The sequence below is a fragment of the Zosterops lateralis genome, assembly GCF_965231275.1.
Source record: "Zosterops lateralis genome assembly, chromosome: 5".
NCBI classification, from domain to species: domain Eukaryota; kingdom Metazoa; phylum Chordata; class Aves; order Passeriformes; family Zosteropidae; genus Zosterops; species Zosterops lateralis.
Window position 1 is genome coordinate 24,526,116 of NC_139766.1, and position 72,089 is coordinate 24,598,204.

At 36.9% G+C, this 72,089-nt stretch overlaps 1 protein-coding gene across 1 annotated transcript; it reads left to right on the plus strand.

The window, feature by feature from the left end:
- Window positions 1–15,657: 15,657 nt before the first annotated feature.
- GRXCR1 (glutaredoxin and cysteine rich domain containing 1) lies at window positions 15,658–52,002 on the plus strand (the record flags this gene model as incomplete). The annotated part of the gene is made up of 4 exons (XM_083861596.1): window positions 15,658–16,104; window positions 43,217–43,456; window positions 49,698–49,763; window positions 51,644–52,002. The coding sequence occupies 4 exons, from the start codon at window positions 15,658–15,660 to the stop codon at window positions 51,821–51,823; spliced, it is 933 nt and encodes a 310-aa protein (XP_083717722.1). The 3' UTR covers window positions 51,824–52,002.
- Window positions 52,003–72,089: the final 20,087 nt, after the last annotated feature.

The window sequence follows — 72,089 nt, forward strand, 5'->3', positions numbered from 1 at the left end:
CCCTCTTTTAAATTGCACCCATTGCTCCTTGTCCTATAACTGTGAAATGAAATGGATATTATTGTCACTAAGGAGTCATCTGTGTTGATGTTCTGAATGCATGACAATGGCACTTGGTTAACTCGCAGTAAGTAACATTCAGTTGGATAAATTCCATTTCTTCCCCCTAGAAATTTCCTTTATTAAGGAATTTGGTTTTTACGGACAAATATGTGATTTTAGAATGTGTCTGACTAGTTAAATTGAGTCTTAAAGAAAAATGCAAAGTTTCCAAATTTTGTATTGTTCCATGACTGGAGGGTCACCCTGCTGTTTTTTCACAGTGTGGCAATGTGATGGTGATAAACACAATGAGGTAACTGTATATTTTTTAAAATCATAGGTCAGTGCTCACTGACTGGGGCTATGTGATCGTTTCTTGTCACATTCTCTTCATATCATAGGCCATTATATTACTAGCATTCTCGGGACCAAGCCCAGTAATTTGGGCATTCCTGAAAAGTATTCAATCTGATTTTAGGACATTAATATGTGTTTGGCTTCAGTTTCTCATATTTCGTGGTGTCTGAATCGAGCTGGACACAAAATTATCATGTCTAAATAACACGACACTGGGCCTGGTTAGAGATCCCTGGGCTTGTTTTGAGCAAGCTGGCCAGTGCTCACTCTGTAGAGCAGCCTTATTCTGAAGTACGAACACAGGTTCTTCAAGCAGTTGAGGAAGAGATGACACATGGAGCAAACAACCCTTGTCTTTCAGCTGGGCATGTTTGCGCTGTGCTGCTGCTGTTGTATGAATTCCCACTGCTAGCTTGACAAACAAACACAGGCTAATTCCATGGCCAGGGCTGCAGCATGACCACATTTTTCTGCTTGAGTATTTTCTCCAATCATGAATAATTTCTTTCACTCTGGCTTGCATTGGAAACAAGCATCAATGCATACAAGCATGCACCTGAACTTTGTTAACCATATTCTAACACCAGGTTTATTGCTGCTGGGTCCACTAGCCTGTATTCTTTTCCCAAAAATCTAAGTTAATTTCAGAATCTAGTGTTGCTCAGAGATATTTTTGAGATTCACTACTTTTCTGATTCAGATGCTTTGGCTGAATAGGTTGTATTCATTGTTTCTAGATGTAAAAGACAACATTTTTCAAAGTTGAACTGTGATTTTGAGGCTGGGCTTCCACACAAACCCTGTCATGCCCCCTTTGCCCATTTGTTAGCCCTTTCTTGATCTTTTTAATGTGCACCCTATTGATACTGTGTAATACTGATTTCTATTCATATTTTGTCATGTTGCAGTACATCAAACACCTTTTAGAGCTGTGTGGATTACATTTGCTTAGTTATTTTTAATCATCAAAGCTTAGGCTCTTAAGAAATGCAATTAGATTTGTTTGACAAAGCTGATGAATTCCCATGTATATACCATGTTGACTGACTGACTGATTCCTGCAATTCTTAATCAATTAAATCATGTACCATTTCCTCCTTGAATTTATCTAGGAGTGAGGTCCTGCAAAATTATGCTCTTTTTGAATCCTTTTTTTTCCTGTTTTGCAAACACTTCTTACCAAGAAGCCCATAATAGTCAGGACGTTTGTATACAGCAGCTGGGCAGTTGAAAATGCATTAATTAGTATATTAAAGCAGTGACACTTATTATTTATTATGCCATCATCAGAGAACACAATTAAGTTATTGCAGAGTTGCTATGGTTTCCAAAAGAGATACAGTGCAGACTAATTACCTCAAGATGCCAGATGGTGCTGAATAATTCCTGAGCAATGCCTCATCACCTCTGCCTCTCCATGTTTGTATAGTAAACAAAACATGAATAAAATGGAGGCTGAGAATGTAATGATTTCCCTTTATAGGTCTCCACAGGTTTGTGTTTGCCCTGAGCATATTTACATTCTTCAGATTATATTGTACAAATTTCTCCCATCTGTGCAAATATCCTAATGAATGAACTAAAAAAACCCAAAAAACCAACAAAACAAGAAAACACCACCAAAAACCAACAAACCAAAAAAACATATAATAAAACTGTGCTACTGGACATCTTGACTCAAAATGTTTTATCTGCACTATACCTGCAGTTTCAGTATTGTCTGTCATGTCTATCCCAAGAACAGGCTGATAGATACTTTATCTTGCCTGCAGAGCAAGTAAGTTGTAAGAGTCACTTTAAGCACAGTCTATACCCAGGATTTCTATTCAGCCTAAAAACTTTGCAGACCACGAGGACATCCTGCACTGCAGCAATGCAGATGAACATCATTTGGACTTCAAGCCTGTAGAGTGCTCCACAGAGCACTGTATATGCAATCACTGGGAATCAAAAACACTGCAAAGCTTAAGGGCATTGATGTTTGAGGCCACTCAGTCTTACGGACAAGATTTTTCTACATCTGTACCTGATCTCATGACTGCTTTCTTTTATTTTTCAGTGATCACAGTTTAATTGGGTGTCTGCCGAACCCTCCATTATACAACCTGAGGGGCAGATACTAGTTGAACTCCAGGTCTGCACATGTTGTAAGTATCAAACGATAACTTTGCCATCAAGGGATGCAACAAAATATAAGGCCAAAAAGAAAAGTCTTTGGGATAGTGTGTCAGAGGGATACATGCCATAGTCCAAAATTTCTGGCTGTCCATAACATCAGGGTGTATAACCTGGAGCATCAGGTCAATACAATAAATAGTCAGGCTTTGGGAAAGGCCCTACTTCTGCTACCAGTATCATAGGATTGCAAACACATGGCCATAAGAAACAGCTTTTTAATTCAGAACATTTAGTATATATTCAGAGTTTAAATTTAGATTTGCAGTGTGGTTGATCTAGGAAAAGAGACATAGAAAAACATAACAGCAAATGTTTCCCCTCCAAACTCAGAGCTTACCTATACAGATTTTTTTGGCTTTTCCAGATATTTGCAGTTATGTAACTGATATCTCACTTCTACAAAGCTTCATGGGGCTTGGTTTTCTCTAAGCTGGTCCAAGTTGTTGGGACTCTGTGTTCTTTCAGCTACTCTGCAGGCTTTCAGTGATTCCTGCTTTGGGGACTCTCATGATCACAGCTAACAGAGGCAGCTGCAGATGTGGCAGTTCTGCTTAGGGAGCTTCTGGGGACGAGATCCAGGGTCAGTGATAATGGCTGTGAAAACTCTGAGAAACTTAGGGGTGCCTGCTGCTGCCAGGTAAAGATAAGAGGAGATAAAGGGTGCATAGTGACCACACCTAGTCCTAAAGTAAGTGCAACTTCTGGAGAAGTGAAAGGATGGAAGCCAGTGACTTCTAGCACCAAGAGGAAGGATCCTACACTATCTAGGGGCTTACAAGTACAAGATAGGTTCTCTGCACTCAAAGGTGAAGAAGAGCCAGATATGCCTTCAAGCAAAAGATCTGGTCAGCCTCTGGCTCATAAGGAAGAGTTTGATCAAAGGAAAGAAGATGCAAGGGTGGCAAAAAGGTGGTTCTGGAAACAGAAGAAATTGGAATAAGGAGTGATATCAGGTAAGGAACTCAGGAGGGGGTGAATCTTCTGATGCCAGGAGTAAAGATATCTACAAGTGAAACTGACTTGTAAACTGAGATCTTGGCCCATCTTCTGGGATGCTGGAGGGAGCTCTCCTAGAAAACCCACAGAGCTTTGCATCATGTCTATGTCTGAAAGAGCTGGTGTGGGGTATGATAAAGACAGATGGACTTGCAGCCATGTACTAAGTGGAGGAAAGGGGATGATAGAGCACTAATTGAAATAGTAGTTATGTGTGTTTCATAATACTTGAGTGATGATAGCTTTAAAGTTTTAAAATTGTATGCAATATTTATCCAAAATTACACAGCTAAATCAGTAATAGTGATATGCCTATTATTTAATTATATTATTAGACAATTACTTTCTTAGCCACATATTGCTAAATCAGTAAATGCTTAATCATTATTTCAATATTATATATTTCAATCCTGCAATTTAGGGAGTGTCAGTTAGACCCATAAAACAACAATGTCCAAAGGAAAACATACGTAAAGATGTAAATATCAACTCTTACTTTGCAGTGTTGGACTTTAAGTACAAAATTACTTTCTGCCTTGTCAGATTGAATATTTAAACAAGAATTTAATTTAATCAATGGGTATTGCAATCATCGCCTACATGTAATTTCATTTCTTATTCTTGCATAATTTTTGTTTTTTCCTTGATTTCAGCAAAGGAAATAATAATTGAAATGCCCAGATCAAATAAAATATTACACTTTCCCCCTTAAAATACTATGTTCCTAGGAACACTGAAGACAGATAACTTTCTCAGGTCGAACTGTAAAAAAAAAACACTGATAAAGTATCAGCCAATTCAATAGGAATTCATGTTTCCCAGGATAACACATGAAGCTTTACAATTAGTTTGAGGATAATACATATAATTCTGGTGTAATAAAACTATTTTATTACAGGGCCCAAGGAGGTATGAAATCACATCTTGCATTACACCATCTATTGATCTTGAATTGCATAGTTTGAAAATTTGGTGGAAAATGACTTGGCTGTGATCTATCTTGTTCAAGTCAGAGGAACTATGCATTTCTTTTATACAGCTGATAAATCAGGACTTACTGAAAACAAAGATGTATATTGCTGAAACTTTACAAGCTAGACATTCTAAATAATAATTTTATTTTACTGTAAAAAGTAGTGCAGAGATTCCAAGGAAGGATCAACAAAAGAGATCAGAAAGAAGAAGGCAAAGTGGTAAGGGTTGAGTGGTGGGGAAGCAGGTGAACAGGGGATCGGAGCAGTGGAGGAAAAAAGGACTGTGAAAACTTTGCTTAATATGCAAACGTTTCTGCTCTGACTATTCTATTTACCAGGAATTTTGAATTTGATTAAAAGGCTTTCAGAGAATTTGCTATAATAAAATATTTGCTTCTAATGAAATCATTGCATATGAAATTAATGGAAATTATTATACCCATTAATTTCTTTCTCATTCTGCTTTATTTTCTTGTTGATAGTTCCTGAAAGTTAGAGAAAAATGTTTCAAGCTGAGCAAAGTTTGGACACAGAAAGGGAGGTAGAAGGACTTCAAATTTGATACTGAAACATGCATGCAAATAGTTGTCATATTGAACAACACATGGCAAAAAGGTGATACACATGTAAAATACATCAATATGTGTTTGTTAAAAATGAAAGAACATTGGCATTACTACTTTACTGCAAGGTGAAGAGACTCGACTCCAGCTGATGGCACCAAATTCAATTACTGTACACCAAGAAAACCTATTAGCTCTTGAAATCTGTCATCTCATATGCTGGCTAGTGTAGTCTTATGAAATAAGGAGTGCAACTATGTATCAATAGAGAGGAAACAATCTTAGTTTTCTTTCAAAAAGAAAAATGACAAGACATATTCATGCATTTCATTTCATTCCAGTGGGTGTGCATGTGTGTACACCTACTCCAGCTCTAGTCACATAAAACCAAAACTGGGTTTAAGCTTTGTGTTTATTCAAATTAATTATTTATCAGTATAAAACAGCATTTTACAGCACATATGTATTGCTGCTGACCACAAAAAGCCCGAACTTCAACCACTTGACCCTCTCTTGACTAAGTGAGGCTTTGACCCTGTGTCACTGTGTCCCTGTGTCCGCATGTCCCCATATCCATGTGTCACCGTGTCCCTGTGTCCCCATGTCCCCATATCCATGTGTCACCGTGTCCCTGTGTCACTGTGTCACTGTGAGGGTAAATCTCACCTTACTGGGTTCCTGTGATACTTTTAAAGGAAAGAGGGACTGAAACAACAAAAATAAAATTTGACAGGTGGTCTAGAGTTCAACTTTTTAATCAAGACTGGCCTCACCATCTGAGCACTAATAGTGGGCTGGATCAGGTAAATGCCTACAGTACCACAGTTACCATGGTACTTTGGGCTGCTCAGAAACTCCATCTCCTGTTATGAGATTTATATCTGTCCAGGAACACAGGAGTTCCTGAGTATCACTGAGGGCCTGGGAAATGGCACAGAATCAATGTTTACTTCAATGATCAGAGTGCTTCTTCCATTAGCTGCTGGCACGTGTTTTGTGTTCACATGGCCTTCAAAAGTGTCCCCTACCCCTCTAGTAGGCAATGTGAACATCCCTATGAAAAAGGTCTGTGTTGACCTGGGCTATAATTAAATATGAAAATGCTATCACTAAAATTGTATATAGGACAATAAAGGACATGTGAACTATAGGTAGCTCTGTATCCAGCTTCTGTAAAGAATTTCACCTCCCTCCACATCTGGAGTCCTCCCACAGCAAGGGGTGGTTATTTATTATCCAGCTGTTCCCTGAATAAACAATGTGGATAGCTGATGAATGCTTTTGCATCACATTGTGAAGATATTCTAAAATAAGCTTAGGTGCTTATCCACTGCAGTAATATGGACCTGGCAAGAATTTACAGTAGAAATCCATGTAAGCAGGTGGCTGATGGATTATCAGATGCCAAGTGCTGAAATCTCACTGAAGAGTGTAACTTTTGCTGTGTGAGTTATTGGCTGCATCTTTTGCTGGCCCATCCTTACACAATGCACTATACAGAAGAGGTTCAAGAGAGATGCAAGGTGCTGTATGCACCCTTTTGCAACTCATCCTAAGATACCAGTTTGGGCAATTCTTGCAATTTTGTCGTATCACAATGGTGATCTTCAGCACAGGACTGAAAAATGTCATTACTCAAAACATGACTGGACATGGTCATGGGCAACTGTATTACTGCTGAAGTAGAAGGATTGCATGGAGATCTTAGCTTCTCTGAAAAAATGTGATCTCCATGTTTTTGCAAGGAAAGGTTTGGAAGTAACAAATGAGTTCAAGATCAAAGAGAAAAATAGTATGCACATTTTAAAATTGTACAATATTTACCCAGTCTTCAGATTTTAGGAGACCTAACTCAGTGGTTTTGAACATTTAGGAAATACCATTGATAACTAAGATTCATTTGTGTCACTCACTGGGTCATCCTTAAATAGTCTGATCTCTGTGCTAGAGATAAACCACCAAAATATTTCACTTTTTGAAAAGGAGTCTTTGCCTGCCCAGCTGATTTAGCTTTCATCTGGGTTATTTTTGTTGAAAATAAACAGAGCTGCAGGAAAATGAGAAACTCCCCCTCAAAATGTAAGATACAGAAAGATTTGTGAGGGTAAATTTCACAAATTACTTGGCTTGGAATTGAAGTCCCAATGAAAGGAGATTTTTGGATCCAATAAATGCATGCCTTTGGACACCACAATAAAGGCATTCTAGTGACAGAGCATGTCTGTGAAAATTCACTGCAATATGAGACATCCCAGGTGCCTATTTTATCAGGAATCATTATGCTGCTCAGTGTTCCAAGGACAGTTCTGGACAATGAAATACCTTTTGTATTCAAAGAGGTGACATTTAGTCACCAGGCATTTAACTGCCAGGCATAAAGGCCACTGCTTGTGAACAGGGTTTGTTTGAGACGTGTGTGGTTAACTGGAAACTGAGGGTAAATTTTAAAATTAAATGTGCTGCAGCTCAGTCAATATCTTGAGCTCAACATCATTGATGGGGGGTGAGGAGGCAGTCTGAATTCCTGCTAAGCTTACTTAGAATTAGGACTGTCACAAAACCTCACCAAAAATTTGGTCTGAAATTTTGCCTTTGAGAATACTTACTTCAAATGTAAAAACCCAATAGAATGAGACTGCACATTTAAATTTGTCTCTGATGAGTACACATCACAAAATAAATAGTCATTTTTATATGTGTGTTCAGCTGAAGGCTGCATCTTTTGGGACCTGATATAATTTAGCTCCATGGAGCAAAGAAATAAGAAATAGTAAGTTAACAGTTACACTAATAAACCAAAACAATTAAATACAAAACAAAAAGCGCTTCCAAAAGGTGTTCTGAGCAGAAAGCCATTTAAAAATGAAGGGATCCCACTCTCACAGAAAGAATCTCATGACAAAAAAGTGGAATAGCAATGTGATCAGAATAATGCTATGGGGCTGGCTTCATTGAAAAAGTTTGTACAGGCAGGCTCAGGATACAGCCCTCAGACAAGCCTTCTGGAAAGAGTCTTGAATGTTGTCACTGTTTCTCAGCAGAAACAAATCAAGGCAGAGCTAGAAATACAAAGATTCAGAGAGAGAAAAATTATTTCTTTTGTTTTGAAACAGCTTTAAGAAAAAAAAAAATTTTGGCCAGTAAGTCATTATTTGTAAAGATTTGACCAGGAAGCTTATAGAGAAAATAATATGCAACTTAGTATTTAATGGAGGGAAAATAATTACAATTTTCCTTCATGTTCTTTATCACTTTTTTCACCTATTGGTTCCTATTTTGGGTTGCAAGTATAAGAAATCAGACTGATACTGCACCAGAAACTGCTGACATTTTAAGACCCAGAGACCATTCTGATATTGAGAATTCCTGTGGAGATACACCACCTTCCCCTTCCATTTGCAGTCTGGTCAATGAGCCTGTAAATTGAATTAACTCAGCTGAAGTGCTCAAAATCCAATCTACAATGAAAAGAAAGCAAGATAAGAGTGGAATATGGTGGCTTTACTTGGTAAGTAAGACTGAAATAATAATATTAGTATTAACAATAATAATAACAACAAAAGAATATGTGACTGAAGATCTATGATTCATTATATTGTACAAAACAACCTATTAAACAGTGTTCAAATATCAGAGAGCTTGATACTCTGTCAGTGCATCAGTGTTTCCCAGTTCTTAAGAGCAGTCTCTAAAGAGATTAAGAGTAGCTAAGGGGGAAGGCTTCTTATTTTAATTTTTTCCCTGGCGCTATGGTATGTGCATATCCTTTCAGACAATATTCGGCATCTCTTTTTTTAAATAGCTAATGAATGGCTCAGGGAAGTGACTGCAAATTGGAATCATAAATAACTAGATTTATGATAGCAACAGTGCACTCAAGAGTGGGGAAAAAGCTGGCTCTCATTGCATCATTTGTTCCCAGTGGTTTTGAAACAATCAGTGCCAGAAGAAGAAAACCATAATCTGTCCTTCCAAGCTTTTCCTTCCTCTATAGATCAAACAGTACCTGTTTCTCTGTTGGCAAACAGAAAAGGAAGGCCTGCTTCCTCTGTTGCTCCAGCCCCCTGCACCTGCCTGGGGCTGCTGTGTGCCAGCATCACCCAGAGACTGGCTCTGACAGGACCTGACATCTCTGTGCCAGTGGGTGAATCACTGCCTGGGCTGCTCATTTGCACTGACTACGCTCTGAATTTCTGCGGGTATTAGGCAGTGACTTCACCCAGCTTCAGAATGGTTTCATCAGTCAGTCCAGAGAAGCATTTGCTGACATTGTTTCCCCGTTTGTTTGCTGAGAAAAGAGAGTCTAAGTGACTTGATTCATCCCTCTTGCAATTATCTCAGCCATTCAAAAGACCAATACCCCCTATCTGGTCTTTCTCAGTTTGCCTCTAGACTCACTCTCAGGTGGAAAAGTCAAACCAGTCTCATCTCTTCTATGTCCATGAATGGTTTTTCTGCCTCCAGACATCATAAAGATTTACCTTTGGAAGTCATGGCCATTAAACTCTCCCCAGAGGCACACAAGAGAAGGCTGATATATTTCTGATATCCTGAAGGCTGCATGAAAAGCTATCTAGGATTGAATATATTTGCATGTACATAAATGTTTCTGTCACAAAAAATGATATCCACCTTAAATTAAAAACAGCACAGCAATTCAAAGATTGGTTGACATTGCTTATCAGCTGATGGCTATATGGGGAATCATGGTGTATGCAAATCAGCTTCTTTATATAGGAGTCAATGTGTGTTAGGTTCAACAACAGCATTTGAAAAAAAAAAAAACAACTTCACAAAATTTTTTCTTGTCTCAACTAAAAAACCTGAAGACATAGAGAACAAACATATAGAGATTTATCAAGTTTTGAATGAAAGAAACCTGCAGCAAGAATACTAGAGGTGACGTCAGCTAGTAACAATAGAACTAAATTAAAGTCTCTTATTTTAATCACTTTTATTTCTGGGTATTAAATGAGACATAAACTACATTATGATATATTATTATTACTAGAGTATCTGCTGTCTACCATCACAATAATGATGTGGTCATCTGGGGAGAAAAAAAGATAAGAAGAAAGGACTGAATATATTTTTTTTCTTCCATGAAAGCCATAAATTACTAGTAATCATGTTTTTGGCTCAAAAATAAATGTCAAAAGTAGTACACAGTGCAATGTTTGAGGGAGGCATGCAAGATATGTGCTTCAAGTTAGATCAAGGGTCATGGTAGATATTTGCATGCTCAGCAGCAGAATTTTCCATCTTGTTAGGATCCAGTTACTGAAATTATTAGAGAGATATCTCTGCCCAAATTAAGGTGCAAAGGATACCATATACCAAAATTAATAGTACAGGTTTTAATTTAACAGTAAATGTGAGATAGAGAGAGAGAGAGAGAGAGAGAAAGAAAAAGGAAAAGAGAGACTGTGGATCCTGTGGATTCTGTCCTGTTCGTGCCCTTCTTCTGGTCTTAGTGGTGAGTGTCCCAGTATTGTCAAAATGCTGGTCTCAGTCTTGTTAGGGTGGAGGAAGCTGAAGAAACACAGAGTCCACTGGGTTTATATTCACTCAGGTTTGGGTGGGAAGGCCCAGCTACCTCCCCTGAGGTGGGGAGTGTCACACTGGAGGTTATTTTGAATCATGGGACTCTTCAGGAGTCTTTGATGGTTTGGGACACCTTCTAAGACATTATAGCCACCTCTCCCATTGGTGAAGTTGAGTCAGTCATGGCCCCTTTATGGCCCAGCAGCAGGGATAAATACCTTTGGGCTATGTGTGAATGTCCTGGCACTCTCCTGAAGGGCAGTTTTTACACAGTATGTGTGTACGTATGCACGTATGCACGTATGTATGTATGTATGTATGTATGTATGTATCTATCTATCTATCTATCTATCTATCTATCTATCTATCTATCTATATCTACCTACCTATCTATCTATCTATGGGAGTTTTCAGCCATTATGTAAGGGAGGACATTGGCATGATGAAAAGCACTATCCACCTCACAGGATTTGCCTGTTGTCAGCCTTTTCCCCTGTTCAAAATCAGCTGTAGCCTCCAGCCAAGGTGTCCACACCCTCTGCATCTGAGCTGTTAAGCTATCGATTGTTTGAGTCATCAAACATTAACGGTCCAGTCTCTTCAAGTCTGCAGGCAGTAACTACCACAGAACAAATCTGACCCCAAAAAAGGTTGCTTACATGTTGTTTATGTTGATTCCCTCAGAGTGAGAACCCAAAAACTACTTTTGCCCATCCAAAAAATCTACTTGGATATAAACCAACCTAAATTTTTTTCCATAACCTAAGAATAAAACAAGAAGAAAAATAACAAGAAAACATAAGCCTACTCACAGTAGTTATAAGTCCTTTTAATCTCTCTATAAGAATCTTTGAGTAATTAAATTAAAACTATCTAATTAAACTTTTCTTGCCTCTAAGGAATATTTGGGAGATATGTTTACATAAGGCTACTCAACAATGAAGTTTAGAGCTCAGCAATAGGATTCAGAAGCTGTTTAACAGAACAAAACAATGTCTGTGGGAAAGACCACCATCTTCAAAATTTAACAGTGCAGCATTCAATGATCTACTTAGAGTTTGTTCAAAATGTTGAAAGCAACATGTAGGCCTAACATACCTACTTTATAAAAAGGGCTATAAGGATTTTGTGTCTGATATGTGCACATATTTATGAGTCAAAAGATGACAGAAGTTTGATAGAATTTGAAATTTTATATAGATGATACAACCCGGACAAGCTACCTATAAACATGGATAACCTGGAAAGCATACTTGTGGTACTTAATAAATGGTTATGAATCACATGAGAAAGAGCAGCACTGAACTGGGGTCCTTACTGGAACTTTCCAGACTTTTGGGAGAGACCCCAAAGTGTCAGACAAGACCCTTTGCCTACAGGGGCTGTATAACTTATGATTGACATATAACTGGGGTTGAGGTAAAACCAAAAAAGGGTAGAACATGGGTGACCTGGAGCAAACCATTACAACTTATACAAAAGAACATAAAACAAGTAACAAATACATACATAAAACTGATAAAACCAAAAACACACCACTACAGAGAAGCATCATCTTAGTTCCTTGTGAAATGAAAACAAAGTCACATAAAAAGCAATTGGTTGAAATAGCTTATTTACAGTCTTTAAGTGTTTGCTTTTTTTTTTTATAGAGTACTTCTCTGTTCAGGTGAGATCTCTCTAGAGACACTTCATTTCCTGTGTGCTTTGGCTGTATGGTTGCTGGAACCCCTGGCCTTGAATTAATCAGTGGTAGAACATTAGAACCAAACGAAGCAGAAATAAAATCTAACAACAGCCAAATGATTCGGGAAGAATAATAATCATGGAAAAGAACTATCTCACTGCTGCAAAACCCCACCACATTAATAGTTTTTAATAGATACTCCTCATTAAATGAGATGGGCCTTTGAATGGAGAGTGTGTAGGAAAGTTAAAAAAGATAAACAGAAATATAACAGTTGGCAGAGTGCAGCATCAAACTGCACAAATGGAGTTAGCTGGAGCATTTAATACAGTTTTAGTCTACAGGAGGAACAGAGGTGCTTAGCCAAGTTTTATCCTTTCTGCTGTTGTTGAGAACATGAACCCAGGCAGATGGTACAAATATGTATATCTCAAGTTTTTGAGCTCTTAGGTGTCTTATATCACTAATACAACCTGTTTAGAGTTTGTAATCTGTTTACTACTTGATATGTGTGCTTAGCCCCAAAATCACATATTTGTTCACAGAAGGTCCACAGCTGGAACACCAGGATGAAATCTTATGCATGTAAATGCTTCTGTCAAGAGGCACACTCCACTTTGCTTAATTTCTTTTTTTTTTTTTTTTTTTTTTTTTTTTTTTTTTTTTTTTTTTCAGAGAAAACTGTGGATACAGTTTCTTTGTCATAACCAGACATAAAAATATTTTCCAGTGAATAATGAAATTGCCATTCTTGGAATTACCAACCAACGAGCTGATTTCCTACTAACAGAGAACAAGATGCAATGTTTAGAGTGTTTTTAAAATGTGGTATTGATTAATTATGCATTTTTTTAATGCTACATTAACTTTTTTAGTCACTCAGGTAGCATCAAATTATTTGCACTCCAGACAATACAAGCTTCCTCATTGCCTGCAACAGCAGTAAAATAGTTTCTGTTAAAGGATATATAGTACCAAATGGAGAAGGTAAAAATATTACAAAATTTTTGTGCAAAATATTTCTTTTATAGAAACTCAGATTTTTAAATGTGTGGCAATTAATTGAAAAGCAGTTGGGTTGTATTATTTAAACAAAAATGAATATGAACAAAGTTAATTACTGAAGGTTTCCAAGTCACTCAGATAATCATGGAAATACTATGGCATAGTTAACTTTGTCATAGGTAGCAGGCTAAGTAATTTCTCCAGGTAACTTGCAGCCCTGTTTGGATAATTCCATAAAAGATACTTTGAAATATCCATTCTTGTAGAGTATATTCTTTGTTCTGAGTCACATTTTAGTAATAATAAACTATATTTCTTGTCAAAACTCTTGTGGGCAAGTGACTATGACACAATCAGTGTGATTCAGCATCCTCCTCCTCAAATGAATTTCACAAAGATTCTTATAACTGTATTCAATATTAGTAGAGACTTTGATACTAGATGTTTCTCTTTTTTGAAAGATAAGTAACAATGAATTTTAACTCTTGTAACTTATTATTTTTACCTATTTTTCTACATTAATTTTAGTAGTTAATAATACAGTGAATCATCTTATTTGGAAAGAAGTGTGGCAAACACTAATGTTATGAAATGCCACTAATCATTATGTTTCCATTCTGTGGATGGGAAATAAGTAATTTTAGATTTCAGCCTTGAAAATGGTGATTTTATTTGGGCTGAAGAACAATATTTTTAAGCCTCTTGTTCAAAATAAAGTCAAAATAACTCCCACATAATTGCTGAAAGATTTGAACCTACATTTCCAAAATCTTGACCAGAATATCTCAGATGCTTGAAGCTCTGCAGTTGCTTGTGAGTCCAGGCATTACCATTCTGGGCTGGCTGAGCATCTCGGGACTCATTTCATGCCTTCAGGTTGGGGAGTCACAGGCTTCCGGAAGCAATTCAGTATTCATGAGTCTAGAGAGAAAATGAAGCTGTAAAGAGTGTCTAGAGAATGTTTGTCAGGAAAGTGAGAAGGGGATTGACTTCTTAATGCTGCATTTTTCTTTAAGTGAAGAAAACAAAAATAGCACTGTAAGTAGGAATCATCATGCAAAGTCAGAAGCAGCTTGGGGGTTTAAGGTGCTACTATATGATATTGAGTAGACTTAGCCAGACACCTCGAGTGTGGGTTGGTTATTTTTACATCTAAGCTGAGTGCTGAACACTGTGGCAACTACTTGTGATTTGCTAGGATAGGGCAATGTGATTCCCTGTGGATGAATCCATGTTACCCTACTTCTTATTGCTGATCCTTGGTACCTCAATTAATGAGCTTTCTCCTACTCCTGGTTCAGATTCCCTTGCCCATTCCCTAACAAAACAGAACATATGCTGTGGTTGCTGTGTGGTACTAGCTACAGCTCAGTTTTATTTAATAACATTGTGTTACTCTGTGCAACAAATTCTGACTAATTGTTTCTGCACTGCTCTGCAAGTCCGTGAAAAGGTCAGCATTGAAAACCATCAAGTAGGAGCTCCCTGCCAAATCTCCATAAGGTTGTGTACAAAGCAAACTTTGGTGAATGAGGTTTGACTGGGGGGGAAGTTAAGTGTTATGAAGAAAGAAATGTGCTCATCATTGTTCATCATGTGCTCATCATCAAGTGTTCAATTTTTAAATTTTTCCCCCAGATGCAATAAATATAAACAGTTTTCACTTTGTAGATCTTGTGAAAAACTCTTCCTCTTTACCTTTTTTAGCAAATCAAATTGCTTTCATATAAACTTGTGTAATTGCTACTTTTTGGTTTATTACACAATCACAGACTATTATGAGTTGAAAGGGACCTATAAAGGTCATCAAAGTCCAACTCCTGGCCCAGTGCAGGACACTCCAAAGGCCACACCTTGTGCCTCAGAGTGTTGTCCAAATGCTTCTTGAAATCTCCCCTTTCCCTTCCCTTCCCTTCCCTTCCCTTCCCTTCCCTTCCCTTCCCTTCCCTTCCCTTCCCTTCCCTTCCCTTCCCTTCCCTTCCCTTCCCTTCCCTTCCCTTCCCCTTCCCCTTCCCCTTCCCCTTCCCCTTCCCCTTTCTCTTCCCTTCCCTTATTTTAATCAATGAATATAATTTCTCCCTTCCTTGCTTTCTTCCTTAGTGCTAAAAAGTACACAATGTCTTTTTAATATTTAATTGATGGGATCACTTTACAGGTTTTAGTTTAAAGGTAACCATAGCACAAATGCATCCATTATTAACTGCAGAACGGCAGTGGCTTCTTGGGAGCCCTCCTTAGTTTAATATGAGAACTCCTGTCAGCAGAAAACAGCGCCGATATTGTTGTTAAGTGTGACAAACTGGCAAAGGCAATGGGCACCACGCTGGAACAATGCAAACTGCTGATATCAGTGGAAGAGGCAATGTTTAAAGGCGAGGGGAAGGCGGACAGCGAGAGGCTGCTGAGGAAGGTTCGGTTCCGCGTGGCGTCCTCGCACAGCGGGCGGGTGCTGAAGGAGGTGTACGCCGACGGCGAGGCCACCGACTCGCTGGACTCCGAGTGCGCCAGCAGCTCAGAGACTGACCACACCAGCCGGCTGAGCGAGGTGGACGGGCAGCACAACGGACACGTAGGGTCGGAGGGGGATGAAAATGATAATGACCAGGATGACTTGCTCATTTTAGTCAGAGCCACTAAAGAGAAGGGGTTTGGTACAAAGCGAGTCAACATCCTCAGCAAAAATGGCACAGTTAGGGGAGTCAAGCATAAAGTCAGCGCTGGTCAAGCCCTTTTTGACAATTTGGCAAAGGTATTTCAGGTAGGTGATACAGATCTGCTGGCTGTAAGCTGTCTCTCTGTCCCTTTAACTCCACACATTATTGTTTCCTTTTTTCCAACTGTTCACATTTAGGATTTCTCCATATTCTGTCTCACTTGCATTGCTATCCACTTGCACAAGAGGGGCTCATTGGTTCTTCTAGTATAAAACAGCTCCACACTCCATATTGACTGTGAACTTTGCTTTTCAAAATTGACCTAATGTTTGCTCAGTAGAAATATGTATGTTGTGCTTCCCCTGTCTGGATTAGGAAAGAAATATAACACAGGATTTAACTGGGGCTTTGCACAGGTCTCCTGTACAGGGATGTGTCATGTTTCCACTCCTATTATATTAATTCTAATGAGTTTACAATGTTATCTACTGTCCCCTACATGTAAATATGTATACTTGCAAATTCCATTCTGTTTAATCTGCAAAGTAGATCAAACTAGGTGCAGGGTGGCAGCAATGATGGTTTTCCCACATGAAAATTTCAGGGGAATGAAATCTTAGCCGGAGGTCTCTTTTATTTATGTCTGTTTTCTACCTATTTTGTAGAAGGAGCAGAATATCTGTGTTTGAAACAGTATATGCCACACTAATGCCTTAGTCAGAGAAACACAGGCCTTCAGAAAAATCAAGATAAAAGTTCTAAAATATTTATCTCATATATATAATTTATCTGTATATGCTATTCAAGCCTTTCAATCATTAATATTCACACAGATAGCAACAAGTGTGCAACCAGACTCTTTCTGAAGTTCTTAGAATCCAGAATTATGCTTTTCAGTTAAATTATCCTGTGATGGTTTCAGGGCATTATATTAAAACTTTTATGCAGTTTTAAATCATGGGGAATTTGATATTAATAATTACTTCTTTTGCATTTTGAAATTACTTTCAAATGAGGTAATTTCATATTAAAGTAATAAGCGCCAATAGATTAATGTTCTCTTGCTTCTGGATATGAATTTATCCTCCATGTGGTACCTAAATTAACAGTCTTTTTGTCAATATGAATGTTCCTCTAGAAGTTGAAGTTTCAGAGAATAATTTCCTGTTCATTTTTGTTCTTTACATCACATCACATAGCACCCAAGTAGTTTGCTTTCTTTCAAGCTGCTCATGGAAGAGTTTGCTCTTAATTCCTTATTCTGATAAAATTTGTAACAAACTCACTTTTTAAAACTAGATTTGAATTAGTAAGTATCAACCGAGGCATGGTTGGATTCTTCTCCAAATCCACTGTTCTGTGCTATTTCACCATGCAGAGTACCCGATTTCACCCCACTAGCCTCATTCCCTTCTCAAAGCTGTCTTCTACTACATCAGTAACCCTAAGCTAAGACATTCTATTGAGCTAAATAAACAGACCCCATTTGAAGACATATGCACCTTAATTAGCGTCCCTGCCTTATTGCTTTTTCTATCCCCAGTTTTAGGCTGAAATTTCTTCAGAAAAGGCCCATGGACTGAAATCAATGTACTTTGATTGCACAGCTTCTCGTGTTCCTAGCAGAGTTAATGGTAGGACCTGTGCTATTTCCATGAGATGCTTTGCCAGAAGAAAGTATTTTCTTGAAAGGAGGCATATGCATTTTATAACTTCAGAAAATTACACATGTCCAAGTCTACCACGGAATTCCTTAATTAAAACCTGTAAAATAATGACTGGTTTAAAAGGTGGTAAGGTTTTTTTTTTTTAATTGACAATATTTTACTGTGGAAGAAAGGGGAAAAATTAAATTATCAGATAAAAACAAACCAAACAATTTTTCGTACAGCATGTAATTACAATGAAGAACTCTCCACTACAGGCATTGCCAAGTCCAAAAGAAAAGGCAAGTTTTCAAAGTGGATGAGGAAAATATATGTGGAACTGAGAAGCTTCTTCCTAGGCAGATCTAGATTAATGATTTCCAAAAAACCTGTATATTCTTACATTAAGCACCTACTGGATCAAAGATATATATTCAACAATACAGAGAATACAATTATTTGAGGTTTCTACACAAATACCCATTTTCCCAGAGACGAAGTTCTAAGCCTAGTGAAAAAGAATGATGGTTTGCATATCTTTTATGTCATACTCTGGGCCAATTTTGTATGCCATGTTAAGTACATGGTAAGTACAGAGGAGAGAAAAATCCTTAGGTTAGCTTTGAGATGGATTTGAAACTGCTCAATCTTAATGAGAAATATGATTGAAATCCATCCAACTACAAATAAAATAATAGCTTTCAATATGAGATTAGAGGATGGTTTCTAGATTTCTGTAAGCATGTTCCAGACAATTAATTGAGCTGCAATACCAGTTAAAGAACAACCAGAGTTTTTCTTTCAAAGATTTAGTAAGATAGAAAGATGTGTTTGTTGGCAGGTACAATGCAAAATCTCTCGATCTGGGCATTTTTCTGTTACCCCCTTGATTATGTGAGGTCATCTCCAGTTACATGTTTCTCTTAGATAAGCAGCAGCAAATGTGTAGCAAGTTAAGAGGAGAGTTCCCCTCGCTGAGGAGAGTCCATCTCTGCCCCTTCGATGATTCAGCAGCACGAAATCCTATGAGATGAATTCATGGTATATTTCTCAGTGTTAATGTCAAGTCAGTATTTTTAATCTAAGAGTATGCACACGAACTCTTGACAATCCTGTATTCTAAGCACTGATAAATTCTTGTATGCAAATGCTTCTGATTAGTATTTACTATATCATTTTCTAACTAAAATGTGCATGTAAGAAGCTAAATACTGAGTGTGTGTGAGTGTCCTGTGACCCTGAAACCAGGGCATGTTTTTTTTTCTGCAATATCAGCATTCTGATTCTTCAGATTATATTTGCAAACTCTAATATACTATTTCCCCAAATCCTTAGAGGCTCCCTGTGATAGAGGAGAGATCTTTTAAAACAAATCACTTTGCTCAGATATTCTAGGGATAAGCAGGGATTCATTAACTGGGCTTCATTATGTTGTGCAGTCAAGACCTTTGATTTTGTCTCTTCAAATACCTGTGCTAAATGCACTTGTGTATTTTAATGTTCTGTGGAAATATTGGGATTTGTAAAATTTTTTTCACACTTTCTTACTACAGACTTTTTACAGAATTGGTTCAGACACTTTCTTCCCACAGCAAGCTTATCTGAAAAAAAATCACACTTTCTGGAGCTTTTTTCAATTTGAAGAGAGTGATGTAATGCAGGAAGTATTTCTAGATGAAAAGGTCTTTTTGGTTGTTGCTATATGATATAAGCTTGGTCTGAGAATGTATATCTAGTGGATGTGTGTCCCCTGCAACATCTTCCCACAGTCACGTACTCAGTGCTTCCCTCACCCCTTCAGTCTGTGACCTCTCGCTTCCACTGTTCCCTGGGAAGCTGAGTCCTTCACATTACTCTGTCCGAGGACTGTCTGTCCCCAGATGAGAGCTGCTCCAGCCCTGTGACAGTGAAAGGTCTCCCTTTAGGTCATCTCTGCATATCAATTCATCCCCTGCTGAAGCTGCTGCCAGGAGAGTGGGAGCAGCTGTGGCAGCTGGGGCCAATGCAGCCATGGGGATGGAATGTGGGACAGAGCAGGACACATCCAGGGTTTGCCTCAGCTTCAAGGCAGAATAATCTGGGGGAAGAAAGGTGGGAAGAGACCAGCTCTATTGATGCTTCAGGACAGCATGGTTTCCATGACAACCCCTGCAGCCTTTTTCTCCTTGGGGTGGATGCCACGAAGAGACTGTTGACATAGCAACCACATCCTGGCAGGGTGAAGGAGTGGTAGGTGGGGTGGTGATGGGTGTTGATGTAACAACCACTCTGGCTGGGGAAGGTGGGAGGGAGGTCACTGGTGATCATCTGTGGAGGGCAGGGACAGTCACATGTGTCACCCAGTCTCCACCAGCACCTAACCTGAGCCTGGGGATAGCATCCCACAGTGCTGGAAATACAGGTGTCAGACAGCTGGGAATGGTTTATTTGTGAGAAACACACACTACTGAAAATCCTGAAAAGCAGGAGGGAGCTAGAGCTGGAGCTCTCAGTCTCCCTGTTCATGCACATCCTTGCTATAATTTTTCTCCTGCTGAGACTGAAGCTGATGGTGTTGGCAGCTCTGAAGCTGGGGACATGACTTGCCAATTGTGTCAAAAGCATAAGCTCCTTCTCTGCATATCTGAAGTGACTGTGGTTTTATTTCAGTATACTACCAGAAATTTTGTATTCTAATATTACAATACTATTTAAATGCCAATGCATATGAATATTTCCTGTAAATTTCTGTAAAAAGTAGTAGAGAAACAGTTATTTTTTCCTTGAAATAGATATAATTCTCTTCACAACCAATTTTTATGACTAAGCCATTCCTATGGCTGTGGCCGAGTCACATAGAGCAAAAATCCTTGGGTTGTCTAATATATTACTGGGTAGTACAATGATTATTTTATGCCAAACTGGGTTTCTATCCCAGTGTGCAATGTAATAGAGCTCAGCCAAAGGTTTTACACAGGTCTGTCCTCATTTTCCATGTTTCAGCATGGGTATTTTTCCTCCATTCTCATACTTGCACACTCCACTGGCTTTCCAGCCTCTTCTGAAAGGTCAGGTTCTGCTAAATTAGTCACAGAACTCATTCTCAGGTAGGGCTTGCTGACGTCTATTGCAAAAGGGAAGAGTGGGTTAGCAAACTTTAAGAGTGCCTTTGTGAGCATTGCATCAGAGAGGATACGGGTGAAGTGTCAGACATAACACATTCAGTCTTTACAGTATTTCCAAACACAGATTCTCAGGTGGGGCTCACATTTAAGGTTGTGAAGTACAAGTCATTATTCAGCCTGATGAAGAATGAGCTTATTAATGTTTAGAGAAAAAGGTGAGAAAGAATCATGTGGAAGTCTGTTAAGAGGAGAGCTTTTGGGGTGGTTAAGAGCACTTTCATCTTTCTTTACTCATAGGTGACCTAAAAAAGTCACAGCAGGACATGCAGAGCTTACAGACTGATAGGGCTAGCTAGTACCACAAACAAAACAAAGCGAAATACAGCAGCAAAACCCACCATCTTCCAAGGAAGTCAAAGGCTACAAAGTGATGTTAAGGAAACGCTCTTGTGTAGTAGTACAAGCAAAGGTTTTTTGGATGGGTGGCACACTGCATACCACTGCAGCCTCTGGAGCATATATAACTACAATCTCCAAAAGTCTGGGGAGATGAGAAAGAGAGATCTGCATTTTCACTGGAAAAGTCTTAACAAGACTTGAAGACTTGATAAAGAGAAGTCTCTTTCTTGCTGATCAGCTGATGATTAGTGCTGACACTCCAGAAATCGTTGGACTATTTGAATTCAAAATCCTCTTCTAGGACTGGACAAAGATTGTAAAAACTCTCCTGAACTTTGCCTTCATATTCTCCTCCATACGCACATGACTCTGACTCCCAAATGGACTTAGCTTACAAATGAAAACAATGGACTGGATTGCTTGTATAGAGCATTTGATGTAGTAATGTCCCTTATATGGATAGAGATAAAAACCAGTGAGCTGCGGGTATCTGAATTACAAACTTCCAGTGTCTTTTCCTAGTGTTAGCAAATCTGGAAAACTAATTATTGAACAGTGTCGCACTGAAATCCACTGGAGAATGGAAAAATTGCAATGACATGGAGGATCAAGTGATTATCAAAAGCAGGTTTTGGCTTGTTACAAAAAATTCAGAGTTAGAAGGACAATGAGACCACCACTGGAATGTGATTCACCGCTGGAATGGGCATAGCATTACTACACCCTCAGAAGGTGCACCTTCTGTACCTTTAGAAAGGCTTTGATCTGTGACCACACTGCATGGGATACAGATGACACTGCTGATCATTTCACAGTTATTAGAAGTGGTTTCCGGAGTGGTTTCCAGACTTTCAGACACACTGAATTTAAAAATATGGTCAGGTCTGTAAGCTTTTAGCTGGAACCTGTGTTTGGTCAGTTCTTAGGATATTGGTTTTTTATTGTTCACATGCAGTCACACAAGTCTATTACTAGAATATTCGGGACATTTTAGGATTTACTTATGTTGGACTTTAAGTACATATTCAACCTATACTTGATAGGATCAATAAATAGATTTTTAACTATCTAAACCTCTGAAAGTAATATACAAGTTTTGAGTTAAAAAAGACTTGGCTGTCTCATTTTCAAAATATACATATTTATCTTATATATATATAAGATATAAATATGAATTTACATTAATAATATATTTATATTTATTATAAATATATATTATATATTAGTATTTATATTTATAAATAAAAAAGCTGCTGTGTTACAAATTGTGTCTGCAGGAGGCAGTGGTGGGAGGTGTACTTTGAAACAGACAGTCACAAGATAGTGAGAATAAGTTACTGGAGCAGGAGTAGAACACAGGCTTGCTGATTCTCAACTTGCCATATCAAATACTACTGTGTTCTTCAGCATCATGCTTTACTTCAATTTCCTCCCTCCCTCTCTTCCTCCTCCCTTCCTCCCTTCCTTTTTCTCTTAAGCACTATAGTGATCACATTGTTCCAGCATGGAGGTATCATAGAAAAACTTGTAGCCTGTGACTTACTTGTTAAGGAAAAGAGGTAGAGAGGAGACTGAACCAGGTATTCAAGACATGAGAGATTGCAAATGATGATGCTCTGCTGCCTTGTTTCATCCTCTCTCTTTAAATTTAAAAATAGATTTGCTTTCTTTTTGAAAGGATGAATACAAATGCCTAATGGAAGAAAAGGCTTCCTGGTTGTACTAAGTGGGATTCCTGTCATATTTGCCTCAGGAAATTCTCTGAGCTGAAAATAGTCATAAAATGACACAGTATTAGTAGAAAATGCCATATATGCTTTTCAAACTCTTAATTATCTGTCTGGTAGATGACCTGGAATACCAGATGAGCCCTGGGTCTGATCCTATGTACTGCTCTGGGACCTTTACATAATGTCCCTTTGCAGGAGTGCTAAATAAGATGTTCAGCCCCTGCATTAGCATGGAAAATGCTTCATCTTACTTCAAACTAACTTGAAAAAAGGTCATGTTACACAAGCAGCCTATCAAAAATATTTTAGATGCTAGCACAGAATTTGTTTTTACTTATTCTTAAAGTAGATTTTTTTTCCTGAATTGGCCTCTTACAACAGAGATTAAAAAGATGAACTGATTAGTCTTAATCATTAATTAGTAGCAATAACTCTTGCCTTTTGCCATCTGTGAAACCCAACTTGGTAACTTAGTAGGAAAATAAAGAGAAAATGTGTTTTGAAGTATTTTTATAGCTAGCACTATCAAGAAAATTTGGGGCTATTCACTTTTCTTTGACATGGTACAACAGGCATCTGCTAGTTCATTGACCTGGAATCTTTGCATGCCTTCAACACAGTAAATACAAATGTTGTAGAACACATAAAGATCAAATAAATTACCTATGTGCTTAATTCCTAGCATTATACTTGGTCATTGACCCGTAATTTTGTGTACAAATAAATTACTCTGCAACCAAACATTTCAGGGTTCTCACTGCACTTGAATATCTTAGGTTAAGTATGTTTTTCTTAAAACTTTACAAACATGGACACAAATATTTGGCTACATTGGGCCAACTTGTCCCCTGAATGCACAGCTGTGCAATTGCAGAAATTTGGTAATAATGAAGATGAATTTATTAAATTCCTTTATTAACCTTTAAAAAAATTCTAATAAGTGGATTAAAATCCCATTATTTAGTTTATAGATCTCAAAATTGTTTCAGTTCTGAACTAGGATTTGCAGGTACACTAAGCTAGAAAATATAAATGTATATGTGCCACAGGTATTGTGTTGCTAGACTGCTCCAGTCTGTCAACAGCTTGCTATGATATTTGTCTACTAGGGTTGGCAGTTTATTACATACTGCACCAAAAAAAGGTACATGATTAACAGCTTGATAGAAAGAAATGACCAAAAAGACAAATTTTTTTCTTGAGTAGAACTTTAGCCTGTAACTACAATGTTTGGTGGCATCATAATTTTGTAGCTGAAATATAATAAAACAATCTTTAGAATGGAATTTGCAACCAGAAGGAAAAAGGTATGGCTTTCATGCATGAAAACCTTTCTAATTGCTGCAACATCCACTGCAAGGTAATACAAAACATGAAAATCAAACCTCAATGAATTTTTCCAAAGCTTGTAAGAGGAATAATAGATAGGATAGCATCCCCAGCCTGTTGATTTTGAAAAGAAGCTGTAAAGTTATAGCTCCACATCCAAACAGGCAATCCTGTGGTTTTGCTTGATGCAGAGGTTATATTGTGGAGAAACTGTCACAGCACGACTCTTTATAGCCTCCATCATGGAAAGCAACAGAAACAGTCACGGATGAGCAGCTGGAGTCACTGAGGCAGAGGCTCATTTCACGCATGGCAAGAAAAAAGACAGAAAAACCATTATTCATTGCTAGTATGAATTGTGGAAAGCATTTTAACAACCTTAGTACCATTTTGCTTTGGAACTTTATCTAGAGACATCATCCATCAATGTCAGACAAGCATGTCTTCTATGCTGCAGTAAAACCACCCACAGACTAATTCTTTCTCCATTTCTCAAAAAGAAATATAAAAAGCCTTACTGTCCAATATTTGCACACGTTTATAACACCATGCCATGTTATGAGCTGCATTGACAAATCAGCCAACCCAGGTACAAAGGCAAAGAATAGTTTCTTTGGGGAATTCACTCTTGTTTCAAATACTAATTTTGCTAATTATCTAGCAAGTTTTAAAACTACTAGGAATTGTAAAGAGTCATACATTGTTATTTAAGAAAAACTTGTTTCTCCTTGAAAATTCTGTAAGACAGAAGGAACTCAGTCTCTGGAGAACTTACAGCTTTTTAAAGAAGATGCAAGGAGAGCAATCTGTGAGGATGAGACTTCATAACCTGAAGCTGTAATTGGACAATTGATCCCATATGGAAATGGACCAAAACTTATAAAAGTGTGAGAACATGTGACTGGTCATCCATCTTGTGCTCATCTTGGGTGTACCCTCCGCCAGGCTCTTGTACTGCCCAAGGCCTTAAAAGCCTTTTCGTAAATATCTACTTTATTCCTTTAAGTCTGTCTAGCCTATGTTCCAGGTCAGCCTCTCTAGGCATCAGCTTGGTGGATAATATTCTTTTGAATTCTCATGTGGAAGATCGTGGAGTGGAAGGACACTTTTACTGGCCAATATTTACAGCTGAATGCAGATAATTAATACTATAGGGGGTTTTTTTTAGCTGCTCCTGACTGGGAGCGGTCTTGAGTCATGTCACCTTCAGTCAGGTGGTTTCACTATCAGCCATTCCAGCAACTCTCTTTCAGAGACACAATAGATAAGGGCAAGAGGTTTCAAAAAAAGGAGAGTGGTCTAGTGAAATTTCTAACCTGTTCTTTATGCTGTCTCAACTCTCATTTTGGAAGAAATTCAGCTGGCAGAAATGCAATCAAGTATGGAATTTCAGCATGTTTGAAGACATGATATGAAATTCGAATAAATGTTTTTATTGATTTTTCCTGCTACACAGTATTAAATGATATCTATGCAAAGAAGCCATTGAAATGTTATTCCAAAAGAAAAGCAGACAGATGATTTAATAATTCTTAATTTGTAGTCTTATTCCTTGAACAGAACACATTTAACTCTATGATATAGATAGATTCTCACATGATATAGATTCTCACCCCACTGCAAGAACATCATTATATGAAAAGTATGATAGTATGAACATTTTATTTAAAAAATACACATCTCTGGACAAAATCCTGAATCAGACTAGAACGTAAAGCTGCTTACACTGGCCTTGGTAAAACATTAATCCAGCTGCAGATGTGATATATACAGAATAACTAACTTGGTAGCTCTTCTGGCCAGCAGGTTTAGGAGCTGGTATAAAGCATACAACCTGCTATATTCCGATTTTCAGACATTATACATATATGGTTAAAACCCAAGAAAAAACAAAATCTTAAACCTTAGAGTCCTTCCAGCAATGAAGTCTATAATTCTGCTTCATGAAGTTGTCTTGTATTTTGCTCACAAAGAACTGGTGGATGAGTCATCTGTCCCCTTTCATACATCAAGGCCACCAGCCACAGTATAGGGTATTCTAGGGCACAGCTGGTTTATGTATGCTGTCTAGGAGTTGTATCTGCATAAAAATCTGAAGCTCTCTGCATTTTTTGAAAATCTATTGCTTAAAAATGAAATGAAGCACTTTGAGTGCACAGTGTACATGGATCTTTAATTTTAAAAAATGGATATTGAGGATATAAGTAATAATTAACTACTCGGGGTTTGAAGATGAAGGTACCAAATTTCTAGGTATTATTAAGTAATGAGGTAGCTGAGAGCATAGTTACAATTAGGTTAAGTAGTATAGCAGGGAAACAGGGCTCTTAATCCCTCAGTGCTAATGCAGGACAAAGTAGTGATATAACTACAAGATACTCCTTTGCATCACTTCCACGTGTTGAGTGAGAGGGGCTCTCTAAAAGATAAGGATTGAATCAGAACTTTGGTGCACTAATCACACCATAACTTTGATCTCTGCCTCATTCAAAGACCTGTGCAGAATTCACTACTGGTTGCAGAGTGCTTTGTGACCCCAGGTGAGATAATGCTCCGTGTCTACCTGACAAAAGGTTCTCCTTTTCCTTAACTTTAGTGTAGTGCAAATGACAACTCCAACCTTTACAGAATAGGCTGTTTTTATCTCCACCCACATGAGTAACATTTTCAGCTAGACTTCAAGTTGTATAAAGAGTCAGGAAAGAAAAAGTACTTTATATGTCAAGTGTTTGGAACTGAAAACTGAGGGAGAGTGGAGGTTTCCCTGATTTGCTCACCATTCCCTGGGAGTTTCAGGGTTTTAGTGTATCTCATTTCAGCTTCCATTTGTAGGAATACAGTAAAAGATAAAATAAAGTTTGGCAGAAAGCTCATTATCTGCTGAGCATGGAAACTCCATGATGTATCCCAAATCAAAATAAGAATTTGTTTAACCCTTTCCTCTCATTTTATTGCATAGGAAGGTAAATTGTGAAGAATGATAGAAATTTTTAAATTTTCTCTGCTGTTGATTGCAGTTAAGAATGACACTGACACTTTATTTCATTTAGGCTATTACCTTCTTTAGTGTTTTTTTTTTTTTTTTTTTTTTTTTTTTTTTTTTTTTTTTTTTTTTTAATGAACAGTTCTGTTAGATATGACAGACTGGCTCTAGGCTGTAATTAATCCATGAAAATCTAAAAAATGTTTCAATGAAAATGCAATATATTTTTGACTGAGCTAAGGGTGACTGATTAGGGCTTTCCTGAATACCAGTTTTTAATTGCTGATCCTCTTTAGCACTAGGAAAATCACCAGTTGCAACACTGCTGCAAATATAAACAAGCAGTGGACTATTGTCTTGTTTCCAATGATATTCTGGTATATGAATATCAACCACACAATATTACCACACAAAGCATAGCTGACAAAGAAGGAAGAGCCATGTAATATCATGAGCAGGATCTCACCAGCTAACTGTTTTATTCTCCAGTCAGAAATATGATGAATGGCATTTGTAAGAAGCTCAACAGACGAGAATACAGTTTTCATAGACCTCTAATGCCTGTTAATTAACCAAACTAACTGACATTTGGGAACTATAAAGGGGATCACTGCATGCATTAGTTGCACCTGGCAATGTTGAAATGTAAAAGGAGTCAGAGATTCCTGTATGTATGTGTTACTATTATGCCATTATTAGCATTTATCAGTCTCCACAGCAGTCAAAGGACACCAAGGGGATATTTTAGAAATAATGAGTAAGGAATTGGTGAAAGAGAGGAGTATTCTTTTTTCTAAACTTCATCTGCCTGCCAGAAAACACTATACAGAGTATTCCAAAGCTGCTGCCAAGTTAAAAATAAATGGGCCAGAGCAGACATTGTAATTTTCGCGACAGCCATTTGCTGCTGATCACACAAGTCTGTTTCTCTGCAGTATGAAATGTTCTGTGGAGTGAAGCAGCAGTGCTTACAGATAGATGGGGTCAGGGTTCACAAACCAGAGCCATGCTGTTTGCTAACCTTTCCACATGATCTGAGATATCAAACACTTTCATCTTTATCTTTCTATCCTCAGCAAGTCCTGTTCTAGTAAATTTCTGACTAAAGCCATCCTTACTTACAGACTTACAGAATATTCTCAAAGAGGACATGAGGGTCCCCAATGATTGTCCCCAAATAGACAACATAGGTTTAAATACCTAAAGAGTGTGATAAATAACAAGCAAAATGGAAAAATGCTCCTGACAAGAGAATATAGCGTTTGAGCTCCACAACTGGTGTTTCAGGCAAAAGTATTTTGTGTCTTTTTTTAACAATTCAGGTTGTCATAATGGGAAATGGTATGTAAGCAAACAGCAGAATTACCAAAGTCTGACTATGTAGTAGGATTAAGCATTCCCTCCCAAGAGTAGTAAACATATTTGAAAAATCTTACTCATATTATTAGAGAGAAATCCCCAAAGTAACTTAAAATGTCAACTGGAAACGGAAAATAACTATGCCACAAAAATAACTAGTAATTCATTCAAATATTTCATACATTTATATTTCATCCAAAAATAAGCAAGTCTAGAGGTGTTCAAAAGTTCTTTTTGGTCAAGTGACCAAACGTAAGTACTAAACCAAAAACTTTCAAGTGCATCTACATGCTCCCTCCTTTTATTTCCAACCCCTCTTGTTTTGAGTAGAACCAAAAAACAGAAAGGCCCAGAAGAAAACAAAAACAAAAACAAAAAACAAAAACAAAAAAATTGAACAGTGTTCTTTAAACTTGAGTAAAAGTTCCATTTTATCAAAGTTCAATTTTCATTTCACTCAGCCTATTTATTCCTGTTGCTAGTGATAAAAGATAGAAGTGAAATAAGCTCTGATCAGCTGATGAATAATAATTATTTTCCTACTCCTACATATGACTATTATCACCAAGTGGTAACTCATAACTGTTAAGCAGTAGGAAATTAAATTATGTAATCTACTACAAATCTTCTAAGGATGGAGACTTGTTCTCAGATTTCTGGGGATTGTAGTTTTTTAGAATTGTGTAATTAATACTAACATTCTTCTCATGACCCATCTGGGATCCATTGTTTTAGTTCTCTGGTCTTCCACACTATATACAGGCACAGCTTCGAGCAGGCAGATGCTATGCAGCTCAAGCCATACATTTTTAATTTACTGATAGCAGTATTTCCTTAGGTGACATGCTGTAGACTTTTTTCCCCTCTTTTACATTAATTAATTTCTGTTTGCAAGGTGCACTGAAATAACAGTGACCTTCCAGTTTGCCTGTTCTCTATGTGTTGTCTGTTAGTAAACACAGAAAAAGTATAGGAATGATAACTGAGAACAATTTTTACTTTCATATTTAGTTTGAATTCTCAATTTCCAGCCATTTAAAAATGCTTGTATCTTATTCATGTCTGAGGCAAATTGCATAAACTGCTATGCTGCTGTTCTGTGAGCAAAGTCTTCAGTAAACTGTCTCCAGATAAACAGCTGAAAATAGTCAAAGTAGAAAATCAACTCTTTCCTTGTCCTTTGTCATTGATGTAAAAAAGTCATAAACCTTCCCTGGGATAACTTAAAAGCTGTGTCCCCTTAGTTTCACATAGATCAGACATGTTACTGTAGCCAAAATGAGTTTAATATGAAATGAAAATTCAAGCCAAAATTTAGTCCTAAGTTAACATATCTCCAAATGCTCACAGGATTCATGCAACAACATAACATTTGTGTAGACATCACAACTGTTTGCAGTCCTGTCACAACATCAGCCATATCTGCCAGAAATAATATTCCTCTTGCAGAAGAAGGAACTTTCAGTTTGACCACTGATATGCAATGCTTCATAGCGGGGTTCTTTGGACTGTGTGTGAATCTCATTCCAAATTATTTACACATAATCAAGTACTTCATGACTTCTGAAATTTCGTATCTGATGATTTTTAAAGGAATTCAACTTATATCAAGAGGTATAAGAGATGAGATATAAAATGATGATGAATAGATATTGGGATTTAATGGGTAAAACACTGTAGGTTATTAGTGGTGGAAGCAAAGATCCTCTGGTCTGGTCTGGTCTGGTCTGGTCTCCTCTCCTCTTGTCTTCATTTTTCTGTAAACATATTTGAAAAGAAAAAGCTAACCAAGATCCAGAACTAGTGGAAACCAAGGTCATGGCCAATGATGCTGGGTTGTAGATACTGAGTTAAAGTAATTAGTGTTCAGAAAATCTCAAGTGGTAATTACACAAGGTCTGTGACTGTGAATGCAGGGGATTGGCTGGAGGGAAATAAAATACTGATATTGTAGAGGGAATTCAGGAGGTAAATGTTTGTGTAGAAAACTGAGTTTGCCTGTCTAGTATCTGAGAAAGCTGTCTAGTATCTGGATTCATAGAGATTTCTTGGAGGGAAATGGAAAACCTGTGATGCCGGTTTTGGAAATGTTTTGTAGCCTGAGAAACTGGTGTGGCTCTGGAGAGACTGAAATAATTTTAAATGCTCTGTATTTTCATTGTTGAGATGATTAGGTAAATGTGCTCACTTGGATTCAGAGAATTCCTCAACGAAACCACCAGAGAGAGAAGCAATACTTTGAATTCAACACCTTTCAGACATAAACTGCAACCAACAGAAAGTGCCAGAAGGGCAGAGTTCCTTTGAAATGATGGCACTGTACATGCTCTATAGCAGTGCATGGTGATGATCTTCATACAAAGGGACAAGCTATTTGTGACATTTCCCGTGAGTATGGTTGGCCAAAGCCAGGAAACATCGTGTTCACCACAAACACCCCTAGCTCCATCTGGAGACATCTATCTGCTTAGTGGTGTGAGACCCCTGCTGAGCTTCTGTCCCATTTTGATAGATTCATTACATGCTCAGCCCTACTGAAACATAACAAGGAGGTGCCATCTTCTTCTGAGCTGGCACCATGGGAATCAGCTCCCAGCCACTCCCACAGCCCACCTCCAGCACAGGCTTGTAATTTTGATTTATGTAAATCTCATGAAAAGGTAAGGGCCTCATTAAACCAGTTCCTTAATAGTTGCTAGAATCCTCAAATGTGGTAGTGAAGCACTCTGTCGTGAGAGAACAAAGTCAAAAGTGAGAGAGAGCAGAAAAAAGGCTGGCAGTGTTAGAGGAAATAAAATCACTCCTGGAGGCCTGGCAAAATTGGGTGTTCATTTTAAAACTTATTTTAAAATTAATGACTTTGACGTGGAAGAGAGATGAGGAGCAATCAAGCTTTCTGGGGGAAAGGGAAGCTTACTCTGCAATATGATCATATCTTTGAAGTAAAGAAAGAAAAAGGGATAAGGGAAACATGAGCTTTCAATTACAACTTGAATTCAGAAATTTTGGCAAAGACAGATGAATGAGAGTAGTAGGAGGTTTTTAATTGCTGTACTTCAACCACACTTGTTGGTGACCAACACTGAGTTTAATCCTTTTGTTCATTCTTTTGATTACAGCTTAAAAATACCTATATTTTAACTGCATCTTGTGGTGAATTTTCTTTGCAACTTTTTTTAGCTAAAAGAACAAACTGTAGTATAATTTTCACCAGAAATTCAGTTCTGGCCACAAAGTAATTTGAAGTTTTACCAAATTTGTGCAGTTTTTATAATTTAATTTTTGTGAATTTTGCTCTTCATCTGTACCTAACTTGCACAATGTAGTCATAAAATTTAATAAGCACTTCCAATCAGCATTTTTTTAATGCAAAGACCCAAGAAGCAAAGGAGAGAGCTAACATATCCTGTAACATTGTAAAGCAATTGTGCAGAATTATGGGTTTCAATTTCCTGATTCAATGATTACATCAAACAAAGAAAAAACGTCTATATTGCCACTCAGATTATTCAGCTGAAAGCCATTTATCAAACAGCAGATAATCAAACATCAGAAACAATAGCTTATAAATCTCCTACTAGCACTGCACCTGTGGAAAACAAATGTTTCCCTGGTCGGATGCCAGGTTTACAGCATACTACAATCAGCCTTGCAGTACAGAGTAGACACAGAGGGAAAATATGGCATAACTCAATGCCAAAGAAAGTTCATTTCTAGGACAGGTGCTGATGGGAGTTTGCACCATGTGGAATCACAGAATCATAGAATGGTTTGCATTGGGAGTGACCTTAAAGATTGTCTAGTTCCAACCCCCTTACTGTGGGCAGGGATGCCCCTTGCTAGACAAGGTTGCTCAGAGTCCTATCTAACCCTGCCCTGACCCTTCTGTGGAGGGAGTATTCACAGCTTCTCTGGGCAATATAATTTTCTGTATAAATTAAAGTAGATATTAAGCATGTTCCTAATAAATATCATGTAAAACAGCCATGAAAAGCAAAAATCTACTTATCAGAAATAGCAGCATTCTCCCACTGAAAAACTGAGCTTGTTTTGCTGGAAAGAAAAAGTTTTGTGGTCTAGTGTTGTTTGTTATCTCAAAGGAGCCATTTTGAAAATACTGTAAGTAAAGTAATCCCAGCACCTTTTCTCTTGTATAGCAAATCTTGTTACTCTTAAATGAAGTGATGAGGGAAGAAGAGGATAATATAAGAACAGGCTGTTTGATGAACAGCATCAGAGCTATCATTAACTTTATTCTCTCCCAATGAGTTTGTTTCAGAGATGACAAAACACAGTTACTAAACTAACAGATGAAAAAACAAGGCTGGAATGTGCCGTGGGCCTGTCACTGGAGGCCAAGAAACACGCAAGCTCTCAGCAAAAATGAAGATCAATGTCAGAAAAAGCAAGTGTACTTCCCATTGGTCTGAGCCCATTTTGCTCACCTGACAAAAAACCAGTGTATTTGGTAAAATGCATAAACTAACTTCTGTGGAACTTTATCCAGGTGAATAGTCACTAATGTGTACTCAAGGAATTGTGCTCCAAGAGATAGAAACTAATTTTATGAAGTATACCTCCAGTCAACCTTCTTAATGACAAATGCATTTCCTTTGCCTAGTGTATTCTAGTAAATGCTTATGTTTCATTCATTTTACTTAGTGAATGCCTTGTGAATGACAGAGCATTTTCCCTGTCACATTTACTTTTACAAGGCTGAATCTTGGTTACCAATTAGAACTGGTTAAATGCCTCAAAATGTATGTGTATTATTAACCAAACAAATAGATATAAAATAATCACCCTAGAGTAATTCTTTCCATGGCTTACAACGGTTGATAAACTCAAAGGAATCAAAGCAATGGGACAACACCTGATTCCTGATTTGAACTGCTACTTAATCCAGGAAATATTTGTCTACAGAGACATATTTTGTAGGACAGATCATAATGAGGCTGAAAGGTTATATATGAGGTCTCAATTGTCTATTTTGGTGTGAGATTCCATAGCACACTTTGAAAATTAAGGGGACTGTTATCATATGCCTTGCTGAAACTTGTCTGTGATATTTTCTGACTGGTGCCTTAATATTGCAGTGGGAGGTTCCTGCTGTAAATGGCAAAGATTTGAACCTGTCTGTCCTGAGAAAATTATTGCATATTATTTTTGTGTGGTGATTGTGACGGTTGATGAAAATTTTCTGAAATAATTTTCTCTGATTAATACTGTTAAGAAAATTGTACTATACTAAATTCTGCGTTGGACGTTTTGTGGTGTGAAAGAAGTCATAAAGATGTAGTGATAGGACTAGGGGGACTAACTCATAACAGAAAGAGGGTAGGTCTAGATTAGATATTAGGAAGAAATCCTATATTAGTAAGAAATACTTCCTTTGGAGGTGGTTAATAGAGAAAAGTTGCCCCATCCCTGGAATGTTCAAGACCAAGCTGAATGAGGCTTTGAGGGACCTGGTTTAGTGGAAGGTGTACCTGTCCATACCATGCCCCCCCGGTAGTCTTTGAGGTCTACTTCCAACCTAAACCATTTTATGATTCTATGATTTTCTTTGGTAGTGGAAATTTCAAGATTATTGGCAGCCCAACATTTTACAGACAAAAAGATCACCAATGGGACCATGTGGCTGGTTCTAATATATTAATATTTGTTTTGTGCTCCGTAGTATTGTGCTTTACTTGATGACTTTAAAAGGCTAATGTGAGGGGAAGAGGACACTGGCAAATTGAATCACACATCTCTGCAACAATTAAGAGGACTGAGAGAACAGCTCAGCTATTACCTCTCTTAGCCTATTCCCCACATAGGAGGCTCTACCTGAAGGGGTTTCATTTGGATGCCACAGGACGATCCAGGTTCATCTTGTCTGGCTCCTGCTGAATACAAAAATGGTTCAAAGAACTGCAAATTTTGAAAGGAAGTTGTTGGACTCTCCCTGTTTTGGCTTCTAGCGTCTCACGTAAACTGCTGAGAACAAAACTATTTTCAGTTGCTCCTGCCTCTTCCCCTTCAATCTTTGTAAGGAATATCCTTGCAGAACAAAGAAATGCTTCTCCTTTCTTACCAACCAGAGGAACCAGATTTCCAAGGGTCTTCCCAGAGACAGTCTCTTTTTTTTATTTGTGAAGAATTTCTTGGAGATGTCTGATTGATAAATATGAGGTGAGATAGAAATAAGGACTGAGCAAACAAAAGAGAAACAAGCATTATATTAAAGTATTTCTTCCCAGAAGAAGTGCAGATTATGTTAGAGTAAATCAGAGATTTACTTCTGATTTTCAAATGTTTCTTTTTATCCTATCATATGCTGAATGGCTTAAATACATTAATAAGAAAATACTGATAGAACTTTCAGCACTTGATAAACAAAATCCAATTAGACATGGACAGATAGCGATCTTCTTTTAATTAATGTGAACATATTTTTCATTTATTTGAAATAAATTTTGCCCTGGCTGACTTCCCAGCATTGCTGTGCCCTGTTGAATAGGAGTGGCTCTTACCCCAGAGTGAGAGCCAGACTTGTATTGCACAGTTTGACTCTAGAGGCTACAGAGGCACAGGCAACATGGTCTGGCAGAGATCGTGAGCCCTGGGGAGATAACCTGCTCTCTTATCAGATCTCAGGTCACCTGTGAGCAGGTTCTAACCTGCTCGTGTGAGTGTATGCTGCACGAGCAGCAATAAGGACACTGGCAGGTGAGCTCAGCTGCAGTCTTTGTACCTTCTGTGCCTGCCAATAGCTGAAGCATTACAAAGAGCAGGGAGAGGCCAGGTCACACCCTGTACTCCTTTGCTGGGGTATTGTAAGTTTTATTTCTGCTCTGAAATGAAAACACTTTGACATGCCTTGAACAGCAGTCTGTGCAGAATATATGTGGAAAAGCCTGCAGTGTCAGAAAAAGAGACATATTATATTGCATTATTTGAGGAACAGAAGGGGTAACAACACACATACACATAGTGTCAGAGGATGAAAAGACTTCCTTTTGGTTTTTCATATTTTAGTATACTGCAAAGTGATTTTAGGATAAAAGAAACAGTATAAATATCATGTGCAGTATACTTTTGTTATTTTCCTCTCACATCCCCAACAACAATGTACAGTCTGAAAAGTACAAATGAATTACAAATATATATAAATATGCTATACCAATATCTGAGTATAATTGCATTCTGTGCCTATTTTACACTACAGTTGAACAATTTTGAGGATGCAAACCTTCAGGAGGTAAAACTGCTATTTTACAATCAGCCTTGTATGTCATGTTTGTAGATGAGAGAGACAAGAGTAGCCCAGGAGTTTCTTCTAACTTCAAAGAATTCAGGTTGTTGCTGGACCATAGCTCTTCTCTATAACTGTGCCCAGCTCCTCAGAGTTATCTAGCCCTATGAAATGCAAACAGAAACAAAAGACATCTCTTTTGAGACATCTCATGTCCCATGTTACGACAGGCAGAGGAGCCTGGGCTCCTACACGGCTTTTGGAAACTGATGTGTTCCTAGGGCTGCTGTTGGTGGGTGAGATGACTTACAGCACACAGCCCAACAAAAGCCACAGTATTTGTGCTATTTTAAAAGCTGAGAAAAACAGTGACCTGACCACTTTTTTTGGAGAAAGCAAAGTTAGTATCTGTTTGGGAATGTCCCAGACTCTCTAGCTACCTTGTTTAGGAGTGCAGCTCTTCATGGCCTCACTTGTAAATTGGTATCAGTGGAGCCTCCCAGCTTGCTGACAGTCATGAGAAAAGCTACTGGTGATATCATTCCACTGCCCTAAGGGGTCAAATATGACAAGTCCTACAGTTTATAGTCCGTTTAACTGCCAAAACTGCATAAGAAAAAGTACTGTGTTATTTTAAGAGGTCAGTACATGCTTTAACTTCAGTGTTTGAGTGCCGTGTTGCAGAAATCAGACTTCATCCTACTGAGCTTTTCTAATATGCACGGTTTCCTGAATTTAATAAAGTTCTGAATTTTACTGAATATTGATGTAGTGCTGGGTCCTTGAAGGCAATGCAAACAGTACTGCAGTCTTATTGTAATAAAGTACTTGAGAGACTGTGGATTCAAATTTACATGCACACTATGCTTTGCTGTGTGAGAGCCCAAGAAGGGTTGGACTGCAAACAGTGAAGTGGAAGGGAATGTGATTTCATATGAAGAACACACACCATAACTGGGGACTGTTTGCAACAGCTTCAGTGTGTGTAAAAAGATCTTCCCCTTGCCAAAGAAAAACATTTTACTTTGGTAGATGAAGTCTGTGTTTTGGAGGAGATCTTCTGACCAGCAAAGCAAATCTTCTTGAAAAATGCCATCAAAACTTTAATTTGAACCAGGCAACCAACAAACAGAATGGACTGGTTCACAACACCATCATTGTTCTGCGTGGTTATGATGGCAAACATTGTGGGTTTTGCTTGAACATACACCTTCAACCTTCACCAATCTCATCCAAATGTTGCATGTTTTCATATAAACCCTGACTTGATGAAAAGTATGTTTTTCATGAAATGCTATGCATTTTTGAAAACATGTATGTCCTCATTGAGTATCATGTAGAAAGAAAGAAACATTTTGGTCATAGCTTTTGACTTTCAAATTATCTCTCAGAAAGTATTCACTACTTTTAGTAAATGTTTTAGAAGTCTTTTAAAATGTGAAAGCTAGTAAAAGCTTTTAAATATTGCAGAAATTAAATGCTTAAATTTTGGCACATTTTTTCTGCAGAACTTCTTCAACAAGAAACTCATTGCTATTTTCTTCCCTTCATTTTCTGAGTGTAAAATAAAAACAGAAAGTTCACACCAGATTGTGATCAGAAGATTATTGTTAAATCACAATTCTTCTTGCCACTCAGTTGATACAAATTGAAGTTATAAATGATGTGATGCCGATTATGAAGTAAGCAGCTTAACCCAAATTTTTTTTTTTAGATATGCAAGCACACATACAAAATATATAAATCTATAAGTTATTTTCTTTTGCTCAACATTTTTGTCAGATCATGAATGTTTCATTTACTCACTGAAGCATCTCTGGCACAAGGTTTGTAATGTGCTCTAGATTCCTGCCTCAGCCTACTTAGTGAAGCAGATACTTCTGCCAGTCTGATAGTATCTAATTACAGAGCCAAGGGGTGCATAATTCAGCAGAACACTCTGAGATGTTGAAAGATGATATTGTGAGGCAGAGAAGGGTATATCAGCCCTTGATTTAGGTCACACAAGCAATTCAGTACTGCATGAACAACATGTGGAGTGTTATACCTGAACATAGTAAAAACCTTTAAAAAAGTATTGTGTTAAAGCATTTCAGCTTTTATCAAAGTACTATACCAGCTATTTTTTTTTTATTTTGTATTTTGTTCTTTAAATAATTAAATGTAAATTTATAGGTGATGCTTTAATTGAAATTAATGATCTATATATGTGCACGTAGATAGCTGTTCTTTTCAACCAATGAGGTTCAATCACATGTTTATACTTTCTTCCTAGAGAGGATTGAAAAATTGCCATGGCTACTTTGGTAGTATTGCTCTCATGGTTTTCATTTGCTACCAAATAAAAATGAGGTTAACATCATGAGTATAGGATTCCTCTCACTGATGGACTGGTCTGTTTAGTTGTTTACAGACATGGTCATAAACAAAGGTTTTCTAAAAGCAAATTTCACCACTGTTTTAGGAGCAATCACTTTATGCCCCAAGGGATCTCAGTAGTCCTTACATTACAAGCAGAAAACTATTAGCTTGGACGACTAATAGCTATTAGTCATGCACCAAAAATATTCATGTTAAGGGTTTTGGTCCAGAGATAAAAAAACACTCAAAGTCAGTAAGGCAGACTTAAAATATATTAAAGAAAATCTATAGTGTTTAGAGAGTGATTCATGGCAAGTATGCTGAAGAATTAATTTAGTATTTTTATTCAATAGTTAATTTTATAAATTCCCCTTACAAACAGGAAAGAAATATTTGCTCAGACTGGCAGGACTGGTCAGGGCTAAGGTAACTATGAGACCAATAGAAAAACATGGAAACTTCTGCTGCTTCTTCAGTTGCAGTTGGACCCAAATTCAGGGATAAGATAGAGTGGGGAAAGTCTGAACCCATAGATATTCATGAGAGATTCATGGTATTTATCTGGCTTTCAGAAGCACCATGGAAACACCTGACTGTTGTAACGTTTTTGCAGAGCTGCTGAGAAGTCTGTTATTACTGTCAAGGCAACTGTTATAGAGAAAAGGTAAATTCTCAAAGACATGTTTTAGGAGTGTGATTCTCAAATATTTCATATTTCTGAAGCTCTAGTAATATACAACAGGTTTTTTATTAAGACATTCCAAAATTTTCAAACAACTTGGAGATTCGTATATTCTGTAATATATTTGTTGTACAGTTTACATGACTACTGGGATTTCTTCTAAAAAAGATCAGAATATCTTATTTTAGTGATTTTCTCCCTGTTTTATAATTTACTTTGTTTTGTTTTACTTCCTGTCTCTTTTGTTTTTTGTCATACTTTTCATGTTTTTATTTCTATAGGTAATGTCTACTACTCTTGCTCTCTCAGTATCCTGATGTTTTAGGTTTTGGTTTATCATCTGGGTTTGGTTATTATGTATTTTCAGCTCTTTTTTAGTCCCCAGCATCCTTTCATTTTGTTGCTTATCTGTTTGTTCTATTAAACCTTCTCTTTTTCATCAGCAATTTCTTTCTTTTGTGGTGCCACTTGATAATGAGCTCACAAATTTAACCTCATGGATGACATCCCTCAAGATTTGCCCAGTTAAGGACTATATTTACTTGCAACCATGTCAGATGGACGCCAGTGGGAGGGCAGAGGGATAGATTTCTCTGAGCTGTACATCAGGACCAGGACAGACAGGGCTTTGAACAAACTGGTCTAGTGGGAGATGTCCCTGCTCATGGCAGGGATGTTGAAAGTAAGTGATTCTTAAGGTCCCTTACAACCCAAACCATTCAATGATTCCATAATTCTGTGATTTGCTCTGACTGATCTGATAAAGAAGTCTGGGAAAAGACTGAGTCAGGCACAATGTAAGTAACATTGTGGCTTTTTCATGTTCAATCATGAACAGGACTGAACTGGTGAAGCAACTACTATTTCTCTCTAGACAGAAAAAAAGGGCAGCTGTTTCTTAGGCTGGTAGTGGCAGCTCTGCTGTCAAGTGATGCAGGTCATGCTACTGCTGTTGTCAGCTGCTTGATGCTCCCGAGAAAAATAGAAGCTCTTCAGACTGAGGCAGTAAAACAGAATGTGCCGTTAGATTCTTGGGGAGATGGTGGCATTGGGCTGTTAAACTAAGAGCTGCAAATGATATAGAGGATTGTTACCGAAGCAAATAAAGCATTTCTCCCTGAAAACTTAAATCCCTTCCTTGGCAGTCTTTCCATACAGGCACTTTCTTTGAAGCACAGCCTTGACCCACGTGCACAGGGGTTTCCTGTGACATGAATGTGAATATGACACATGTGAATATGACACAATAGTTGCCACCTTAGGCCAAATGGAATCCATAAATCTTGCCTATAATCAAAAGAGAAACAAACATTTGCAAGAGTATTAGAGTAGTAAGGTAAAAACCAGACCTTTATTTGGTAGCTTCCAGGTGTCCCAGTGGTGATGGGAACATCTGGCTGGATTTCTACAATTTTTATAAAGTTATTTATTTAGGATATCTAATGGGTACATCCAGTAGAAGATTCAGTTGCCCCAGTAACCCAACCCTGGGTCAACCCCTTGGAGTTGGTCCAAAGGCTTCTTTGCCCCACTTCTTGTTACGAGTTCTCAGATTCTGGTTGGAAAACAAAATGTTCTTCTTGTAGGCCATCTTCCTGACAATAAGACTAAACAGTATTTCAGGAATGTATCATCAAGGTTAGTTTATTGTTCTAATATCTAGGAGAAAAGGATAGGAAAATACTAGAGCTACAGCCATGCATTAGCTATCTAAAAAGCTACAGATATATGGAAAATATATAAAAAGCTTAGAGATCATAAGCTTCTTGCTTCAATGAGAATTCCACCTACAAGAAATACAATAAATGGTTAATGCAAGTTGCTCCAAATCTTTTGGTACATTCATCTGTCCAACTTCCACAGCTTTATTAAAGTTTTTTCATACTTATAACCAGAGAATAGCCTTGTGTTAAAGTTCACCTAGAGCTTTATGTGCATTTGTGAAGTTACTTTAGGTGATTCTAATTTCAAGTTTGCAAAGCAAAATTGTAAAAGTTCATTTTCTAAAGTGTCTTTCTTTTCATTTGTTTACATGGCTTGTTATTTATTATACTTTTGCCACAGTTCCAACCTAGGAAGGAAAAGCATAGTGTTTACTAGTTTACTTCAAGAGTGTATTCTGGTAATTAAATATTACAGTTTTTAGCCTCTATATTGCTTAGAAAAATAAGAATTAACATAAATTCTTGTTATAAAGCCCCTGTTGTTCATTGCCAATGTGGTTTTAACATGTGACAAGAAAGATATCTTTCTATGGTAAAAGTCCTTGCAAGGACAAATTGTGTACATTTGTAGCACAGAAAACAAGGTTTTAATCAAAATTTCCCTGAAGAATTGTTTAATCAATGTCCTTGATACTTCTTTGCAGGGCAAACCATGGTATTTCTTCACTGCTACATTAGGGGGAAAAAAAGGAATAAACAGAAAAGTGACTCTTTGTACACTCCTTTCATTTGATATCTTTCCAGATCACTTTACAACTTTCCATTTTTCCACCTCTTCAGCTGCTTATTTGTATGCTGTAGAGACACCACAGTCCTGATGCTTCACTAGATAATGACTGTCTGTACCTATGCTGCCAGCCTCTGGTGTCTGGGAACAAGCAGCATTAGAGATTAGAGTTATGAAGGAACAAGAGCTTCCATCCTGTCGAATAGTTTCGCACTTCAAAATGTATTGTCACTCCAAAGAGGAGGAAATGAGGAATATGTGAAATTTTCTATTTAAGTAATATTTTAAGAACTTCTTTTGGTTACTTATGAGAACAACAAACTCCTCTTCCTTCAAGTAACCCATGTGTAGTTACTAAAATATTTGCAGTATTTATATAGAGTACTTGTCTTTTACACAGAGAATGAGCTAATTTCTCACTTGGAATGTGTGAACAATATGCTGGAGGAGAATCAATGCTGCAGGAACAGTATAACAGATTTTCAACATAGAAAATGGGCTGTGGAAAAATAGCCCATTTTCATAAAACTTGTGCCTGAAATTGAATTTCTGACACCCATTCTAAGAGAAAAAATATTGACTTATCACAACATGGTTCCTTTCCTGAATAGGAGATGAAAGCCATGGCTACATATGTTGGCAATTACACTTTCAGTGTTTTGTAAGTGATTCGTGAAATGCAAATACTTTTCCTGAGAACTCTTTACTATATGAAGAACCTTGTAAACACCTCTCTAAGTAGAATCCTTTTTCAAGGACTTTTTTTGGTATTTAGGAAGTAAGATAAATCATGACCGGTTATATCACAAAATATGCAATGGCATCTGCCAAATTTAACAACTATGTTTTTATAGTTAATTCATGAGATAGGTAAAAAATTATCTATTCACCCATTAAGATTTATTTTCTATACAGTGCTACAGTGGAGTACGGGTTTCCTTGCTTTTTATTTTCTAACTGTGTTTTGACACCTAGAATACTGATGAAATAATTAAACATAACTTGCTGAATAAAATGGATAATTTGGAAAGCTAGGAAATGCATTATAATCCTTTTAAAAAGCTGGGATTTTAGTTATATATTTGAACATAATATCTGTGTTTAGAAGAAAGATTCTTAGGCTTCTTGAAAATCTATCACACTCTCTTGGGCAAAAATAATCCCTGTAGTATTTACAGTATCAAATTATTGTCATCCTAAAAAGGAAAGAAGCAGCATAAACTTTTACATTTTGAAAAGTGGGGTAAAAAGTAAAATCTGAATTGTAGTGTGAAACTTTTTCCAGCTAGCTGCAGTAGGTTTTTGATTGGACATTAAATACACAAAAAATATACTTTTTATTGTTGTTTGGATGTTAGAGGAATTTGTAGTGGAACTACATTAAAAATTAGGGATACATCTGTACCTTCTGCAATCATAATCTAGTTCAACATGGAGACCTAAAGTATTCTAAATTAGTGTTTGGTCATGTACATGCTAAGGCTTAGCTTAGGCACTTGTCTTGAAGCAGATTGTTAACAACATCTAAGCTTAGCAAGTTTAGTCTTAGTCTTGGTACTATCAGACTCTGTTTGTGTAAACACAAGTAACTGTATTAACAGAATCACACATCAGCAGGACAGTGTCAATTTATTCACATTTGGAAGTCAAGCAGGATCTAAAATATATCTGTTTCTTGAAAATATATGTTGACTAAGGCTTTCCTAAAAAGCGAAGCTGCACCTTATTTAACCATCTTGAATTGCATGAAATTGCTGTTTTCAAGAAATTAGTTCTTCCTGTTCCATCATCACATTTGAAAAAAAGTTGAATGTTGGATTGTGTTATTAAGATGCTCTTTTCCTTTTTAAAAAATACTTTAAATAAAATTACTCAATACTTGGAAGATATTAACCCTTTGTCTAATATAATGGGAACTATTTTTTTTTCCAGGTCTCAACAGTCCCAGAGTTTGGCCGCATAGTCATTTATACTACCAGTCTTCGTGTGGTGAGAGACACTTTTGAAAGATGTGAACTGGTTAGAAAGATATTTCAAAACCACAGAGTTAAGTTTGAAGAAAAAAACATTGCTCTGAACAGTGATTATGGAAAAGAACTAGATGAAAGGTGCAGAAGTGTCTGTGAAGTTCCCTCACTCCCTGTTGTGTTTATTGATGGCCATTATCTTGGGGTAAGTAAAGCATATACCTAGGTTTTATTCTACAGTTGGGAAGAGCAGATGAAAATCTTGATAAATGAGAAACAGGATTTTTAGAAAATTGCCCACAATGCTGCAGTGATTGTAACAAGCTAAGACAGAAATCCTTTTGTAGTATGAATTGCATAGATCCTCACTGATAAGTTTAATCTGAAGATGCAAAAGATAACCAGGGAGAGACTACCAGGAGGGGAGTAAGAAGCAATAATACATCTGATATATTATCTGTTCCTTAAAAAATATCTTATTTTGTAGTTGAAACCATGAAAATCTAGAGAAATTGATTTTTTTTCCCTTGTGAGATCCTGTATGTAATGGATGACCCAGGAAGATGAACACACATAGCATAAACCTGTCATTTAGTAATATCTGTGTTGAATAAGAGACTAACACTTTGGGGTGCCAGATTTTAAATAAACATTGAATTTTAGATTATGTAGTCTGTCTCGGGATCTGTAATCAACTGAACATATTTTAGATACAGAATTTGTTAATACTCTACTTTTTAAAAACCCTGGCTGTAGAAGAGAGAGGAGCCCAATACTTCCCTATTGTGAGACATGAACTCCAAATGGAAAACTAAAATCCCTATTTGTACACTAGTATTCTAGGTCTAGAAGTCTACTGACATTTGAAATCACCTTTTCATTGAACCTGTACTTATGAAATGTATTTCTCATAGACAGAAAAAGAAAAATCAAAAGATTCTGGAAAGTGGCACAGTTTGAAAACTCAGGGAATGTATTTGTCTTGCATGGTGAAAAGCTAGCAATTAGCACCGACTGTGATTCGTGAAGGCAAACTATATTTAAACACAGGGAGGTTACTGTGTTTGCATCACTTAAAGCTTTCATTTTCACAAAACCTTTAAGTAACAAAATGCAGTGTAACCAACAATCAGGGACAATAAATATTGGGCCTATATGAACATGTTCTCCTCTTTTTCCCTATCCCTTCCAAGCTTTCCATGTCTTCTGCATGAGTTAGGCTTCCCTGAGCTCTATAACAAATGAATTTGCTGTCATAGGCCTTGCCAGACCACTAGAGCAGCTGCAAAGCCACCTATGTGCAGAATATTAGCAGATAGTGCTTTTTACCTCATTGTAGAATACGCTTTTATCAAAACTCTGATTTGGAGAGTTCTCCAGGAGCCAGGAGTAAAAGTGCTGCATTCAAGAGAAGTTTAAAATTCAACAGGATTCAGATGAAGATTTGCTCATCTAATTATTATGCTAAAAGTGTAAGTAGTGAATTATGATTGACTCCAAGAAAACCTCAGTCCACTTATGACCAATTTGTCAAAAGAATTCAGATAAGATACTGAAATTGATTAAATAAATTATTTGCTTAACCGTAGAAAATGAAGCTAGTTCTCATTTAATTGAGAACTAATTACAGAATCTGGTCTCATTGGTAACAGTGGATATTTCTATAATGTTTTTTATAATAATTAACTTCTGATATGCAAACGAAATACAGAAATCCCAGAGCCTGATGTATCAGTAAATAAATCATGCAATATTTTCCTCTTTTTTTTCTATCTCTTTTCTATTTATTTTTTAAATATTTATTTCCTGAAAAATCCTTCCCTGAAGGAGATTGCATGTAGCAGTACAATGAATATACATTGATGCAGCTTTCAATGAGTCATAAGGAGAAAAACCCCAACCCTGAAATAAAATATGAACAGTTTTGAAAGGTGAAAGATTATTCTTAATGAGATAAAAATAACAAAAGCACCAAAACCCAGTATATGTGCATCTGATAAGAGCATATTGTACCCATGTTATTCAGAAGCATGGACAAAGTCGTTTGAGCACTGCAGGCTGTGGGGATAAATATTCACAGTGCTGTGGAATTTATCATTGTCTGCACAGGGACAATGAAACAAATCCATGACTTGGGCAGAAGCAATAAAAAAATCATATTTAGCCCCTGTCAAGGAAAGTACTGCATGCTGCACTACAACAGGGCTTTTAATCTTCACATTTTTTTCAGGATTGAATCATTGTATTTCTTGACACACATTTTCTAAATATCAGCCTGTCAGGAAATTGCTGATTCTTTCTGCTGCATGCTCTTTACTGACTGATGTAATCCCTTCTTTTCATCTGAGGTTGTCTCTATCTGAAATGGAATTATGCCATCTGGTGGGATATCAATGCAGAATAAAAAATTACTTCCAGAAAAAAGTCACACAGAAAAAAATAGTGGAGCATTCATTTACTCTTAAAAATGCATTCAGAATTGTTAAAGGTTTATGTTATGCAAAGACCCACTCTCCTGGGGAAGGGATGGAAATAAAACAGGCAATTAAGTCATTCTTTGTAAATATGATAACTCACAGCATAATATTTTAAAAATACATGTATTTCCTTTTTCTACTTGAAATATGTGATTGAATTCCAGCATTCGCTTGCCATACAAACCTCCTTGATTTTTTCAGATATGTGAATTTATGACTGGTTTTTTTTTCTGAAGAAAATATGTCCTGTTTAATTTTTCCCAGCTATAATGAATCCAAAACAGGATGAGATTAATTGTAAAATTATTTTACACATTGGTTATGATCCTCTCCAAAGAATGATGAGACAGTTTCTGTAACTGACTTTTAGAAATTTTTTTTGTGGAACAGGAATTGATAGTTGCTGATTTCTTTAGCTTTTAGCTGATTTCCAGTGGTCATATATATTTAGTGGCTTTCTAGAGCCTCTGTGTTTTGTTAAATATATTCTTCTGGTATTCACCTAATTGGAGGAAATGAATGGCTCTGTGACAATAAAATTATTATGTAATTTTTGCATTTCCCCAAGCTTTTTCCCACTTGTTTCCTCCATTTTGCAGTTTAACATGTCAGGAAACACAGGGTTCAATTTCTTTCTACACGTCAACCTTTCCCATTCTTTGTATTCCAAATCCAGAATTTCTGGTGCTGGTACTATACTCCAGTGTCAATTTTCTCCATTTGTGGGCAGATTTCTGGGAAGTTATTTGTACCTTCTGTATACCTGCTACCGAGGGGCCCCTGGCTGTGAGAGGAGTGGTGCTGCAGGCTGCAGGGAGTGTGAGCTGTGGGCAGCAGCAGGGCACGCACAGCTCAGCTCTTTGGTACATCATGGTGAATAACATGGCAGGTTCTTGCCAGGGAGGGTGAAGTGTGTGAGTGTATTTCTGCTGCCTTAACAAGAGGCCTTGCTTATGTGCTTAGCAAAATAGGAAGTAGGGCATGCAATTAATCTGCACTGCAAATGTGTCCACAAGAGGGATGCTGCAGGGCCTTGATAATTTTTCTCAGTATATAAGGAATGATATGGAAGAGAGGCTGTTTCCCCAAACATGCAAGTATTCAATTAAAGACAAATGCAGAGCCATATATCTATGTTTATTCCTTGATGAAGAATTACATAGGGGAGATAGTTACGGTTTATATCCAAGATAGGTAGCAACAGACAGGTATACTAACAGCACAGAGCTGGGCAGTAGAAAACTTAGTGGACCTTGTCCTAGTTCTACAGTTAATGGGAATTACATTTGAGAATTTAATATTTGAAATATGATGTTACTTTCTGCTTCTTCTCAAGGGATAATTGGGAAGATAATTTTATTAATTAAAATGGTCTGGAAAAATTGTGGAATGATTTAGCCAAGTCTGTGGCATTTCTTGACAAAAGAAAAGCAAATATCTGACTACGACTTCTGCAGTTCTCCAGCATGGTAGAGATTCAGTGAAGTTAGTAGATAAAGGATTCACAGGCCTCTGCCTTGAGATTGAACTGGGTAAAAAAACTGAAAAGTCACTTCTCCCTGCTGATTCTCTAAAGATTATGCCCACTCTCTCTTGTGCTCCTTATGTTAGTCTCTGGAGGGACAGACTGTTTAAGGTTTCACATACCTTTCTGAGTAATTGTGGACTGAGCACAACCTGGGAAGAAAAATAAAGGCATCACTTTCTGGTCAGAAATCAGCCACTGGACTTACTTGACAGCTGGTTTAATTACTCTATTAATTATGGACTCTGTGTGTTAAGACTCAAAGATCCAGAAGGAAGGTTAACCTCTACAGACTTTTATTTATATTTTACTTGGGGCAGCCATTAATCAGAGAAGACAGAGTGGAACACTTTAAAACATTGATAGCTATTCTGATGTTTGGGTTTTAATTTAAAAATCATAGCTTTCTACTTAGAAAGGAACACAGCTGACTGACTGAGCATCATCAGAAATATAAATCCTTTAAAATATAAATCTACAATGAGAAACCTGTTAAACTTTTGATTACTGTGCTGCGAAAGGCAATTAGCATTATCATACAATATCACTAACATGGGGCAGAAGTCACTGGAATGCTTTTCCCTGTGGCAACAGAGAAGAGAGCTTTTCCTAATGGGGGCAAATTGAGGCTTGTCGAACTTAAGGACTTTAGAGTGCTGCAATCCCATCATCAATAAAGTTGCAAATCCTTAATGTCTCTACTTCAGATGGGGAGCACAATCTTTGTCTTGGGCTGCTGCAGTGTATTCAGACCTCAAGCTAATTCTCCATGGGCTGCCTTGGCCAGTCCTCACTGTTGTGCTAATTGCTCCCATTGCCTGCTCCTCTGTGTGAAAGCAAAGATGAGAGGACAAGTGTGAAAGGGTCCAGCAGACTGCTAAAAGCTTCTCTGCTGCGGACACACACAGCCTAATGCATGTGTGTCCACAGTCTGTAAGGGATTTCAGTAGAAGAGTCAGTACAGTAAGGCTAGCTCATCAGTCCCCTGCCATCTTCTGTGATTAACTACAACTAATTATCTTGTGTGATACTTCTTTTTTAAAATATCTCCTTGACAGTATAACAATGTAAGGATAGTGTCCACTGAAAAAGTGGCTTTCCACATCCGCTAAAATGGATTTAACATTCTCCTTTTTGATTAAAATGCAAGTCATCAAACACAGAGTCAAAAATGCTGCTCTGTTGTACAAACCTAGAGTGAAAAGACTTTCTAGAGGGAAAATTGCCTTAATAGGGTGTCAAAAAAAGACCTTTGAGAGGTTTGCTTGCCTTCACTTGGCTTTTGGCTACATACTTTTAGCCTCAGTAGTCCCCAGCAATGTTCTGTGCATTGAGAGATCTACTAGAGGCACATGTGTTCCCTGTGCTCATCAGAAGCTTTTCCTGTACCTCCCAGAAACCAGGAGAGGGGCAAGTGAGGAGCTGGGGCTGATCTGTGTGCCAGCATCCCACTGCACCTCAGCCCCATGCCAGGGTCCCACCTTCCAGTTAATGCTGGAAACAAACTCAAAGACAAAATTTGGCAATCTGGATATGCAGGGACCAGCAAACTGGGGCAGCACAAGGGCATGAATTCACCGTGTGGTGAAGATGTTGTCAATTGCCCCTGGCAGCAAGTAAGCCTCATGTATCTGAGTTTCCTCACCTTTTGTTGATCTCTGATCGAAAGTGTTTGCAAGAGTTTCACAATATTTAGTATTCAATGAATTTGGTTACATAAGTGAAGTATAGACATTCAAATATGGCCATCCAATGAGAAGAGAAAGGAACAAAAAGTTCCACATTATCCCTGTGGCTTTAATTTTGTCTGCAGGTCTCTCAAAATGTACTTTCAGAAAGAAAATAAATCCCTAGCACTTCAGAAGGGCGTTGGTTCAGGACACAGAAACCCTAAGAGGCCTAATGTAGTCAGACTAAGTTATTATTACTTATTGTTGTGTCTGACTTTAATGTTGTTACAGTATTTTCATTACTCTTTTCCTCCTTGAGTTATACATTAGGCAAATTATGTCTTAATTCAGTGCTCAGCTGCCTGAATATTTGAAATACAATCTCCTCTTCTCATTTTACTGCATTCTCTGATGTGTTGTATATTTATATAATTGTATTTTTTGACATGATAACTAGAATTATTTCTTATTCTGTCAGGAAACATACCCTGTAAAATAAAGGGAACACAATCAGAATTTCCAAGCTGTGTCATGTTTTACAGAAAAGGAAATATGATATGTCACCTGCTAATAAACTTAAGGCATTACTATCAGACCTTTGATTAGATTCTCCTCTCCTTCTAGCTTTACTAAGGGTGACCTATTTGCAATATAATTAATGTGAGTCAAATTTGTCCTCAGCCTATTTAAAATTTCAAGACCAAATCTTCTAATCATCTCAGTTTTTTTTCATGGTAAAATGGTTGACATTTTTCATCTTCTTTTTCCTATTAGGGTGCAGAGAAAATTTTACTAATGAATGAATCTGGGGAACTGCAGGATCTCTTAACCAAAATTGAGGTAATTGTATTTCTGCAAATAAATATAGGGAATTACTAGTTGTAATCAAGTAGATTTTCTTCTTTACCATTTCCTTTTCTTCTGCTATAAACTGATGATCCCAAATGCTTTTTTTTTTTACACTTTTTTTACACCCTGTTTTGGGGTGGAGGCCCCATAATGTTGTTAACTAGCCTAATGTGTGTCCTAATCTTGAGACAAAAAGTACATAAGACAAACAATGTCGGACTACAGGAAACTGATAACGACTCACTGAATACAATCACTGCTTCACTGCCTTTGGCTGTTTTTTGGTGTGTTTGGTTGGTTCGTTTTTTTCTTTCTCTCTTTTTTTTTTTTTTCCTCAAAAATGAGTTTGCTACAATTGCAAGGGGCAGTCAGGTTTCATCATTACTGGAGATGCAGAAAGTGGTTCCACAAGCTGCCATCTGTTCAAGGAGGAAATGGCCATTATTCAAGAAACTGAGCTAAAGCAATTTTGGTTTTTTTTCTTGACTTTTGTTATTTATTTTAACTACATCTATAGGTATCTGTATATTTACAAGCCTGACAAGCAATGATGAATGTAAAGATTTAAAGTATTATTCTCTTAAAGTTTTCAGTTTATTTGCAATAATGTTTAATGAAGCAAAAAATCATCAGAAATTGTGAAAGTTGGGAGCACAGCTGAGATAAAAATAAGGTTAATTTGACATTAAATATTTCCAATCATTGTCCCTGGATGAGCTGATAGCAATAGGAGCTGTTTGCCTTGTGAAGAACAGCAAGCTTATGAACTAAAGAAAAAAATGCCTTGTATGCATATTCATCTGGGTTTTCAATAGATGAATGCTATTATTAATGAGTTTCCGGAAATATTTTCTCTTTTTTTGATGGTGCTCCAGGTACTACATTTTCTGTGGATATTTTACTATACTCTGGTAACAATTTGTCACTAGTTTTTGGTGGTACATAATTCCTCAGACTAACCATAGCAGGAATTGTATGGATTTTTGTTCTTTCTTTGTGAATAAACCTGCAAAGTCCTTACTCAGCAGTGCAATGCTAAAACATGAGGTGGTAAGTACCCAAAGTGGCATACCTTTCCTTTCTCTGATTTGAACTTTAAGGCAATCATTGAATAAACTAGCCACATTTTCAGCAAGTGAAACTTAGAAGTGTCTTTGAAATCTCTTCTTCTATGCTCCACTGTCTTTAATCCAATAAAAAAATAGAGTAAATTTATTGTTTTACTTGGGAATTGGGACAGTTGAGAGGCCTTCCTTGAAGCAATTTTCTCTGGGTATAACTGTTGAACATTGATGATCTTTCTTCTTTGTGCTTAAAGCTTCAGCATTCTATGCCTGTAAATTTGAATACACCACTTACTTCCTTGAGTACTACTTGTCAGAAGCTATGAACTGCTCTTTGATATCATCAGCTTTAACTGTCATAAGTATAATATGTTCAGCACGAGCATGCAGATGCTGAAAGTCATAATATCTTAACATACAGCTCAGAAAACTTCAGTATAAACTGCCTGGAGTTTGGACTCAATCATCGCAATACCTCCTAAATTTAATCCAGATCTAAACAACATCCAAGTAATGCATGCTAAACCTATCCTTTAGGTTGCTGTTGTGGCAAGTATAAATGCAGACCACTGAGGTATAAAGTGACCAATGAACATGCAGTGAGCCTCTCTGACACTGGATGTGGTTCTGACCAAAGGAAAAGGCAGACTTACTACTCTTCCATGGTAGTTTGTCATGGGATGGGGTGGTGGATCTTGCCCAAAATGGGAACCAGGATGTGTATTTTTAGCTGTCCTGGAATCCTCATTGTCCTAGACCATATGGTGGTTGATGAGCTAACATTTTTGTCTTTCATTCTTTGAGCAGAGAGTGCAGCACCCTCAGGAGTGCCTCTCTTGTGGGGGCTTTGGTTTCCTGCCGTGCTCAGTGTGCCATGGGAGCAAGATGTCCGTGTTCCGGAACTGCTTTACAGACTCCTTCAAAGCCCTCAAGTGTACTGCCTGCAATGAGAATGGCCTCCAGCGCTGCAGGAGCTGTGCAGGCTAGAATTGGCATTTCCACATCTTCAAATTAATTTTATGGTACTGCACCAGTTTGTAATTTTTTTTTTTTTTTTTTTTTTTAGTTAAAAAAACCCTAAATTTGTCCAAAACAATCAATAAAAATCCATTTGTTGTATACTTCTGGTTTGAGCATTTGAGTTTTAGTCTTTGATTGTTGACCATACCATTTCTTTACAGAGAGATTCATAGTCTGGAAAACTTATCACATGTGAATTCCTCCTCGTTCTATATGTGATCATGATCAATCATATGTGTTTTGGAGTAATGCACTCAAAATTACAGCAAAATGAAGCTTAAACTTCAGATTATTGAGTAGTCCTGTTTTCATGATCAGTGAGACTAATGATTTTGTGATGTGGACTAGCCCAAGACTTTTTCACGTAGCACCTGACTGAAAAGTCACTAAGGCTGAATTCTGTCCTGAATTCTATGTGCCAACAGAATTGAAACATTTCTTGTAAGTCCCATGAGTCAACTTTGTCTTTTAGTACTGCTTTCTCTTTGTTACAAAATTAATGTTGTTAGATGAAGTTACAATACAAACATTTAACCTATTAAATGTTCATAACCATGGTAGTACCTTGGAGCTTTATGATTCTATATATCACAATAGACCCTATAATGATCCAGTGAGAACACCTGATTGCTTTATAAATCGCATATAAAGTAATTGAAGATAAGATTTCAGTTTTTTCAGCTTAGTAATTGTTGAAGTTTGATGACTACCCTGGCATGATTGTTTCAGGGCATGTGTTCCCCAGAAAAGCCCAGGTCAATGTCCAGACAATTCCAGTACTGTGTATACTTTTGCCAATTTTCTGCTTCCCCCACACAAGCGCGAAAGAATTAGTCAGCAATTAGTCTCAATGGACTGTGGGCTCTCCACACTGAGTATATCCAGTTTGGAAGTGCATTACCATTCAGGCACTTCCACAGAATACTTTTTAACAGGGTAACTTTAGTGAGCCATCCCCAGCTGCTCATTTTGACATTTGCACATTTGCCTTATGTTCCTTCTGTCAGTCTGCACTGGCACAAGTAGCAGAAAGGTAGTAGAAAGGAGCTTGCTGAAAATGATGTTGGCTAGAAAAGGTTTCCTTGGTAGTTATTTCACCCTGCCCAAACTGCATTAGCCGGAGTTGAGCTGTGTCCTTTATGTTTCTTGCCTCATTCTTCATAAAGTTGTGTAGACTGGGGTTTAGGTAAATGCGGTTTGCTTTACTAGATGTTTTTTACTCTGGTTGGGTACCCCATCTCCCTTCCCTCTTTCCCATATAACCTTCCTTAATGTGTCTGTGATGGAAGCTCAGTGTTTTAGGCACAGCTGTGGTATAAACCAGGATAGACACAGCTGCACAAAACATGGCTTGCAAAAACTCCCCCTCTGAAAACCTTTGTTTTTCTGATGCCTTATCTTCCTCACCTGAATCATCAGGCAACCATATTTCCTCCATGTCCTTTCCACTTGCTGTGTCTAGAGCTGATAGCTGGTGCTGAAGAGTTGGATAAGTTGAGCTTACTTATCTCTTTCAACATTTGAATCTAAGGGACTTGTGCCTATTCTATTACATATTGAATGTGCAGGCTTGAAAGTGCTTGTACGATCCCACTGCTCCTACAGATTCTACCTTAAGGCTCAGAGGAAGCATCTGGACCTTCAGCATAACATGAGAGAGACTAAATTTTATACAAAGGCCATCCATAATGCTTAGCAGCACCCCAGCTATAAAACTCTGAATTGCAGATGTGCTTACTTTTTTACTACATGGGTAAGAAGAAAAGAAAGAAAATAAATTGCCCTCTTTTATTTAATAGTCATGTGCCCTCTATTTTTGGCTAGTATTGTGGTCCAGGCTGGTATAATATGGAATGAAAGGCAGCATAAAGCAAAATACTGATGATTAGAAAGTCATAATTTCTGACACATGAAAACAAACTTTTTTAGTTTTTTAAACTTGCTATGGATCTAGAGAATGAGAACATTCACAGTAGTGAATGCTGAACTCAGGTGGCATATCCAAATTCACCCTTGAGGGAGATTACTAGTGAAGAAAATGCCAGTGCATTTGTGATACTGTAATTCCAGTCTTCACCTCGGAGAACATGTATTGCTTGATGTGATAGTTCATATCACTGTTCACCCACTGAAGTGCCATATGACCAAATTACTATGACTTGACACAGTATGTTAAACATTTTCAGTTTCATTGAAAACTAAATTCCTTCACTGACCTGAAAGAAGGGTTTGAAGCTGTTTTTCTTGCCATTCAGGCAATCAGAAAATTACTTCAGAGTAAAACAAATGCACTAAATCCAGTTTCTTTCCTGATTTATCTCCAGGGACTCTGAAAGAAATCTAGACAGACTGTCCCAGAGAAGGCTCGAGCCCTTCAGAGGCACTTAATGCCAATGAGCAAAGATAAGGCAAAACCTCCTTAGTTTTCTTTTTAGAAGGAAAAATGATGAAAGCAAAAGGTCAAGTTTTGCAGAATCTTTTTTTTCCCCCCAAGGCTCTTTATGGGAGACACAGGACCCTTAATGCTGACAAACATAGCATTCTTCAGGCACTGCATATTTGTTGGTGTACTAAAAAAAGACCTTTTCTCTCCTCTCTCATGAAATGAATTACTAGCTTTTTCTCTCCAGCTAAATTTTCCTTGTAACAGCCTGCATGGAAAACAAAACTTTTTTTTTTTTTTTTTTTTTTTTTTTTTTTTTTTTTTTTTTGAGATATTTTTACTCCATTGTTTACAATCTCTGCTAGAGTTTTGGGTCTGGCTTCTCAGCTGTCCCCAGCCATCCTAGAAACACTAAGAGAGGTAGAATGACAGCACTACAAAGGCAAGCCCAGGAGCCAGTTGAGAGATATGATGCTTTTTAGTATAAGAGAGTATCAGGCAGCTAGCAATATAGCTTTTAAGTCCATCTGAAATAAAATGAAGTATGCAACTCTGTTCTGATTTACACCAGTAAAGCATCTTTATTTCCAAGGAGTTAGCAGCCATCTCCTCTGCTATAAAAAATAAGACTCATCCAACTACATCTTTGTACAGGAAATTTTCTATTTCTAAATGCATCAAGCTCTGCTTCTCTTGTTTCTGGCCCTCATGATAAGGCAGAAGTAAGGATTCAAGTAAATGTTCTCTGCCTGACAGCTCAGCATATTGACATATATGAGAGCGAGTATCAGAGAGCAAGGTAATCCTTAGGCTGTTTCTTTGCAAAGCTCTCTATATGAGCTTAAAAAAGAGAATGGTTTGGAGTCTTCAGTCCAGTAGCTTGCAGCACTTTTCCAGTGGATTACATATCTGAGCATAGGACTGTTCTTTAACTCTGTAGAGAATTTGGCTGTCACAGGAGCAGGGGATTAGAAAATTTCTTACTCAAAATAATGAGGACCCCATAAAGCAAGGTGATCATAGTCCTTACTTTTTTTTTTTTTTTTTTCTTTGTAATGGGTTGGTTCAGAGTAATGTGTTTCTCGTTAGCACTAAAAGACTAGAAATTATAAATTTTATTTAATATTGCAGTATTTAATAAATGGATTTGGGTTTTTTCTGTTGGGGTGTGGTTTGTTCTTTTAATACATCAATGGGCATTATTTTTCTGGAGGAAATAATCTGGCCATTTTCAATATGAAATAGTGCATCTGGGAGTTGATTTCCATTCAAACTCTTTGTTTCCATGGTGTATGCTTTCTAAAGATACCTAAAACAGACAGACTGTCTTACGTGTCAACAGCCTACTGTAATAAAATATTTTATACAAATTTGAAATGGTAAGAGTTTCTGCAGGCAGTACTGCAAAAACAAGCTTGGCCTTTTATTTAAAGCTAAAAACTGCATCTGACATAGCTCTTACTGACCTCCATACTTTATTCTAAAGTTTTCTGACCTCAGACATGGTCCTGTCAAATCAGTTAGAACCATTCTACTGTTTTAAATTCCTGGTCAGCTGGGTCAGCCTATCTTCCCTTCACAAGTGAAGTGCTGTGAAATATAGAACTATGTAATTAATGCTATACTATGTATTGTATAAATTCCTCTTTAAAAGTAAGAATGTGGTGTCTTGAAACCCTCCAAGATGTTCACTCACTTGGCAATTTATTTCTCCTATCCCACTGAATTCATAATAATGAATGAGAAGGATTTGATAGCTCTTGAAATAAGACAAGTTAATTCAGGTGTAAGTAACTTGCTACTGTTGACTTTGGTAGGCTTTAAAAATTGTAACAAGAAATTATTGAGAAATTTGGAGTTTTGTTAGTGAAAATAAGGAATGAATCTTACTGACATGAGTTTCACAATTTTTATGAGTGAATACCTAATAGAAGACACTTCAGGTACTGTTCCTAGCTATTGCCACTGTATAATTGCACAAAAATGAATTGTATTCTCTTAGCCTGAGATACATTATTTGACCACAAAAGCATTCAATAGGAAATGTTTATGCCCTAAATAATTTAGTAAGGAGAAAAATTAAGATTTTTTTAGCTTACTTTAAATAATTTAGAGATGATAGTAAAGGACATTGTAATCCAACAATAATTTGAAAAGTAAAAATTATTAAAACTAAATCTTTATGTTTAATCCAATTTCTCTTTCTTCTGGCATTAATTTTCTTAGGGAGAGTGAATCAGGAAATAATTGCTTTAGAAGGAAATGACTGTGAAAAAGCACTTGCACTTTAAGCTTCTTCTAGATTATCAGCTTTGCTTTGAAAAATTGGTTTAAAATGAGTAAAAAGATTTATGAAAACCAATAAGTTTTCCACTCAAGAAAAATCACACTGCAGTAACACATATACTGCCTATGTCTCTTTGAGGTCTCATATTTCTGCTACTGGTGGGAAAAAATCATCCTATTGAAAACAAAGGCTTATTGAAAGGACTCCCCTCCATCCCAATAATCAGAAATTTATTTCAACAAAAATAATTTTCTTTTAGTGGTCCAAAATCTGGAAGTTTATATAAAAGAAATATGCTGCAGGGTAATGTTCTTTGACAGCTGATAGAGTTATATTTTGATCTACAGAAAAAGCCTGTAGTGACAACAAAAAACCAAGCAATAGTTATATGACCAGTCAGAAGAGTTGACTACAGATTGTTATTTTCATTATTGATTGTGATCTGTTCAAAGTAGGCAAATAATGATCAATAAAAATCCATCAAACATCACCATACAAACGTGAGCACTCATCAACTTACCACTTAAAAGTGGCTATTTACTTTATAAATACTTAATTTAGTGGATGCATTCTTGTCTGTCAGATATGGACAAAATTCTCTCTGATTTCAAGTCAGGTAAATTATGAATGAGTGAGGATGACAAATATACAAAACATCATCTAAATGTGAATCCTCTCTGATCTAACTCCCAATATCAACAATATATTATTTATTTGGGATTCTGCTGCTGATTTGAGCCAACATCTGAGACACTGAAAAATATCTAGACACTGCATTGCCCTCAAATTTCATTTGCACATTAATTTTCCCCATTGTATCAGATGTGGGAATAACACCCAGTAGGACAGGGATGTTGTACTCCAGCAGAAATCGTCCAAACCTGTGGGGTGATATATTTAATCCTTCTGTATCAATAGAGCTGCACAGGCAATGAATGCTTTATACTGCCTCAGGGATCTAACCAGACAGAGAGAACATCAGATCAATACTTCAGCCTGCAAAATTAAAGGACTCAGTAAAAACTTCATATATTTTTTTAAGTATAAGCACAAAGATAATAATGTCATCATCATTACTTTTATATTTGAGATATTGCAATCATTGCTTTTAACATTATAAGAAAATCATGCTGCCTCTCATTACAGCTTGATGATAATAGATGATGCTGATAAGTTTTCCTTTCCAACATAATCACTGAGTAAAATTTACTAGAACATTGTCAAGCATCAGAACTGTGCTTTTAAACATAAGTAAAATATTATTATTCTTCCCTCCATCATTGAGCCTTTCTCTCAGGATAAGCCAGAATAACCAAAGCAAGATTAGCAGAAAAATCTATCAGAAAGTTTAGTCTGTACTCCTCTTCCTTAGTGTTTTAGAGAGATGCATAAATGTGTTTTCTGTGGGATGTAGATTTTCCCAGTGGGGGTCCTTGCTATTTGATGTTGTACTTTTGTGATATCCCCAACAGTGCACACAGTGCTCTGAGACAGGTGGTGCTGTGCTGCCTTTTTCTGCATCCCATGTTCTTTTACCAGTTTGGAACATAATGATCCTAAATTTTCCAGCCTTTTCTCATGTTCTTAACTAAATGTACACATCCTGTATCAAAGAAAAGTTAAAAATTAAACCATCTCCTTTCTTTATCACCGCCAAATCTCATCCTCTAAGACATATTTCATGAGCAATATGATTTGAAAACCCTGGAATTTTTTCTGCATTTATTCTCCACTCCTTTATCAGGTCTATGATGACAATAAGTCTTTCTTATTGCAGCTTATACTTCTTGCAGTGCGTCTGATGTTCAATAATGTCAAATTTGTTATGCCACACGTTATACTTACTTTCAGACAACTTGGTATATCTACTTACTGTATGATTTATAGCCTCAGGGCCTACTCACAAATCCTATTGTCCTCTCTTGGACATTTTCTATCTTCTGTCTTTGTTGTACTATGAATTATGGTCTACAACACCATGCTATATCATAACTTGGTTTCAGATTTTGATCCCAGATCACTCTCTGCATCCCCTCTCCTTCAAACTGTTTATCTGTCCTGCTTAATAGAGATAGTTTTTCCCACCCTTCTCTCCTAAATCTTCACCTGATGTCAGCTTTGTCCTTCCGATCTCCTGACAGCCACCTCAGGGGGGCTATTAACCTACTGTAACCAACTGTCTTCATCTAATACACCTACAGAGAAACAGCATAAAGCCAAAGCAGACAGTATCTTTTCAGCTTGACTTCAGAGTGAGCTTTGTTTTTCTCAAGTTCTACTAAATCCCCAAAGCACTTTTTCCTAACATGGCATTTCATATTGATAATGACAATAATAATTATAAACTGATAAAGGACTACTTGGCTATGAATCTGAAAGTATTTTATAAACAGAGAAGATCAGTGTAACAATTCTGAATGATAAATCAGATTTAACATCCCTGTTTTAACATCTCAGCTTGCTTCAGAGGCACAGAATCTAGATCTCCAGACAAAACAAATTTTTATTGATGCCCAGATTCATGTAGATGCTATCAGGCAGAAATTGGAATACACTAAGTCTTCTATCCCTAAAATTTTTTTCTTTGAAGTATTTGTCTTTCTTAAGTATAAAGTTTTTCCAAGAGCTTTTTATCTGACCACCTAAGTCTCCAACTTTCCTTCTTTCCTTCCCCTATTGATATTATTAGACATCTAGAAATAATTAAATGTTAGATGTAGATATAATATCTGGTTTAACTTTTAATATCTAATTGTGTATTAAATCAAATATGTTGCAAAGTACATAAAAATTTTATCTTTCGGTTGCAAATTTGTTCCTAACATGAAGCAGCAGGTTCTCCATATCATCATTGTTTTTAGGGATAGATGTCAACCGTGATATGCTAGTAGGAAGTTTGGTAACTTTTTTTATCTTTATCAGTATTTGATTCTATGACATGAAATAACTATTAGTATCTTCAGCAGCCATTATATTCTGAGTGTTTTTTATGTGATAGTACAAAAGGATCAGACTATGTCTACAGAAGCAAAGATTTACTTTCATAATAATAGAGGCTATCACAATTTTTTGAAAAATTTTTCAATTTTGAGCATTGCACTTGTGACAGATTTTTTTCTCCTGTAAGTTGAAATTGAAAGTGGCTACCAGTATTTTGTCATTTCACACAGAACTATGAAAATTTTTCAGTGCATTTTCTATTGACCAAATACTAGAAAATGCATTTTATCCATGAAGGACAACTATTACCTTGATTGCAAGAGAAAGAACTTAATGACACATGCATTAGCTGGATATTTTATCTAGTTGAAAGAAAAACATCTACCACCCTTCAGGAGTGAAATAATTTATTCATTTTGCGATTAAAGGAAATCAACCAAATAAAGATTTATTAACTAACTACATTTTAGCTTTCCTACTCTCATGCACTTTTGTTCTAGAACTTGTTATCTGTGCAATCTGCTCATAATGTTTGCTTTCATTTGAAGGAAGATTATGAAAAACTGGAAGCATTATTTTTACCACAAATGACATCAGTTACAGCCTAAGCCCTCACCAAAACTTAGAAAAGTAAAGCCTTATTTTTATTCCTTTTTTTCTGAAGAAAATAACTTGAACATTTATATCATTGTACTCAGCAACTGATTTTGCTACTCTCACAATGCCACATGCCATTCTCATTTTTATTGCAAAATTCTCAGAAGTGGGCCTCAAGTGGAAGAACCTTTTCCTTGCACAATACTTACGAGTTGCTTTAGGCTCTACTGGAGCAGACTAGTTAACATTCTCCATTAGCACTTTTAGTCCTCTGCAAGACTTGGGGAAAGACTGCAGCACTTCAGCACAGGTTTTGGGTATTGTGTCATGTCCTACATGCAACCATGCCTTCTGCAGCCCACTGTGAGTGAGTTTTAGATGCTGTAGCACACATTGACATCTCTCCTAATGTGCCTCTGTGAAATGGCCAAAATCTGTGCCATAGCTAGGAACACATGGTAGATCTTAGGCAAGGTTTCTGTGTTTCACAAAATAAACTTAACTACCTGTAATGTTACCCAACCCAAACATGATTACCTTGATTTTTTTGTTACAGTTTTGAAGTATCTTCTTCTAGCATTTTACTTTAGATGATCTATTTTAAGCTTAGAAATTCCTACTAGTAAGTGTGGATAGACCTACAGCTTATAAAAGGACTTCAAATAAGAAACAAAAACTTCCATTCACACCTGAAAATAAAAATAAAATGCAATCTTTTCTGTTTAGAATGAGAGCTTGTATACCTTCAGTTCTATTTTATCTGTAACCACTTAATTTCAGAAAAAAATGCGCAGCGGAACATTTTTATCTATAAAAAATATATATTTAAACAGTAGCAGTGTTTAAATTTATTGAGAAGAAGATATCTAGTAGTTTATTTGCTGCAAGAACACCAGAGTTATTTATCGTAGACCATATGCATTCATGAAGGCTGGAGGACAATCCTTCTCACAAGGTCCCGTGTTCAGCCATGTACCTCTAACGTTCTCCAATAACATTCCATCTAGAAATATTTAAATGCCAGTTCTTACAGATGAAAGACGTTATACCAACTCAGGTTCTAAATTAGTGAAATTTAGCCTGTTAAGTGAAGAAAAAACAACAAAGAAAAATCTTGCCCAGAACAAACATAAGCTGTGTATTCAGTTATTTTTTTCATATATCCTTAAAATAACCACAAATAAAAGTCCCCCCACAAATCCATAAGTTCACATTAGTCACTTAATAATAATAAAAATCATGCCATTTCAAACATTTCCCATATATTTATCTGGTAGTTTTCCAACCTTTTAGTCACTGCCCAAAGGACAGGCTCTTCACAACCTTTCTTTTCTCTTGCTCATATGCATCTCATCTCAATGACAGACTGAATGCTTTGTCTTCCACTATGTTCTCAGTGGCACAACCTAACAGTGTCTTACACAGGCCTCACACCTCTGTCTCTGAAGTTGTAGAAGGGTCCTTGCTACATTTTACTATGTCTGCTTACTTCTTAGGTTTTCTTTCTATTATGGACATTCTTCACTAATTTTCTTTCTTTTATACCAAAGAACCTTGAAATTTTCACAGAGACCTGGGTTTGCCCTTGTTGAGAGAAAATGCAAAGAACCTTTCTGGTCTGTGCTGAGGCAGGTTAACTTTAGACTCATTACTCCTTGGATAGGGAATGATATGAAATGATGTGGTCTTGCCTAATTTGTTGCTTTCTGGACTATTTTTTGTTCTGGAAGGGAACTATAAAACAATCCGAGTCAATCTTGCTACTTGAAAAGCGTCCCTGTGAAGTACAGCTAGGGGAAAAGTTGGCTTTGGCATTTGCTTCTTGACCAGTTTCCTTTAGGTAACCTTGATTTATTTCTAATTCCTACAGTGTCAGAAATCCACCTAGGATAATTAAAGAAGCAAAAGTTTTGTGTCCTGTATCAAAGCTACATTATGTAACAGTTAAATTCCTAATGATTTGGGTAGTGAAAAGGTTCCTTTGCTGCAAAGCATTACTGGCATCACAGGCTCTTTGTGTAAATGAGGAATAATTTTTTCTTTCCATTAGAATGAATTCATTTTTTAATGACAGGGAAAATTACCCTGATTAAATTTATCACAACCTTATAACAAATGGAAATTTCTGCCTCAGTCCAGAGTCAGTGATCATGTTAAATGCTCATTGAAACTAAGAGGATTCTCCAAAATGGCGTTTCAGTAGCTTTGATGTGCAACTGCACTAAAAGAGTCACATCTCTGATGACATGGTGGTTTCATGTTGCCTGTAAGGAAAAACAATGAAGTTGAGTTGCATTCTAATATTACCTGTGAATGTTCCTGCTGTGAAATTGTGCTGTTACTGTTAATTTTTTTCTTTCTGTCCTATGATATTGGAACAAATCACCGTCCAGTATAAAGAAATTCATAATAGCTACACCAGAAACCACATCCTTTCTCCCTAATATAACCTAATCTATGCTTTTATTTTGTTTTTCCTGGGGAGGAAAAGGACTGAGTAGAGTAGCCCTAAACTAGAAGTAGTTTCTTAGGCAACCAGGAATAGACAGTAAGACTGTGAGACTTGTAACGGGAAAAAATATACATGATACTGTAGTTTCTTTAAGTTACGCTGTGCAGCCTTTTATTGAGTTTCTAGCAAGTTTACAATTTTTAGCACTGTACCTTCTGCTGCAAACTTTGTATTACTGTAGGAGATCTACAGTAGCTGAACTTGGAAATGTAGTTTTAGAATAGATTTTTGGCAGCACTGAGTTCTTTAACAAGAGAAAGGATTTGAGACTGCACACAGTAATAGCTGTAGATAAGAGACTGGGCAGAAATGCTGCCTAGGTGCCTTCAAAGTTATTTGATCTGGAGGTAGTCATTTGTTGGTCTATTTTAACTTCATGGGAAAAGGTAATGGAATCCTGAAAAGTATTGCTGGAAAATGAGAGCCTGCACAAAATAATCATGCAAAGATCATGTCTTCTGGATTGAATACAACAGAAATTCTGGCACAGAACAAGTGATGTTGAAAGGCTTTTAAATCAATCCTAAAATAATTGGCATTACAACCTCAGAGGCAGAAGTTGTATTTATTTCTAAGGAAAGTAGAGATGTATTTGAGGAAGAATGATTAACCAAAAGTTGTCACTGCATGTCTCTAATAATGATAAATATATACATAATGTAAGTAAAATGGAGACTGCTGCAAATGAAAAGTGTGATGAGCAGTACTGAACAGGCAGTGAAGCCATCCCTGTTTTGTAATGATGATAATTTCCTTTGGATTTTAAGTTCCTGATGAAAAGTAGATGCTGATTCCACCTCTCTGAATTTAGGGGATTGCTCTCTCTAATTTCAGCTGCTCTAAGCTTTAAGTGCATATCATATATCACAAGAGATCACAAGTTGGATGAGCTGGCTGAATTTCAATGATGCAGTGGAAGAAATCCCCTTTGAGAGGGTTCCTGGTGATCCAGTGCCATAACTCAAATGACAAAGCTATGCAAATAAGCATCACTTGTCCCTAAATGTTTATATGTATTTTCTTGGAAGAAAATGCTTTCTGCTTAAATTTTTCACGCCTCTTGTCTCACATGGCCATAGCACCTGAATTTATATCAGGCCCTGGCCTATTACACTACTCAGTATATCAATCTGAAATGGGACACAGGGGAACTATGTAACCTCTGCAATATGACACACATTGGAGCCATTATGTCAGCAAGTCATGATGTCTGTGGAAGGCAAATAAATTAGTGACTGTCAAAAGAAACTAATGCTGGCCTCAATTTTTAAGGTACCTTGTCAACTTTGGCACACATTTATTATCGACCTAGAAATCAAAAATAATGGTTCATAGTATATTGGAGATTTGTCTGGTTTTCCATCCTCAGAGACAATATAGTAAGAATCAAGGAATGAAAATAAATAATTTGTCAATTGCTAAATCCTTTAAACATAGTGAAATAAGTAAGTATTACAAGCAAAGTGTACTTTTTGTCATCTTGAACAATAACAGCAACAACAACAAAAAACAAACAAGCAAGTAGACAGGATTTTACCAGTAGGGCAATACAAGAGACTGATTGTTCACAGTAAATAGAAGAGCAAGATGAGATTTCATAACTAAAATGATTATTTCAAATATATTACATAAGTTTAAAGGCTTGAAGAAAGAGAAAAATAATAACCCCCTCTTCTAATAAATTCTAAAATCTCAAAGCTGAGGCTGCTCTTCTCTTCTCATTTCTTTAGTCTTTTAGAAAATCCAAGCTTATTGGCAGAGCTGTTGAGTGCCTTTAGCTTGAGCACCACTTGAAGGATTTCTTGAAGCACCTTTCAGAAAGGTCCAAAGTGAGGATATAAGAGAACTGAAGTGCTCCCCTTTGCTTTCTCACCACTGTTCTGGATTATTAAAGTGGAAAAAAGATTGGAAATAACCTGTTGTTAGCAGGATGGTGATAATTGTCTCTTAAATCTGTGTCATTTCTTATGAGTGCCTCATGTTTGATTTTCCTCACTTGGAAAGCACAAAGTTATGTGTAGGTTGAGATACAGTCAAAAGCTCCTTCATATGGTTTGTGCTGCCAACATTCACATCACGACAGCCATTTCTGGAAGTATGAAACACATGGCTTGTAGTGCTGGCAGTGAACCACAGGGATTAGAAGAAATATTGCCAACAGTATACAAGGAAACAGTGATACCACAACTTTGATTAAAACAGCACCTGGAGGACAGAAGAGGAAAATGTTCTTGCTAGTACTGCTGTAAATGAGAACCCAGCAGAATAGGTAGATGTCCATATGGGAAATGTTGTATATTATCAATGAACTTCTTTCCTGAAAGCATTTTATTGTCAAGAGTTTTACAGATACCAGAAGCAATTCAAAATGGTTAGAAAGCTCCTTAATGACTATATTGTTCACACATTGGGCAAAATTTGTGGTCACACTGAGACATCTAGTGATATTATGGACATGTTCTTACACAGTGTTACAGTACACTTTTGTAATATTTTTGTCTTTTCTGACAATAAAAAATTCACAAGAGTAAAAAATCTACAAGAAACTGGCTGAATTTGCTGGTTGTTCAAGAGTGTTTTCTGCAGTCCCAGTTGTTTCTGTCCCAGGCAATTCAGCTCTGTAAACTTATCTTCAAGCTCTCTTTCATCATGATGGCAAATTTGTCATTGCTTTTCCCAAAGCTGCTCTTGCTTCTTGAGGGCTAAATCTGTGTACCATGATGTAAGAGGGAAAGATCTGTTTACTTGCCTGCTGCTTTCTCCTCTGGCAGCACAATTCCCTGCTTCCCTGTTCTGTTACTGAGAAAGCTTGTGTCACTTTGATCAAAAATGAATAATAAGAAAAAGGCACAGTAATATAAGAGAAACAATTTCTGTTTGAATAAGAAAGAGAATCTGTAGTTCCCAAAAATCTTCAGGACACCATAAATTTAAAAGTGGAGGACAAAGCCTCCAGCTCTGGAACAGTGGTTTTATGTTGTCTCAAGAATAATTAGCTGTCTGTGGAAGAGGGCTGCTCTTTTTCACAGGACATATATTACACTGAGACAATCCAAACAACATTACTACTGGACAAGGAGAAGTCTGGTGAGCATCAGCAGTAGCTGAGGACTTTCATTCACGAGCAGTTACACAGAAAGAGAGGTACCCTTGGTTGAGATTAAAGGGATAAATAATGAACAGACTCAAAAGGGAGCTACTTCTTTTGCTCTAATGTCTTTAAGCCATAGCTTAAAAGAGTCTGCTTCAAAGAAATAGCCTTCTTCAGTGAGTCAACCTTTTCCAACCCAGAAAAAATAAACAGCTAAATTCTTGTGGTGTTTTCTCTTCCAACCCATGAAAATATTACTGCATTTAGGCTAGCAAAAATGCACTAAAATAAAATTTTAAATTCTCATGATTATTTGGATGATGTAAAAAGTTTTGAAAATGTAAGAGTGTTTGGACAACTGTAAATATGTGTGTATAATTTTTTCCAAAATGAAACTATGTCTCAAGATATCTTAAGTAGGACATGGGTATGTTAATTATAGACCAAAAAAAAATAATATATGGAGGAAATGGATGTACCACTCGTATAACATCTAAAAGTATAAATACAGATATAAAAAAATTTTACACCATGGACAACCATATGGGCCTCTTTAAGCCTTTTCAATCCTTCGATATGCATCATCATTTTCATATTTAGAGTGCATGCTCTTTAGGGCACTGAATCATCCCTTACAATTTATGTTAAATATATGTATATTGGAGGAAGTGCAATAAATAACTAGAATATTTACAAATAATGTTATATTTATATGATATTTGATTTTTTATGAGGTCTTAGAGCCCCTCTAAGAGTTCAATAAACAAGACTGATCATGACATGGTAAGACAGAGACTATTTTGCCTCCAGACTTGGTTCTGAAACACAACCAAACTAGAACATTATCTTTACATGGCATTTCTGTATTCTGGGAAGATGTGGTAGATTATAAAGAAGTTGATGAGTTCATGTAGGAAGTTATCAAAGTAGAACTGTTTCTCTATAAAAAATAATTATTGTAAACAGAGAAAATGTGAAAATATATTGATCACTGATGATATTATGAACCACAGATGAAAAGGTAAAAGAAAATGTGCTTGTATGGAATAACATATTACCACAATTTTTATTTTCCCCCAGTAAAAACAAATCCTGCTACTGCAGTTTTCATTTGGCAGTGAAGATAAATTCATATCAGATAAATGTTTTAATAGTACTAAGCTGGGGGCATGCAAAGACTTTCGGCTCTCCTATATGGAGGAAAAAAAATCTGTTTCTGTTCCTAATTTCAAACCAGTGCTGTTATTCGTTTTCCCTTTTTTTCCTTCCTCCATCACCAAATTCTACCCTCAGCAGGCACAGCCCTTCAAAGACAAAAATTACTCTATGGCATACTGGGGTGCTGTAATTCCCACAGAAACACCACTGAGTAAAAAAACCCTGTTGGTATAAAACCTGCTGGTCATTAGGGATGACTTGGAGAGCATTTTGCCTTTAACAGTTTCATCCCTTGCCAGACTATAATTCACTTGCATTTTTGTGGACAACTTCATCCATGTAAGACTCTGACCTTATTGAATACTACCATGCTATAAGACTTTCTGAACTGTATGATCATAATTGATTGATACAGGGGAGCAGAAAGACAACAGAGCCATTATACTGATTATTTTGCTGTCTGCTAGGAGATAAAATGACTGGCAGCATCTTTGTAAATAATTTTTACATGCCTTTGAAAGACAGCAAGCCAAAGAGCAAGTAGCCTTAACCAGCAGAAATCCACAAAAAAACCCCACAGAAAGGCAACTGTAGTAAAAAGGTGTTTAGGCCAGGATTGTCAGTCAGTCCAGCCCTTGTTTTTGTGAATAGGAGGGTGCATATACCAGGGACTGATTTTAAAATCCAGGCCTTGCTGGCACGGAGCACTGGGAAAGTGATTCCCATTTAGCACTTTATTGGGGACACTGACAGGAATATGACAACTATAATGCAACACAGGAAGAACCAGGTGTTTTTTGCTGTGTACAGTAAGTTATCTGGATCACATAATAAAGCACAAAGGAAGACCAAAGACAATTTGAGCACAGCTTTGGTGTTACACTGGAGGCAATGGTGTTTCAGTGAAGGAAGTCCACATGAGCAGGACTGATATTGCTGTGCAAGTTGTGCAAGAGGAGTGGAAATGAAAACTGCCTTGCCACAGCACATAAAGGTCAGCATACATTGGTTGAGTCAGTGTGTGGTCACATTGGGACCAGCTGGTTATAAGGAATTTAATAGGCTTTGGCAAAATTTGGGAAAAGACAGATGTTTCAGAGCTGGCTGTGTTCCTGTAGCATGATTGTCACAGTGTAATTTCCCACTGGTGTGTTTCACATCCTCGGAAGCCCAATTAGCCAATGAAGCTTTGCTTGCAGCAGGCAGAACTAAGAATGCAGTGGTTTTCCCCTGAGCAGCTACTTTCTTGTTTTACGCATGCAAAGAAAAATAAAAACTTGTCTTTTTCAGTTAACTGAGTCATAGCACCAGCACTTCATACTAGCAAATCTTTAAAAAGAGGCTGTTCTGTATATTCCTGATATCTCATATCTCCAGAGCACTCTAATGTTTTCCTTCCAAAATGACACTCTCAGGATTTTTTCTCCGTTTTTCTGGGAAGCATATAGCTTTATACCTAACTCAATGTCCCCTTCTCCAAGCCATTTCCAAAACACACTTTTTTCTTTTGCTGTATAGCTTTATGACCACTATTTTCAGGGTCTTAATCCTCTCATCCAGATGAGTCTGCTTACTTTTCTTCCCTGAACTCTCCTGTTCCCCTTATCTCGACCAAAATCAGATATACTGCAGCCCAGTCCAAATATAGAACATTTTAAAATTCTTCACAGAGTTCAGGGAAGACACCAGAGGCACTCTGCCCTTTGCAAGCTGGTCTGGATATTCTACCTCTTTCACATGGATGAAAATGTGTTGAACACTGCATCGATTAATGAACAAATGTGACAGTAGAAGGTTTATATTCTTCCTCTTATTGTCAGAGAAACAGTCTTCTAGTTTTCTCCTTCCTTTCTCCAAGTTATGCACTTGAACTTTTGCTAGTGGTGCTCTGAGGGACATTAACTGTTTTATTGGTATCAGTTGCCTTATATTGAGTTCGCCCACCAACATTTTGTGTCTGTATAAGCTTGTACATTGCCAAAGGTACTGTGAAGATACTTCTCATGAAACCCTCTGGAGTGTTTTAGAGAATGTTGTCCATTAACACAGGATCCATGTAGGAAATGAATTTTATTATTCCTATTCAATGGTAACAAGATGTAAAGATCAGCATTTTGAGATGGATTATGAACACACAATCAATCGAAAATATCTACTGCCACTCCAGATGACTTCAAAATGCAAACGAACAGTGCTAACTTCTTCATCTTCAGAATCCAAAGGCCTTGAGGGAGAATAGTTCTTAGTCTTGGCAGCAAACCTAGAGCAGGCCTCTACAGTGAAACAAAAGAAACACACACAGAAAGTGCACCTGTAAAAATGACTGTTACAAGACAGAGTCCCTAACTCTTCATAAAACTCATGTAACTAGCTATAAAGATACTTAAATTTTTTTTTTTTTTGATCTATCTCCATCTGTTGAGGTTCAAGGCTTACTAAAATTCCAAACTGAAAGTTTGTTATATAATAACTCTCAGAACATGTTCTGTTATAATAAACAGAGAGTTAGAGAATCACAAATGAAAAAGGGGCTTCACTCTAACACAAAATATTACATTGGTACTACATGTAAACTGTTTTCATCTTGGACTTCCCCAAACAAGGATAAGTATAACCAAACACATCCTTCCATGTAGGTTAATAGTTCAGGATAGAAAACAGTTACATTTGCAATACCTTGTGCCTTAGAGACTTTGAGCAGGTCTTGTCCTAGTGTATAGATCTCCAGGATTTATAGACATTACAAAATCTTGAATAATTTTCTTTCACTTACTTGACAGCAAACAGGTTGCATTTAACAAATTTATATATCCAGGAGAGACATTTAATCTTCATACAAAGACACGAAACAATTAAAAATTCACCATTTCCCTTAAGATTCCCTATAATGATTAATTATCTCCATTTCTGAAAAAGTATCATGCCAGAAGTGTCTGGCATTACTTTCTGTCCATATGTTCTTATTATGACCCTACCATATTAAATATCTTCTTATTGCATAATTTATTACTGTGAAGGCACTTGCAAGCTGTAATCAAGCCACTTCTGAAGCCCCTCTTTTTGGGCTGAACAGATTGGGCTCTCAAACTCTTCACTGCAAGGCAATTCCTCCAGCCTTTAAATCATTTATGTTTCTTTCATCTAGAGATTTCCTAGCAACCTTTTACTATGCAGACATTTAAACTATACACAGTTTCGCAATATTAATGTCAGTCTTGCCATAGCTAAAAATAAATTCATTTCTCATACACCTATTGCTAATTTAAGTATCAAGTGACTGCCAGCTCTTTTTAGTGCTGCATCACATGAGAGCTTATGAGGAGTTGTTTTTATATTAGGGCTATGTACCAGGTCCTTAATCTTTTGAAGGCTGCTCTTGGTCTCTAACACTAAAACCTTGGTCAAATGCTTATTTTCATATTTACTAAAATACTAATTTGGTAACTTGGTTCACTCATCCTGCTAATCCTGCTAATCTATTCAGCCTTTTTTTATTTTTTTTTTTTTTTTTTTTTTTTTTTTTTTTTTTTTTTTTCCTTTGCTATGGTTTTACTTACCTATATATTATGGGTAAACATTTTAGTTGTTAATGGACAAAAGCATTCTATGATGCTTCAAGTAGAAGCAGAAAATACTACCACAAGAAAAACCAGAACCATTAAAGAAAAAACTCCAACAGGTTACTTTCAAATGCATTTGAACTTCCGTATCCTGATTGGCTATGCACTCTTTTTCTTAAATTTCTGTCTTTTTATATTTCTTACCATTATTTTTAAACTCATTTTTAGAAACCTTAGTTCACCTTAGTATACATATGAATTTTCTTTTTTTATCAAGATCTTTAGCTTTGATTATTCATTCACAGCAAATTGGTTGCTCATAAGCTTTATTGATTCCATGGCTTTTTTATCCTTCTACATACATTTTCCAGATACTGATTTGCCACACTATCCAAACTATTGCCTTGAATTCCATGTTGATCAAAATAGTCTTCTAAATATGATTTTGTTCCATTTTGAAAATATAAGTCTTAAATCAGACCCATTTTTATGTGGTTTTTTTTTTTTTTTTTTTTTTTTTTTTTTTTTTTTAATTCTAGAGAAACTAGAATATTGTAATAATCTAGGTAATAATTTTTATTTCCAGCAGAATTCTTACTTTTATGTATTAGTCATAATTTTAATGAGGTTGGGGAGACAGTGGCAGACTGGCCAGAGCTTGCCCATCCTTCCCTGAAAAGCTATGCCTTTACGTATCATTACTGAAGAAATTCGACCAATAATACAGAAAACTTCAAATACATAAAGGCCACAAAAGTGCCTGGTAAGGCCTAGGATATAAATGTAGACAATAGAGAAACACAAAAGAATGTTGAAGGTAAAACGTAAAATGAACAACTAGACCACACTGCTTGGATAGGTTTATTTTTATCTGACAGAAATCTTGTTCTACCTAAATAAGCACACCAAACAAACCCTTTACACCCTAGTAACCTACACATAGCTTGAACACTGTCAAAAACAAGCAGAGGCAGAAACACAATAAATCACTTCCCTTAGCAGAGCCTACATAATGCTCTAATTTCTCTCCTTTCCTTTTCTCTCATTCTTTTTTTTTAATCTGTGTGTATCTTCCCACACATGAAAAAGGAACAAAACTGCTTTCTCACCCTCAGTTCACCGTCCTGGTGGTGTGTGGGGTGGGTGTAACCTCTGCAGGCTGTGGAATATGGCAGAGTAATTACATTGTACCTTTGGGACACCTTTGAGCTCAGAACCCATGTCTGGGTAAAACCAGTCCCTTTGGTAATGATGTGAGACTGTTGTCACCTTTGAAATCATGGAAGATGGGAGATCCTTTGAATGCCACATGTGAACCTTAGAAAGGTCTAGTTGTAGAAGGAATATTTAAAGCACTTACTGTGTTTTTTTTTTCATGTCTGGTTGACAGTATTTTTTGTTTCATTTTGGTTTATGTCCTTTTTTCCTAAACTGCAGCCTAAGGGACCCATATTGGGTTTTCAGGAGTGGCTGTCTCTCTAACTGTGTGGAATTTTGTTCTATCTTAAATAGGAGATATTCATGAAAGGAAACACCCAGAGGTTACTGAGAAGCTTCACCACCACCCTAGATGCAGTTTGCTTGGTATTAGAATTAGCAGGATGGCTAAGTAAAATATGCTAAGTAACCATGTAACTGAATGCCCTAGATTTTCCACCAGATTAACTGCTGGGGTGTGACAAGTATGCATGTAGTACCAGAGACA